Consider the following 72,089-nt stretch of genomic DNA (forward strand, 5'->3'; position numbering starts at 1 on the left):
AGACAGGGAACAAGTTGATCAGCTGACCGTCACTGTAACAGCGGTCGATAAAGGGTCACCCAGCATGGCAACGTCTATGAAGCTCACGGTGAACGTCGAGGACTCCAATGACCATGAACCCGAGTTCTCACAGAGTGTATACAGCCTGACGGTGATGGAGGATATCCCCAGGGGAAGCAGCCTGTTTCAGGCCCAAGCCGGTGACCAAGACATTGGGTCTAATGGACAAGTGAGGTACGAGTTGTCACAGGACCGTCCGTTCGTGGTGGATGCGGTCCGAGGGGTGGTCTCAGTCATGGACGGGCTGGACAGGGAGAAGGATTCCAAATACACGTTGATCATAACAGCCGTGGACCGGGGGGACGTGCCCAGGTCAGCCACTGCTGTCGTCCACGTCTCTGTCTTGGACGTCAATGACTTCACACCCCGCTTTACCCCGACAACACTTACACTACATGTACTGGAGAATGGAGGGAACCTCTCACAGCTCAGTCACCAGGTATAATGCCATAACTGTGCCCAGTACATTCTTTTTAAATATATAATACTAATAATAATTATATATATATAATTTAGTTTTATAATAATAATAATAATCATAATAATGATATAAATTCTGGTAATAATTGTTGTCTCAATTTATATTTGAATCAACAAAACAGGAATGATGAAAACTTGATATATAATATTCATTCTCCGATTTAATTTATTAAACTATAGTCCAAGGCAAAAAGGTTAATGTGAAAATGAGACATCTTCAGATTTTTCTTTTAGAATATATCAAGAACTGGAGTAGAGCTATCTATAACTCTAAGTAACACCAGGAGCAAGCTATCCCACTGATATAGCCAGCGGCAATTTATCCGGAACAAAAACCAGGCTTTTAAAAATCCTGAATTGTCAATTTAACTAAATGTTCATCTTAAAACTCACAGCTCATAAACCCCACCTCTCCCTTCAGCCCTCCCTCTAAGTGAAGCAGTGAAGCCCCTCCCTAGCGTTATACACTAAAGGAAAACAACAACCCCCCCAAAGTTTCAGGTTCGGCTTTAGTTGCATCAGTTGACGCCATTGCTGAAATAGTCTTAGCCCTGTCTTGATCCAGCTGTTTTTTCGTTGTGGCCTTTAAAAAAAATCTTTCTTTCTTTTTACTTTTTATAGCTTATTTTGCAGTGGAAGCTGCTGGAGGTGAAAGTGGAGCTGGAAAGTTGTCTGTCATAATTTCCAAAATTATCTATTTTCCTAATCTAACGGTAGACAGGGAGTTCCGAGTAGCTAGTAGCTGCAGCATTAGCTATATGGCTAGCCTTCTGCTGCCCGGCAGGCATGAACACTTTGGGCAACCAACATGTACTTCCGCGTTTCTCTGATTGGCCAGCGATCGGCCAGCCCTCTACGCTCGTTTCCCCCCTACGCCGGTAACGCGCGCATGCGCATTTCGTGCATTTCGTACTTGTCTCCCTGTGTACAGCTCAGAGCTCCAGCATAGCTAACTTATGTCCGCGAGCTAGGCGCAAGCCAGAGTAAAACACAGTTTTCATTCAATCAATAATAACATTAACGAGACTCTCGTTGTGTCTATTCTGCTAACGCTACCTCTCATTGCTTTTAACGTTACCTAGGCTCTCGTGTCTATCTGCTAACGTTAACGTTAGCATTAAGCTAACAAGCTGGGGCCGCTGGTGTACAGCTGAGAGCTCCAGCATAGCTAACTTATGTCCGCGAGCTAGGCGCAAGCTAGAGTAAAACACAGTTTTCATTCAATCAATAATAACATTAACGAGACTCTCGTTGTGTCTATTCTGCTAACGCTACCTCTCATTGCTTTAACGTTACCTAGGCTCTCGTGTCTATCTGCTAACGTTAACGTTAGCATTAAGCTAACAAGCTGTAACGGCACCAGTCTCGCGTCTATCTGCTAACGTTAGCATTAGGTAATAACCGGTTTAAAATGGATGGTGATTACCTCACGTTGTGTCTATTCTACTAGCATTAACCATTAGTTACTAGTACAAACAATCAATAGCGAGTTATATTGATCACGCTATGTACGATAGCCATGCTAAAACGCTAGCACAACATTAGCACCTAACCTAACAAGCTTAACAAGTCAGCGATCTTTTTGTGAGACTAAACTCTCCGCTCGGTGGCAAATTGTGTTGATGTCGGTTTTGTTTCATCAATAAATGAGGCAGAATACACAGTGACTGTATCCTTTTTTGTTTATTGCACTTGTTCCTGCTGCAAATGAAATCATATGCGAGACATTAAAGATGGCGGCTTTCTGTTTTTCTGGAGAGCCTCCAACGAGTGACACGTCTCTCTTCTGGTCTGCAGTGTTTCACGTGACTCATGAGGGGGTAAACGAGCGTAGAGCGGCTGGTATTCACGAAGGAGAGCGCTGGCCAACGCTGGCCAATCAGAGAAACGCGGAAGTACATGTTGGTTGCCCAAAGTGTTCACGCGCCCGGTAGCGTGTGCTTACTAGTGACATAGGACGTAGTTAGCTAGGCAGGTAGCTCGGCGAATCATTGCAAACTAAGTTATTGGTAAAGGTTTTTTACGATCAGAGGAGAATGGAATCTTTTATTTTGTATTCCTTCTTGTTCTCTCTTATATTACAGTGGGCTGTCAGGATGTTAATAGCATTTCAACAAAATATAACAAAAAGTGTTTTTGGGTACAAGCTTTAACCCTTTCACTACCACACTACAGATGTGATGGTCGCAGTGAAAGGGTTGAACCTTTGTAGTGTGGTAGTGAAAGCGTTAACCCTTTGTAGTGTGGCAGTGAAAGGGTTAACCCTCTGTAGTGTGGTAGTGAAAGTGTTGACCCTTTGTAGTGTGGTAGTGAAAGGGTTAACCCTTTGTAGTGTGGTAGTGAAAGGGTTACCATTCTGTAGTGTGGTAGTGAAAGCATTGACCCTTTGTAGTGTGGTAGTGAAAGCGTTAACCCTTTGTAGTGTGGTAGTGAAAGGGTTACCATTCTGTAGTGTGGTAGTGAAAGCGTTGACCCTTTGTAGTGTGGTAGTGAAAGCGTTGACCCTTTGTAGTGTGGTAGTGAAAGTGTTAACCCTTTGTGTGTGGCAGTGAAAAAATTATATTTTATATTTATTTGTGAATGATTGTTACATTTGCTGCTGCATTTCATTAGGTATCAGCTCTGGATGAAGACGTGGGTGTCAACGGTCAGCTGACCTATTTCATACAGCAAGGAAACAAAGAGTTCTTCTCCCTCTCTCCCAGCGGCACGTTTCAAACGTTACACAACCTTGACAGGGAGAGGGAATCTTTGTACGTCATAAATATCATTGCTGTCGATTCAGGTAATTCCGAGCCACGCTACGATGTGACTAACAGTAGCTATTATGCCGGGCATGTCTATGTAGGTATTAACATTTTAATAATTTGAATGTGCACCTGAAAGAGTTTGATGATTAATTAAAGTGATTTTGTCACCTCAAGGCGTGCCACCGCTAACAGGAACCGCAACCATGCACGTTATTGTGGATGATATGAATGATAACAGGCCTGAATTCACAGAGGAGGTCTACAACACTATAGTGTCTGAAGACAGCCCCATAGGCACTGCGTTCGCCATGGTAACAGCGTCTGACGGCGATGATGGAGTCAGTGGAGAAATAAGGTAGAGGCCTAAAGTAACTAATTCAATTCAAATGTTAATTAATTATTACGTTTACTTTTATCATTTATAATAGTTAGTTCCAGCTGAGAGATTCCATGAGTAGTACACAGTATAACAGCACTGAAACTTTGACCTTCATTTGTATCACCCCGCTTTTGTCTTCACTCAGTATGATGCATTGTATTTGTTATGTTTAGTGTTGCTTAGCAACATGACCATTTCAAGAGCTGAATTGAAAAACACATTTTGTAGTGTGATAGTGAAAGTGTTAACCCTCGGTAGTGTGGTAGTGAAAGAAATTGATCATAATTAGTGTTATTGTAAAACTGCAGTATAGAAGTATGTTCTTTATATCAGCAGCCTGGATGTCAAGTCAAGTCAAATGTATTTGTATAGCCCATTATCACAGTTACATGTCTCAAAGGGCTTCACGATAGAACAACACCCCCTGACCTTGACCAAAAGCGTTATCTTATATATGACCTTTGACCCCCCCTACCAGGGTGGTGGCAAAAGGTGCTGAGATGACAAACTGGTGATTAGTACAGTAGCTTGATACAGGGATATAGACAGTGATGACAAGCTCGGGTGCTCAGAACACAGCCTCTTGCCTGTGACAATGCATCATGCGATGCTGATATGCAGCCTTAAAGGGGCACATCACAAAAAAAAACAATGTTGATTTATTTAGCACATAATCTCACACACATCCGAAGACTAAACAGTTTTGCACACATTCGTTTAGTTAGACAGTTATTGAGAGTAAATTAGTTTGAATGTGGACACCAGTGATGTCATCAGGGACATTGAATCCTTAACTTGGCATGATTTAGCATTTTTATTTAACCAGGCAGGTCGTGTCTATGCTTTTACCAACGCGTTCGTGTTTCCGGGTTCCCGTTTTGCGCTCTGATTGGCCACTGACCTACGCTAGTACGCCCCCCTCCTAGCTGCTAGGGTGAAGGGACTTGGCTTGGCTGGGAGGCTGGTGGTGGAGGGAGAGGGAGGAGGCGTGGGCTGTCATCTTTCAAATATATTTGTAGCTAAACAATTATATTTTATTTATGAGTCTATTCGTAATAATTCGTTATTAGCCTAGCTAACTCCGTATTATCTTGGCTTACCTGCAGTGGACGTGCATGGAGATGGAACACTGCGAGCAAAGCAGTCGAAAACGGCGCATTTCTGGAGACTAATGTTATGTTTTGACAACAGATGTTTTGACAAATTGCTTGTATTGATTTGCCACCCATACTTGCAAATGTTTTATTGCACTTGTGGCAACGTGCGTTGTCGGCATCGACTTTCGTAAAGTGTACCCAGACTTTCGTTTTGTTCTCTCCGCCATGATAATAATAATAATGAGTGCAGAGCTCGGTCTGTGTCCTCAGCGCTTCAAGCGCTGAGGACACAGACCGAGCTCTGCGCTCATTATTATTATTATTATTATCATGGCGGAGAGAACAAAACGAAGACAACGCACGTTGCCACAAGTGCAATAAAACATTTGCAAGTATGGGTGGCAATACAAGCAATTTGTCAAAACATCTGTTGTCAAAACATAACATTAGTCTCCAGAAATGCGCCGTTTTCGACTGCTTTGTGTGTTAACACAGGGAACATCTAGCGAGATATGGTGAGCAGCTCTGGTGTTATAGGTATTAGATGAAAATTTTAACAAGTGTATCAAATAAGGAGGGGTCAGACCAAGCAATGTTTTGTAAATGAGTTTAAGCATGATATGACACAAACATGACACAAGGATTATGAGATTATGTGCAAAATAAATCAGCATAGGATTTAAGCACTCGTGTGATATTGCTTTTGACATCTCATCGTATTAAAATGACAGTGATGTTGTTATATTTGACGGTTGTTATTTGACCTGTATTGTAGGTATTTCATGGAGAACACAGACAACCCCTTTTCTATTGATGGAACATCCGCAGAGCTGTTTACAACTGACACTCTGGACAGGGAGACCGTGGATGTCTACAGACTGGTTGTGTTTGCTAGTGACATGCATCCTACACATCCTCTGTCCAGCTCAGTGCTCGTAACTGTGCTCATTGGAGACGTGAACGACCACCAGCCCCAGTTTCTCCATAGCCCTTATGTAGCCAATGTGCCTGCTGAGGTAGCCCCAGGTGAGGAGACCGACTCACACTTCACTTGATTCTAGGGCTGTCCCCGACTAAGGATTTGGATAGTCGACTATGATTGGCCAAAATGTGCCGTTAGTCGACTATTAGTCGAATATAAAAAAAATAAAAAAAATAAAAAAAGTATAATATATATATTTTTTTTTAATCATTCCATTTGGGCTGTGGGTGGTGCTTAATGTCTGAAGGAGTCGACTGAAGGCTTCTTGTCCTCTGCAAAAGCATGCAATTGGTCCACTGATGGATACATCTTGATATTTGTCTAGTCTAGTGTGTTCATTAGATGGGTGAAATCCTCTTTCAGTGCCTCTGTGCCTGTTTTCATAGCCTCTGGTATGCGTGCCATTAGCGCTAGCCACGCTTCTAGGCCTCTTTTCTTTTGGAAAGAATGATACAAAAAATATATATATTTTTTGTATTCGACTAAGAGGTTGGCAGTCGACTACGGCTCCTTTCGACCGATTAGTCGACTATTCGACTAATAGGGGTCAGCCCTATTGATTCCATCCTAAATCCGATGATCTTGCAAAAATATGACATTTAGTGTTATGATAAATGTTACTACTTTTTTTGCAGGCTCTGTCATTTGTGCAGTGAGAGCAGTAGACGGAGACACCGAGACGAATGCAGAACTTCATTTTTCATTATATGGACAAAGTGCCGACCTGTTCTCCATCGATCCACACAGCGGTACCGTCTTCATCTCAAATCCTCTCAGGGGGACAGAAGACGTCACGGTAAATGTGCACGTGGAGGACGGCGGAGAGAATCCTAAATTCGACGTCACGACTGTGAGCGTCAGGTTTCAGAATGCCTCAGATTTCCCAGAGATCCGTTTGGATTTTCACAGCTATTTGATTTCCGAGGATGAGCCCGTCGGGACGTTGGTGGCAGTGGTTTCTGCAACGAGTAGCAGGATGGAACCCGTTTCTTTTTACTTGGCCTCTGGCGACTTCGAGGAGATGTTTCAGATGCACCAATCAAGTGGAGAGTTAACAGTTAAGGCATCCCTGGATTATGAGAACAACAAGGACTTCATGCTGCTGATAGAAGCCCGAGACTCCGGCTCCCCTCCTTATTCGTCATTTGTGGAAATGTACATAAATATCAGCGATGTAAACGATAATTTCCCACAGTTCATTCCCAACGAGTACAGGTGCGAGGTTTTTGAGAATTCCCCACCGACGTGGGTTTGTGATGTTCTTGCCATCGATGCAGACTCGGGAAGTTATGGCACAGTGGAATACAGCATCATAGAGGGAAACATACATAGCGTTTTCACCATCGACTCTGGAAATGGCGTACTGAGCACCAATTGGAGTTTAGATAGAGAGGCTATCCCTGAATACATTTTAACAATTGAAGCCACAGGCCGAGACAACGAGCTTCACAAAGACCAAGCGACTATTATCGTAGTCGTTTTGGACAGAAATGATCACGCGCCGCGTTTTTCACAGATTTTTCTCACAGAGATACCCGAGGATACCCCTATTGGATTCACCGTTATACAAATTACCTCAACCGATGACGACACTGGCGCCAACGCGGTGGTCGCCTATTCAATAATGGACCAAAGTGATGACATCCCATTCGGTATCGACATTACTAATGGTTGCATGACCATTGTTAGACTTCTGGACAGAGAGACCCAGGACCACTATGTGGTAACAGTGAACGCAAACGATTCAGCGTGGAGCATCAGCACAGATGTCACTATAGTCATCACAGATGTCAATGACAATAGACCAGGATTTCCCCATCTCCTCTACACCACTGTCCTCCCTGAGACCAAAGCTCTCGAGGTGTTTGTGATGCAAGTTATTGCTACAGATGCAGACACAGGACAGAACGGTCAAATTTTGTATGTTATTGAACCCCCAAATGAGGAGTTTTGGGTGAATGCCACCTCTGGTGATATATATACTAAGCAGCCGCTGACTTTACGTAATTCCGTCTCCAAAGCGTTCAGCTTTACAGTTTATGCATTTGATTGTGGCAGTGTTCCCCTGTATAGTAACACCACTGTAGCAGTGAGATTAGTACCATATAACCATTATCCACCGACCTTTTTACCTTTCCAGCCTGTGATAGCCATCCCTTATGATATGGCCCTGGGAACTGAGGTGTTCCAGTTTTCAGCAGTGGATCAGGATCTCAATCACAGTAACACCGATGTTGAGTATCTTTTGAACGGAGGAAACGCATCGGAATTCTTTACAGTCCAGGCTGACAGCGGTACAGTAATGTTGTATGGAGATTTGAGGCAAAGCCTCAATGCGTTTTATATATTAAAAGTCACGGCAAAGGACCAGGGTTTGCCCCCTTTGTCGTCACACGCTGAAGTTACTTTTGAAGTCACCGAGAGGAATCGATTTTCTCCACGCTTTTCAGAATCAGATGTCACTTTATCTGTCCCTGAGGATTTGCCAGTAGGTTCAGTTGTTGGGGAAATCCAAGCAGCCGACGGGGATTACGGGGACAATGGTGTTGTCCAATATGGCATCATGACACCAGGAAATGAAGAGTTCCCATTCTCCATAGGAGAAGGTTCTGGCTTGTTAACACTGGTCAGAGGACTAGATTTTGAAAAAGAAGCTCTATATCATCTTCAAATTAAAGCCACGGATGGAGGTTGGCTACCCAAAATAGGGATGTTAAATATTACCATTAATGTTATGGATGTTAACGACAATCCTCCAGTCTTTTCAGCCTCAGAGTACATCACTTCAGTGCCAGAGAATTCTGCGATTGGAACAATAGTCTTCCACGTGAAGGCCACTGATGCTGACTTGGGAACAAATGCACTTATCACCTACTCTCTCCTGGCAGGTTATACTGAAAAGTTTGCAATTGACTCAATAAATGGCACAATCACCTCTATGGTTGTCTTTGATTGTGAACAAGAGCAGATTTTTGATCTGACGATCAAAGCGTCTGACATGGGGATTCACTCTTTATTCAATCTGGCACATGTTATCATTCAAGTTTCCGACATCAACGAGTTCGTCCCTATGTTTGAGACGAAAGAATTCAACCTCTCAGTACCGGCAAATGTGCCTATTGGAACTAGGATAGGAAAGGTATTGGCTACAGATCTTGATCAAGGATCTGAGGGGCAAGTATTTTACATAATGTTCGGCCAAAACAAACAAATCGGCTTTGACATAGATGGTCACTCTGGAGAAATATACACGACTGATAACTTGAGAAAGCAAGGCTACAATCATGTCATTTTGAAAATCCTTGCGAAGAACCGGGGCGTTATTACTGGAGTGGATATCAATGAGGCCGTGGCACGCGTCAGCATTATTGACACAAATGATCCACCAGAGTTCACCCTCACTCTCTATTCAACCAATACCAGCGAAGACAGCGCTGTAGGAACATCTGTGATGAGAGTGAGCGCTCTGGATCAGGACTCTATCTTGGAGTGGAATCGATTCTACTTCAGAATTGAGCACGGAAACGAGAACTCCTCTTTTGCTATCGATCCGTTCTCTGGGATTATTTCAGTGAACTCAACGCTAGACAGGGAACGGTGGTCTCTTTACAATCTGACCATTACAGCCACCGATAACGGCTCCCTGCCGGCCACTGGGACCACAAACGTGGTTGTGACCATCGGTGACGTTAATGACAATGCCCCCAGACTGACAGTGACCGAGGCACAGTTGAGGGAGAATCAGCCTCAAGGCACCATAGTGGCCACGTTAAACGCATCCGATGCCGACGTGCCACCGAACCAGAGACCGTTCACTTACTGGTTTGTGGATTACATGTCGGGAAATGGTTTTTCATTGACACCCGATGGGGTCTTATCCACCACAAGGCCTCTAGATCGGGAACAAAACTCTGCGTTTAATTTCCTCATCGCCGTTCGGGATGCAGGGCTCCCACCGTTGTCTTCCACGGCAACATTTCACATCAGAGTTCTGGATGAAAACGATAACCCGTCGTTGCAGAGGAATGTCTTTATTGAGGTGAAATATTATGGGAATGCCTTCCAAGGGGGCATGATTGGTAGTGTCCACCCCGAAGATCAGGACGAGTCTGACAAGTTTAACTGCAGCATCAAAAGTGGACCTCTTAATATGTTTAGTATTCCTTATGGCACGTGTGAGCTGTGGTCATCTGCTTTTCAAGGAGAGGCTACATACAACATTACTATTGAAGCAACAGACCAACTTCACTTCCCAGTTAACAACAGTGTCTATGTAAACTACAAAGGCTTCACGAATGCCTCCATGGATAACTGTATACTCGTCTATGTGTCGTCATCCTCGGTTGAGGAATTTCTATCTCTCAGTTATTTGAGATTTGTAAAAGCTCTGGATGGTCTCTTTAATTTACAGGCCTCTAAGAGCCATGTGTTTGGAATAAAGGTCGTCGGCGATGAAATCCTTCTACTGGCTGCTGTGAAAAATTACAACGGTCAGTATCTCAGTAGAGAGTTCGCAAGCGGCATCTCTGCAGCCCATAAGAAACACCTCGAGGCCCAGAGCAACGTGACAATATCGCGTATCACCAGTGACCCGTGTCTCGTCAACCCCTGTCAAAACGGAGCGACGTGCAGCAAAAACATTCACATCAGTCAGGAGGTGGTCGTCCTGGAGAGCTCAGCCGTTGTCTTCGTGTCACCGCGGAAAGAGGTCTTTAATTGCACCTGTCCGACCGGCTTCACTGGCACCCTGTGCCAAACGGACATAGATGAATGCGAGGGGAGTCCTTGTGAAAATGACGGAATCTGTCTGAACCATCCCGGAGGATTCTATTGCCATTGCCAGACAGGCTTTTCTGGCCCCTTCTGCTCTGCTGATGTGGCTGAATGCCTGGTGGTGACGTGCCAAAACGGGGGAACCTGTGCCTTCGAACAGGATGGCTTTCACTGTCACTGTAGACCTGGATATGAAGGTAAAACATGACCATATGAAAATCCTACTATATTGCACAAAAACGTGTCCAGAGAGATATTTTCTACTCTATTTTTGTTCTTTAGGGAAAATGTGTGAGCAGTCTGTTGACCACTGTGCGCCATCTCCCTGTGTCCAGGGCAACTGTATTAATAGTATGACAGGATTCTATTGCCACTGTCCTTTAGGTAAGAACAATGTCCCTTCAGTCATTTGTTATTGTGATCTACTTATCATAGCGTCGTTTTAACCGGTGCTGTGTCACGTTATCCTCCCTACCTGCTTATTTAATGGCATAAAAGATCTGGTTTAAAAGTCTGGTTTACAAGTCTGGTTTACTTACTTTGTTCCTCTCTGTCCGAAGGAGTCAGTGGGGTCCACTGTGAGGAGCACAGTTACGGCTTTGAGGAGCTGTCCTTCATGGAGTTTCCTTCATTGGATCCCAGGAGTAACTTAATCTCAGTGGAGCTTGCAACGGTGCAACAGAACTCCCTGCTTCTGTACAACCCAGGGGGGGAATCCAGCCAGGAGTTCCTTGCGCTAGAAATACTGGATGGGAGAGTACGGTTCTCGTATGATCTCGGATCAGGAGCAGTGAGGCTGGAGACTGAGAAGCAAGTGGCAGATGGTGTTTTTCACAACATTACTGCCAGAATAATTGGAAATGTGAGTTTTGACATAGCACGATACCACTTTTTCATGTCTGATACCGATATCACAGCCTTGAGTATCTGACGATACCGATACCCATCCGATACTGCCCCCCTCTGCTCTTAATTAACCTACAGTATAAAACATCATGCTAAAACTGTGAAACAAATGTCCTACTCCCCTAAAGGAAGAAATACATAGCAAACATGACTCAGTTATGCAATAGTGCTGCTGCTTTTTATTTTGTTAAAATCTTTTAGTAGACTAAAGTGATTTCATGACTTGATTGATTGATTGATTGATTGATTGATTGATTGATTGATTGAAAATTTTATTAACAGATTGCAGAATGGGTACAATACAGTACAGCTCAATACACACAATTGTTAAGGGGATGCAGACCAGAGAAAGACCTTCGTCTTGTTTACATCAGTTGTTTACATCAACATAACACCACAGGCTGTTTTGCCTTTTTCTTCTTTGAGCTTAAAATAGCTCCACACAGCTGACATGATCGCGGCACACTGCTAACAAGACTCACGCTTAGCTAATGATAACGTTGTTGTCGTGCTACTACTGTTCACCTGATGGTGCGCTTTACAGCATGTATCGGATCGGAAAATATTTAGTGTTTTTCCGATATCCGATCCTGTGAATTTGGCCAGTATTGGACCGATACCGATACTGAGTATCGGATCGGTGCCATTCCTAGTTTTGACATCTGCACAAGCATGCATGCACACATACACATGTTAGCCACATTACCCCCAGTTTTGGTAACAGGGGCTAGATCCACAAAGAATGGATTGCACAGAGCAAGTTGCACCCTTACTTACAATTCATTATGAATTGAAAATGGGGGACCCTGATGTAAACAAGACAAAAGTATTTCCCTGGTCTGCATCCCCTTAACAATTGTGTGTATTGAGCCGTACTGTATTGTACCCATTCTGAAATCTGTTAATACAATTTTCATTCAATCAATCACCGTGCAGATTGATTGATTGAATGAAAGTTTTATTAACAGATTGCAGAATGGGTACAATACAGTACGGCTCAATACACACAATTGTTAAGGGGATGCAGACCAGGGAAAGACTTTCTCTTGTTTACATCAGGGTCCCCCATTTTCAATTCATAATGAATTGTAAGTGTTGTGAAGGATCAGATTAAACCGAATATGTATATTTATTTATATATATATATTTAATTGTATTTGTATATCGTTTGATATCCCCTGTATATTCCTTGTACAATATGCATTGAATAACCCCGTTTCTACTAAACAGCCCATAATAGTTTCATTCTACCATTGGACGAGAACCTGGCGCCAGGTTGCCATACCCCTAGGTCCAAGTTCAATCGTGCCGCCTAACATGTCGAGGCAACCCCCGGTTCCGCGCAGTAATATGCCGGGCGAGATACGAATGGTACTATTTGTTCATAGCGCATATATATATGGCGCTCGTAAAGTAGAACTTTCTTTTAGTCCAGTTCTTTACCCTCCAACAGAGTGACAGACGCAAAAGCCTCCCCACGACGCACGTGCGGTGTAGTAAGGCCTACTTGGCCCAGAATAGGCATTGAGATATCGTGTAGATTAATAGTTGAATGGTCATAGTTGGCACCATACCGTCGAGTTGGACGTATTCTATTAAGCTAATAGTAGTCTATTTATGTATGGTGCATCGTTCGGTTAGAGTTCTACAGTTATCAGTACCCCCATCGTTCCTGACGTTATCTGGACGCTTAACCAGGCTGGTCAGACCCCTAGTGGTGATTGCATCCGAGGAGCTCCGGGCCAAGAGCGACTGGACCTGTATATTGGATTACTCTACCCAGACGACGGCGAGCCTTCCACGGCTTGGATTATGCTTTGTGTGCTTTGATTATTCCATGGATAAAGGCCAACACTGCCGAGTGTTGGAATTACCCCCCGGAGAGGACTCCAGGTGAGACGGCGCTCTACACGTGAGGTCGCCTCACGTCTCTCCGTTGTGGACCGGCAGATACCGTTCCACAGAGGGTCCAGCTGTATTCGTCTGCGGCCCGAGGTTCTGTGGGCACCGTGTCCAAGACTTTGGATTCTCCCAAGACACCGTCGGCCAGATGGGATACCGCCAGCGGCTTCTCTAACCCCCCCCTCCTACTGTCTTACAACCAGCGGGACCCCCCCCCCCCTTAGTGTATCCAGCTATAATCATTTAAGTACCTTCGCTATCGTTTCCTAAATATTCCAGGTTGTATACTTACTCCCTGCGCAACCAGAGATTGGACATTCAATGTTGATTTACCTACGAATACTCATTTGCCATAAAAGTGCATATTCCATATTTCAAATCATAAATGTAATTAAGTGATCGTTGTATACACCCTTTGCTGTATTAAACTTTCGATTTGGTACATTTGTGTTGGTTCGTTTCATCAGGTGGGAAAGTGTTCATCATACTTATATCTTGTACTGGGTGGCCAGAAGTTAAAGTACATGAGGTAGTGGTATTAAATATCATATCTAACAATACAGTCAGGGAATTGTACCCCTCAGTTACAGTAAGTAAGGGTGCAACTTGCTCCGTGCAATCCATTCTTTGTGGATCTAGCCCCTAGTGTAGTGTCTGGACCACACATATTCACCTAGTGTCTCAATAGTTTGAGCATGGACCACACATATTCACCTAGTGTCTCAATAGTTTGAGCATGGACCACACATATTCAAGCATTTAAAAAGGGGGAACATATTCGATTGTGCATCGAGTGGCTAAAAGCTGCCAAAGGAACAAAATGATGATGTAAGGACTCTGCCACATCACCGGGATGTTGCTTGCGAGCTAGCTAACATTAGCTAGTTGCACTAACGTTAGTGTAGCCAACGACAGGACGGTAATGGCTAGAAGGCATCCACATCGCAGCCGGCCGCGTTGCATTGTGGACTCCTCACATGACCCACCTGACATCACTGCGGCTTTATGGAACTCTGCCTTTAGCTATGGCAGAAATAGGTTTGTTTGCATGAGAGAATCACGTTATAATTCTTTCCATTTGAACAGATTGGCTCTCTGCTAGTGGACTACTGCACAGGTGGATTGGATGGACTGCACAGTGGATTTTGTTTCACTCAAAGTGATGGTATTAGCTCACAAAGGTAGATCTGATATTACTAGTATAGGACAATTCAACATTTGGAATGACAGTAGCCTACATGTGTCAGCTAATGGCTCACGTCTGTTCTTCTGTCCCTTGCTGTTCCTCCGCTCAGGACACTTGACGTTGGCAGCAGTAATATGACTTTTGGAGGACTAAGATCTATCGAGTCTATTTTGCTCCATCCTACTCAGATAAAAACGCATGACTTCGTCGGGTGTGTTCGAAACATTAATGTGAATGGTGTACTCTTGAGGCCCTCTATGTCTCTTGCAACGTACAACATCCTTGCGAGGTAGGTACTGTATGTTTAATTCAAAACATTTATATATGCCATAGGTGGTTGAATACGGTAGACAGTGGTGATGCAAATGTTGTATGCTGTCATTATAGTCCAACTGCGTGGCTACATGGGTAGAGCTCTGGACTCATGATCAGAAGATCACCGGTTCGAGCCCCGGTCAAGGCCGTTCTCTGAAAGTGGTGTTGTTGTCCAGCAGGGAGAACTCTGTCCTCTGGACTTGGCAGTAGGGACACTGAATGAATGAATGAAAACTTTATTTAACAGATTTCAGAATGGGTACAATACAGTACGGCTCAATACACACAATTGTTAAGGGGATGCAGACCAGAGAAAGACGTTTGTCTTGTTTACATCAGGGTCCCCCATTTTCAATTCATAGACATTTATGACATACACAACATACATGACATTTATGGCATAGGGACATACAGGTATTTAGTACTGATACATTTGTGACATAAACGGTATTAAAATATACAGCACTGTTATACTGCACAGCTGCAAGTGCCATCCTTCGGATGAGATGTTTAACCAACTGAATTCAGTCTCTGACATCAAGGCCACCTTCCACTTAATTGGCTGATATCAATCCCTGGCTCCTGAGCCTTTCAGCCATTGTGTAATGTGATGTGTGCCTGGTGCCATTGAATGGCAGCCATTGAGCCTGCATAGCCCTAGGTTGGGTGCTACACAGTGGTGGTGAAGGAGGTTATTTCCACCCTACATTGTAAAAAGAGCTTTGAGTCTGTCTAGAAAAAAGTGCTATATAAAGGCATTGATCATTCATATAGTAATGTATTTGATATGTTTTATATCATGGTGCATGAATAGCCTACTTGATCAAAACTCTGACCTGATACTGTATGTCTTAATAGCAATGGAGAAATCCTTCCAGAATAGACGTAGCTTCCCTATGACACATCCAGTAAATAACTACCTATCTTACCCCTTCCCAATTCCATATCTTCTACTCTAGTTCTAAAATTGTAATCACTTAAGTAATAGTTCCTTGGCATTTAATCATTATTTGTGGCCCATACAGCAAAATGTTATGGTTCTATATGTGTTTCTAAGCACTGTAACCGATGGCTAATAAACAGTTTTTTAACATACTATGTAGTTCCTAGTAGGGATGCACCGATATGAACATTTTGGCCAATACTGATAACCGATCTGTTATGGCCTATACTAGACCAATATTACTGATGTCGATACGATCTATATAAATAAAACACATTTCTATAATAATCACATTTTGTACATACTGAAACAATCCTGTGCTTCGTCATTGTCACATGCAAGTAACGTTACCCGAACAAACTGATAATTTGTTTGCCAATATATATCTGCCCAGTTTTGCTCATGGGACCGATACTGATACATGAAGAAATCACTAACACCGATATGGTCACCGATATATCGTGCATCCCTGGTTCCTAGGTCCTTGTTTATGATCTGCATTCCCTCCAGTAAAGTGTTACCCTCACCATTGTTTCAGGTGCCCTCGGGCAGCAGTCCCACCGTGTCAAAGCAGCCCGTGTAAAAACGGTGGCGTGTGTCATGACCTGTGGTCTCACTATCTCTGCCGGTGCACAAGTCTGTACACTGGTGCCAATTGTGACACAGGTAAAATTGTCAAATAACTTGAATACTATTCATACGATTCAACACCTTGATACCTGACTGACTATAATGTTTTTGTGCCTTTGACCAGAAATATCAGAGGAGCACGTGTTACGTTTCAGTGGAAAGGATTACATCGAATATGTCATTAAAGAGCGTTACAAGCGAGACCATCAGCTGGGAGAATTGCTGGATGATAGAATTGGAAAAGATTTAACAGAGATGGAAGTGAAGTTCAAGACTCAAGATAACGGAGTGTTGGTGTCTGTTCTGAGAAGGAAAGGATACATAGCACTGAGGGTAGGCGTTTCGAAATGGTCTTGTAATCAGAATCAGAATCAGAAAAGGGATTTGTCTTGGTCATTTGGTGCATCAACATTAACAGACAGAAGTAGAATAAAATAAAATGGTATATATAAGGATATAGGAATGTCTGATCACTAAGTGTGTCTGACTCCCACCTAAACTGCATGGACTACAACGTATGACGTATATCATGCCAGTTAGGGTATCTTACTGTATGTATTGTATACTGCACCTGTGTATACTGTATACGTGACTTACTCATAGTATTATTCAGATTATAAGTGTTATTGACCATATTTATAGTAATGTCTAATTGAACTGATAAGGGCATACAGTCCCTCATGCTTATATTCAGAGTTAGAGTTATATTGTTTACACTGCTTATTTTTATTCTTACTCTAATTGTATTGCCTATATTTATGTCTATATACATGTCCTGTTCAGATAAAGGACGGACAACTCCTGTACATGTCCAACAACGGCGTAACAGGAAACCTCTCAGAGTTCACCATGGACGTCCCAGTAGCAGATGGTGTCTGGCATGACGTCTCCCTACTCAGCAGTGGAAAGAACACCCTTCTCCTTTTGGACGGGCAACTGGTTATGAACACCACCTATGGAGCTCTTGATCTCACTCCTGCAAACGTGGACAAGATTGTTCTCGGGGCGGCTCCCATGGGCCATTCAAGACCGCAACCTTCAGGTGGGATATACAGTATAAGTATATGGTAGTGGTTCTCAAAGTGGGGTCCAGGGACCACCACTTGTCCTTGAAAGGGGTTGCAAGGGGTCCCAAGCAAAGTTAAGGAATTCAATTTCATTCACCAGAATGTATGAATTCACCCAAGGGGATCAATAAAGGAATATCTTATCTTATTACAATAAGAGAATGTGGGGCGGTTAGGTGGCCGAGCGGAGATTGCGTTCGTCACCAACCCCGGAGCTGTGAGCTGGATTCGCCTGTTCGAATCCAGCTCACAGCTCCGGGGTTGTCACCAGCTTGGCTGGCCGTTCACACTAATACAATTGGCTGTATTAGAGGGTGGGAAAAGCTGGCGGGGTGGGTCCGGGTCGTTGTAAACAGCGACTCCTACAGTTCGGTCGGGGCGCCTGCTAAGCGCGGATAGGACCTGAGGGGGATAGTGTGATCCTTCCACACGTTACACCCTCTCAGTGAGAGTCCGCGCTGCCAGGTGAAAAGAAGCGGTTGATTGGTTAGATGTGTGTCGGAGGAAGCATGTGATAGTCTCCACTCTCCCAGACCGACTGTGGGGGGTAAGTGCGCAGCGACCAGGAAGGGGATTGGGAATTGGCATAACGACTAACATTGGGATGGGAGAAAATCTGAGGAAAAATGAGGGGGGAAATGATCAATAATTTTTTTATTTTTTTTTTAAATCAATGGTAACACCCTAGACTTAGTGATAACAACAAGGTTGAACATTGATAAAGTATCAGCAATCGAATTACCTATATCTGACCATCACTGTGTATTCTTCAATGCTAACCTAAACTTAACAGAGACAAAAACGGTAACCGTTGTAAAGCGGTTGCTGTCGCTCCATTAAAGGTAAAAAAAAGTGACAATCTCCCCATGGTTAAATAATAGCAGTGTTGGTCAGACAAAGAGAATCTGTAGAGCTGCTGAAAGAAAATGGAGGAAAACCAAGCTCACAGTCCACTGCGATATAAGGAAGCCATGACTGCCTATAACAAAGAGATACAAGTAGCAAGAAAGGATTATTTGTCTAAGATTATCACAGAGAATGTTGGAAACTCTAGAATATTATTCTCACCCATCGACCAGCTACTCAACACTGCCCCCACCCCTCCACAGTAATCTGCATCAAAATGTGAAGAACTAGCATTATTCTTCAATAACAAAATAACTTCAATTAGAGCCAGCATTAGTCCTGATACAAACATGGACACCATCAGCAAACCCTGCGAAAAAGTAACCATAGGAACATTTTCTTGCATCTGAGCTTTACAAAACTGTTATGGAATGTAACTCCTCCACTTCCTGTATTGACCCTATACCCACAGCATTTTTTAAGCAAGTATTGCCATGTCCTAAATATTATAAATACTTCGCTTCTGGCATTTTCCCAGACGCATTCAAAACAGCCGTCGTAAGACCCTTAATAAAGAAACCCAAACTAGGCAGTAATGTACTAACCAACTATAGGCCGATATTCAACCTCCCATTCATCAGCAAGATACTTGAAAAAAAATTCTCAATACAAATAAACTCTTTTCTCAAAGAAAACTTCATGGACGAATTTCAATCAGGCTTCAGAACGCACCATAGCACTGAAACTGCTCTTACAAAAATAATTAGTGACCCCAGAATAAACTCTGATGCAAACAAAGTCTCAATTCTCGTCCTATTAGATCTAAGCGCAGCGTTTGACACGATCAACCATGATATCCTAATAGATCGTCTAGAAAAGTTAGTTGGTCTTTCTGACTATGTATTAAACTGGTTCAGAACATATATCATAGGGAGAAAATATTACATCAGGTTTGGATATCATTCTTCTGAGAAACATGACACCTACTTCGGAGTTTCACAGGGGAGCTGCCTTGGTGTTATAATAGACTCAGACCTAAGCTTTAAATCACACATCAACAAGGTGACAAAAACATAATTTTCCACCTTAGAAACATAGCTAAGGTATGGCCGTTTATAAATAAAAAAGACGCTGAAAAACTGATCCATGCCTTTATCTTAACTACAATGACTACTGTAATGCACTCCTCACCGGCCTCCCAAAAAAAAACACAGAACGACTCCAACTCATTAAAAACTCGGCAGCTAGGCTACTAACTAGAACCAAGAGGAGAGACCACATCCGTCCAGTATTAGCTAACCTACACTGGCTTCCCTGTCTTGCGTTGCTGGTAGGGTTAGCTCGCCTAGTGCAGCTTTCAATACACAGTAGCAGGAGTTGGTTGGGCTTGACGTGCCGAGACAGCTTGTACACAACCCTCAGCCTGTCTGGCCTCACGTGGTATGAGACTGCAATCCATCACCTGGAAGACAATAGGCGTGGGAAGAGGACTAACAAGCCAACTCCAAAACCCTCCCCCAGAGATGGGGGTTGAGCGTGGGGCCAACAACCCCATCCCGTAGAAAAACAAACTGTTACAAAAACGCCAACAACAGAACAGACCTCAGCCCTGGAAGAAGAAGGATCCTCAATGAGAGGAAATATGACGCTGTGTGATGAAAGCTGTCAAGTCACAGAAGTCACAGAGTCGAAACCTCTTCTGTCATCCAGAGACATACAAATTGGAACATGGAACGTCAGGACATTGTATGAGACCGGAAAAACCATACAAGTAGCAGCAGAAATGAAGAGATACAAACTAGACCTTTTAGGAATTAGTGAGTCATGATGGACGCAATCTGGACAACAAAGATTGCAGACAGGAGAGCTGCTACTCTACTCTGGGCATGAAGAAGACAAAGCCCCTCACACCGAGGGGGTTGGCCTTTTGCTATCAACAACAGCAAAGAAAGCACTGATTGGATGGGAGGCACATGGATCAAGAATTATAACAGCCACCTTCAGAACCAAGAAGAGGAAAATCAAGTTGAACGTGATACAATGCTATGCACCAACCAATGACAGCGATGATGGAAAAAAGGATGATTTCTACAACAGACTACAGAGCATCCTGGAACAACAAAAAGGAAAAGACATCAGCATTCTCATGGGAGACTTCAATGCAAAGATTGGCGGAGACAACACAGGCTTCGGAAAAGTGATGGGAAAGCATGCCCTAGGAGAAATGAATGAGAATGGAGAGGCGAGGAGCAGACATAGCATCAGATCACCACCTACTAAGCGCTACGCTCAAGTTGAAACTGAAGAAACAATGGTTGGAAACAACATCAAAGAAAGCCTTGCAAGATCTAAGCAGTGACGAAGGAGACCAGCAAGACCAATGGGAAAGGATAAGGGAAACTCTCACAACAACATGTAAGGAAGTGATAGGAATAAAGAAGAGCCACCATAAAGAGTGGATATCAGCAGAAACACTACGCAACATAGAAGAAAGGAGACAGAAAAAGGCAGAAGTTAACAACAGCAGAACAGAGAGTACACTCAGGCAAACAGAAAGGTCAAAAGAAATGCCAAGAAAGACAAGTGAAACTACATTGACAACCTGGCTAAAGAAGCCGAAGAGGCAGCAGCAAAAGGAAACATGAAGGAACTGTATGACACCACCAAGAAACTGTCCGGAAAGTTCAGCAGACCAGAACAACCAATCAAAAACAAGGAAGGAAAGACCATCACAAGACTAGACCAACAGCAAGAGGGATGGGCAGAGTATTTTGAAGAACTCCTGAATAGACCGACACCACCTAACCCCCCGGACATTCAACCTGCGGAGACTGACATAGTCATCAACTGTGGAAAGCCCAGCAAGCAGGAAATCCAACAGGCCATTGCACAACTAAAGAATAGTAAGGCAGCAGGACCAGACAACATCCCTGCAGAAGCACTGAAGGCAGACATAGACACCTCGGTAGAGATGCTACACCCTCTGTTTGAGAAGATCTGGGAGAAAGAGGAAGGGCCAACAGATTGGAAAGAAGGCTACTTGGTCAAAATACCTAAGAAAGGAGACCTCAGCCAATGCCACAGAATCCTCCTTGAACGAATAAAGAAAGCAGTGGATCCGCAGCTACAGTAAGAGACCAGCAGGCAGGCTTCCGACCGAATAGATCATGTGTGGACCAGATTGCAACCCCCCCATAGTCGAGCAATCATTGGAATGGAACTCTCCACTATACATCAACTTCGTAGACTATGACAAGGCATTTGACAGCCTCCACAGAAACACCCTCTGGAAACTGCTTTGACACTACGGCATACCAGAAAAGCTTGTCAACATCATGAGGAACTCCTATGAAGGAATTACCTGCAGAGTCATACACAGCGGACAGCTCACACAAAACTTCCAAGTGAAGACCGGAGTATGGCAAGGTGGTATCCTGTCCCCTTTCCTCTTCCTCCTGGCCATCGACTGGATATTGAAGACCACAACAGCACAGAGGAGAAACGGGATCCAGTGGACATTCACAACACAACTGGACGACCTAGATTTCGCAGACGACCTTGCCCTACTATCCCACAGTCGACAACAGATGCAGGAGAAGACTAACATACTGGCAGACACCTCAACACAACTAGGCCTCAACATCCACCAAGGAAAGACCAAAATACTCAAGATCAACACAAACAACAAAGACCCAGTAAACCTGGAGGGAACAGCATGTGAGGAAGTAGAATCCTTCACCTACCTAGGTAGCATCATAGATAAGAAGGGTGGCACGGAGGCAGATGTCAGAGCAAGAATCAGCAAGGCAAGGGCCTCATACATCCAAATAAAGAACATCTGGAGCTCCAAGGTAATCAGTCAGCAGACAAAGATCAGACTATTCTAGCAACGGGGGCCCGCCCCCTTTCCTCATTACTACGTGACGCGCTGCCATGCAGTGCATGTGAGCGGATCGGAGCGTGAGCGGCGCGGGGAGCGGAGCGGGTGGTTTTGACGTGAGCGAGGAGTGGGTTTTTAAATGGGTCGGTGCGACGTCCGGAGCGAGAGTTCTCCTCCGCTCCAATCCACTCCAGGCCGCTCACAGTGGTTTAACACTGATGTAATATACATGTAGTACAATGCCAAAGCAACAGATGGCGATGTACAAACATGAAGGCCATTTTCAACCAATGAGAAGGGTGAACCTGTGATATCCTGTTCAGGCTTTGTCACTCACATCCTGTTCGAAAAAGTTTTGATGCCATTGTTGTTGTCGTTAGCTTACATGCTAACGTTAATGGCAGCGACCATAGCATTGTGGCTAGGCTAGCTATCATCGCTTAATAGAGCTAGTGAATGGATAAACAACGTTATTTAACATTGCAGAATGGGTACAATTACAATGAGGCTCAATACAAACAATTGTTAAGGGGCCCAGGGGGTGTAGACTGTTGTAGTTTGAGCTAATTTACACCATGCTCCAAAAAAAATAAAAAATCTGCCGAGCGATGTGGCGTGGGGAGCAGGGAGCGCTCGATTCAAGGTGAGCGGTGAGCGACTTGGGGGCGGGGTCAACATGAGCGATTAGCGGAGCGGACCAAGCTTTAAAGAGCGAAGAGCGGATTTATCGCCCGCGCCGATCCGCTCACGTGGCCTGCTGCCATGGCAACTGACCTTCACCTTTAGCATGGTTCTATCGATGTCAAACTCTCCATAGTTCTCTCTGACCAATCCTGCCTGCTCTCAGTCCTTATCAGTGTTTATGTTAACAAGCTGCCGAACGACCTCGGAGCCATGGGCTCTGTCTATTAGTCTGCTGCTAACACACTGACTGCCGGCTACTTTTAAGATCTATAGATCCGTCAGAGTAGATGCTGTCACCCACCGATACAGTATATACATTATATACACATTGAAAAACATAGATTCCTTCAATGCTTACCAACTTTTTCGCCTGTTTTATTGCAACAGTACTATCACCGACATCTATGTAAATGTAAATGACATCTAAGAAGGGAGATCCACAACCCACCCTTCTCAATCCCCCTCCTCACCCCCTACTTTACTTACTCCCCTTTCTGCCCCCCCCCCCTTTCCCTTGTCATGTGTATTAATTGTTGTCCTTCATTGTCCTTAGTTGTAATTTGTTTGTCAATGTCTCGTCTGAGTCCCCCCCTCCAAGAGGGCAATGAAATGTCACTATTTTTCTTATTTGACTACACTTTTTATTTTATTTTGCACTGTAAATAGTTAAAATGTATAATAAATAATAAAGTTGTCCCCCGAAGAGGGGGGGGGGGGGGTTTTGCTCAAAAAAGGACAAAAAATAAATAAAATAAGAAAGGAGATCCCCCCTTGAACGGCCCTTCTAAGGTTTCTCTACTCCACATTGCCTGTGCCCTGTGGTGCATTTTTTCCTATTGCTAGGTTTTAGTGAGTTTTTCCTTACCTTCGCATGGGGTATGTCTGGGAGTGTTGCATTCATTTATTTAAATTCTTTTTAAAAATGTTTGACTTCATGGTGTTTTTATTTTGTTCTTGATTTATTGTGATGATTCTTCTTGACTTGTTTAAAGAAGACGTGTCCGGCCCATGGGGACATTAACGTGTGTTGTTGGCCTTACAAATAAATTTGATTTGATTTTGAGTCTGAACTTTATGTGCTCATTTTAGGTCTATTCTATTCTACTATTTTATTGCACTGCACTATTGCACTATTTTACTCTGTCTATTTTATCTTACTCTTTTTATTATTGTCTATTTAAAACTGAATCAAACCCTAAACAAGGTGGCCTGTTGGGATGTTAGATCCTAATGTGAAAAACTGTGATTTTATGTCTGCAGTTTATGTCTTTTTTCTGTTGTGAAGCACTTTGAGCTGCAGTTTCTGTATGAAAGGTGCTATACAAATAAAGTTTATTATTATTATTATTATTATTATTATTATTATTATTATTATTATTATTATTATTATTATTATTATTATTATTATTATTATTATTATATAAAATGCACCATTTATCATATCTTAACAATGACAATCTTCTCAAATGAGGGACTAATGTGTATACACTTGGGACCCACTGATATCCACATGTTATTGAATAATATGATTATTAGAAGTTGGCATTTTGCTGAATTAATGTTGCTAGTTTCTGCAAAATATTTTTGAAGTTCTAAAGTTGAGACACTTTCAGTTAGTACCATTAAGAGACAATTTTCTCTCTCTTTAAATGACAGGGATCTCTGGATGTGTGGCGTATTTCAAGGTGACCGGCTACACTCTCCCCGTCCGTGGACCTAGCGACATGGTTGAGGTCTGGCCCAGCTCAACTCTGGTCCAGTCGAGCTGCGGCTCTTCGGGCTTCTGCATCCCCTCACCCTGCTCAGAGGAGGACACGACCGCGTTGACCTGCCTCTCCGCACACTGCCAGAACACGCCGGGGTGTGGACTCGCCAGGGACGGCGGGTTCTGCATCTGTTTACACAACGCCACCGACTGGGCTTGTGACATCTGTGCCTCCATTACGGAAAACCCTAGTGGCTGCTCTGACCCTCGGCGCGGCGACGCTCCCCTGTGGATCATGGCCGTCGTTCTTCCCGTCTCCTTCGTTCTGATTTGCATAGGGCTGCTCATTGCCCAGAGGCGGCAGAGTGTCAGTGGTCACGGTGAAGAAGATCAGATCGATATCTCGCCGCGGCGAACGAAGCGAGGGACCGACAACACAGTGTTTTGCTTTGACGACAGCAGCACACTGACAGAAGGCGCGTCCGTGGGAGAGGGCAAACCGCCGGACATTATTTGGGACGACGAACGGAGGTCAAGTGCAGAGCTTTACTGTGACGCCGGTCCATCCGGTGTTCAGATTGTGGAATCGGCCAGTGAACTGGAGTACTACGAGCGAGGCAGCATCCACAGTGATTCTCATTCAGACATGGCCTCCTTGAAATTCAGCTGGGCCAAGCCTTTCTACAGCGCAAACTGTGACCGAGCGAATCCTAAAGGGTGCGGAGATGGTCGGATGTTATTCACGGAACTCGAGAAAGACTCCTTGAGCCAAGGTGGGAGGAATGGGTCTCCACTGAACGCCAACACCTCTGCCTCCCCAAAGAAGCAGCTGTTAACACAGTTCTATCCCGGGTTGACACAGAGTGCGCAGCCTCAAAATATGCAGCCCTGTTGCCTGCGGAGGGTCCCAAAACCAGGGTTCACGGAGCAGCCCACACAGTGCCTCTCCATCGAAGAGGTCAGAAGGTTAAACAGGCCTCGGGAGCAAATTGAGCCCTGCGAGGTTCAGCCACGTCAAGCAGCCGAAAGGCCGGTCAGGTTAACGACACTGATTGACAGCTCATCTGACAGTGAAACATATAGTGCGTTCACCTGCTCCGAGTTTGAGTGTGGAGGAGAGTTTCCTCTCACCAGGACAAAAGAAGGTACACATGACCAAGGATTAATTTCCACACGCAGCTGCAGAGAACAGGATATCTCACATCATGCCCAGGGTGTGTTCAAAGACAATAGCCACCCCGCTGAAGCTGAGTGCAAGACTGAGAGCACACTCCCTGATGCCATTGAGCAGTGGGAAAATTTACTGAATATGCATCTACATTTTAACACCTATGCCGAAGTGTTTGAGGATATTGCGCGTCTGCCCACTGAACTAAAACATGACTGTGACATGCAGAGTGACTTAGAAGAAATCATTTGAGAGATTGAGAAATATTTGTGTTGTATTACTTGCACAACTGTGGTCAAATATAGATTATGCTTTAATTGTTATTACATCTGTACCTTGTAAAATGAATTCTAACTAACAGTATTCGTATCAACTTGGCTACTTTAAAAAAAATCTTTAATTTAAATAATAAAAAAAAAAATGCACATCATTTTGATCACATTCTGCAAAATCCCACAACAATGATTGTTGTAATTTACTTACAAGACGAAACAAGTGTTTTTGATTAGGATAGACAGACTGAATATACTGATCATGCCTACCTCCCACTACAATGAGAGTTAAGTATATTTTCCTTACAGTCCATATAACACCCTTTTTGATGGATGGATCATAGGATAATGGCGCTTATAAATACAGAAAAAACCCATGAAACTACATCTGATTGAAAATATGAATTAAACATTTGGATGTCACTGTTTCATGCTAATAATTAAGCAGCCTTACCCAAGGCTTATTTTTTCCTGACTTGAATTTGTCATAATTTCATAATTTCATGTTTTACGTTTAAGTGTAAATAACCACCCGACAGTACACCATCCTTGCGGTCCCCTTGAATATGCGTACCTACTGTACTATTCCCCCTAACCACTACAAAGCTGGGTAGTATTAAGTGCCATGGACAAGTGGACCAGTGCAAGTGGACCAGTGTACTCACTCGCTCTTGGCTGAATCTTGTTTTGGGTGGTGATGTAAAAACACCTGCATCATAGCAGGCTCAAGATGGACAAAGTAGTCTATAACCTGTTCCTCCCTGTCTCTCTCCTCCACAACCTGGCTTGACTAGACATAAGGAGAGAGAGATGATTACAATTAACTGGTACATTCAGTTCCAGAATTGTTGGAATTCCCTGACAAAGATGTGCAAAAAGCTGTACAATTTAAACAATACCATACTGGTAATGAGCAAATAGTTGTTTATTCAATGAATGCATGGAGCTGTTCCATCTTATTTCATATGATACTAACTACTCAGTTCATACAGATTTCAAGTATTCAAATATCAATGATGAATATTGCATAAGGTTTACACAGTTACACCTTCTTGTTTTATATTCATGTTCAGGGAGGAGTAATAGTTAGAGTTTGACCTACAATTAATGTGCCTACCACGTGAAGGTGCATGATCAATGGACAGCACAAAAACTATTTGTGTAGGTGGAGACTAGAGCTACCACAGATAGTAATAAGTTATAAGAGTAAGTAATCCATACCATATATATCCTTATAGTTACCTTATTACCATACTTGGCTGAAAATAAACTTTGCTGCCTGTTGTGAATGTGTTTTCCCTGTATGCTAATACATAAGTAGGCATACATTTTTGCAGTTGAGCAAAAATTTGCAGTTGAGTAGGCTATATGTGCTGTGTTTTTATGTCTTCCATCGAGGACCACCTTGGAAATAAGTGTTTTAATTAGGGATGCTCGATATTGGCTTTTTTACCGATACCGATATACCGATATTGTCCAACTCTTAATTTCCGATACCGATATCAACCAATATCAACCGATACCGATATATGCAGGGTTTCCCCCCCCCAAAAAACGGAATAATTTCAGGTAATTAACATTACATATCTCTTGTTGTGGAATTAACACAACATTATGCATACTTTTGACAATAAATAAAATCAGAATTTGTTCTTACTTGCTTGCCTGGGTAAATAAAGGTTATAGAAATGTAAAAAAAAATTGCAGTTGAGCTACAGGTGTTGTATATTATATAGCCTTTTCATGCATCTTTATCAAGGGAACCCTTATCCTAATGATTTTTTAAATAATATTATGATGATACGATATGGACCTAGTAGTTGGGTCATCTCTGGCACTTTGTTTCTCAATGGATTTGTCATCTAGGAGGGTTAATAAACAAATTTAGCCGGGGTGTATATTTTTAAAAGGCAGGGGAAATTTCCACAATACATGGTACCAGCCCCATCTCGGTCATGTACCAGCCCCCTCTCAGTCATGTACCAGCCAGCCCCCTCTCAGTCATGTACCAGCCCCCTCTCAGTCATGTACCACCAGCCAGCCCCCTCTCAGTCATGTACCAGCCCCCTCTCAGTCATGTACCAGCCAGCCCCCTCTCAGTCATGTACCAGCCTCCTCTCAGTCCTGTATACCAGCCCCATCTCAGTCATGTACCAGCCCCCTCTCAGTCATGTACCACAGCCCCATCTCAGTCATGTACCAGCCCCCCTCTCAGTCATGTACACAGTCAATTTCGCTGAGTAAATTTTACTCAAACTGAGTAAAATTTTACTCACTTGGGCTCAAATGGACTCAGTTTGAGTAGAATTGACTGTGTACCTGCACGACTGGCAGGGGGGTGCTTAGTAAGAGATGTGATCGGGCCAGCCCAGTGTCAGTCAGTACCAATGGCCCGCTGTCTCAGCCTAGTAGTGGGCCGGTCGTTGACCAAACTTTTTGTAAAAAGTAAAAAATAAAATAAAAATAAAATAAAATATTTTATTTAATTTTTTTATAAATAATTTTCTTTTAATCAAATCATAACGGCCCAAAGATGCGTCGGCCCACCGGGCAAATGCCCCATATGCCAGATGGCCAGTCCAGGCCTGGTTATGAATATCTGTGGGGTACAGGTGGACAGACCCGCCTGCAGAAACAAATTAGTGGGTGGGCATAACATTTTCTCGGGGGGGCATAACAGGTTCCCTTTCATCTGTTTCAGCTGGGATAGCGGCACTGTGGCTTGCTTGGCGCTGCCCACAGTGCTGAACTAAACAGCAGAGAGGCAACTGGAAAATCTAATTTCTCTCTCTCTTAAGAACATTCACTTATACAAAAACAGACTGAACGGATATATATATATATATTGTATAGAGGTCCAGAGTAGTGTCCTAATACCACGTGAGGCGAAAAACAACACTCGGACCAGGAGTGGCAGGGGTGCAGGCCTCTTATCCTGGCTCCGTGATGAAGTGAGGGTTCTCAGGTGTGTAGGCCGGCCCAGGTAGGCAGCATGATGATGAGGCGGGAACAGGAAGAGACCCATATAAGGCCGTGGAGACCTGCTGACAGACAGGGGAGAGAAAGGCCCTGGCTGTGGCTGTAACAGAATCTAATCTAATCTCATTTTGATCAGTCGCAAATTGCTTTTGCGTTGCCTGTGGATTCTGTGTGCACATGGTTCTGTGGTTGCATGCTCTTATAAGGAGCTGGCAGGGTGTTAATATATGCAAATTCAGGTGTACGAGAATGTGCGTTCAATTTAAGAATCAGTGGCATTCCTCATTCGGGGGAACGTTCAGGAATCCGGTGGGGATCTTTCTTAACCCTTGAGCACCCCTTCAGAAAATCATGTCGTTTTACCCTTTGTGCAAAAAATGCTCAGTTCTTAAAAATGCTATTATGATATATGAATCTTTTCATTTTTTTTTACTTTTAATGCATTAAAGCTTTCACCAACTTCAATACCGATCATAACTATTAAATGTACTTCTGTATTTCTTAAATCATTAATTATTTATACATTATTATTATTAACACTTTATTGCCATTTCAAAATGTATTTATTTAAGGACAGGCTTCTATCAACATTGTCGCACCAGTAATGTTGTTTAGCCCGGTCTAAACTAGGAACATGCATTGCAAGTTTTTTTCAGTTATTAGATAATTGATTTAGAAAGATTTGTTGCCCAATGATCGGACATTAAGAAGGCGAGTGAGGCCGGCCTTGGCTGAGCGATGTCTGAGGTTACTAGGTGTTACAGAACGTGTTGAATATTTCTTCTTGAGCCTTATTGTAGTGAAATGGGAACAGCATGGTTTGTTATTGGAACAGACTGATAGCTATAGGCTGCTATCTGCGTTTTGGGGATGGTGCCTGGCTGTAAATGAGACCAGCATTTATAATAATAATAATAATATACTTTATTTGTATATCAACTTTCATACAAGAATTGCAGCTCAAAGTGCTTCACAGCATTAAAAAATGATTAGCACAAAATTGGCAGATCAAGAGCAATGCATAAAGTGAAGACATAAAATAACGAGCATCAAAATAGACAAAGTCAAGGCAAGACATAGAACATCAAATCACACAATTCTTCATACTAGGATCCAACATCCAAACAGGCCTCCCAATGCTTGACCATCACACACAACATGTTGTTCATGTTCAGATGCTCTGGTCTGGTCAGTATGCTACAACACTCAACTGCTCCACTGACAGCAGCACACTTGAACTCCATACCTGGTTTGATTTGATTTGATATTTGATTTCTCTCGAACATAGAAACATAAAACAAGTAAAAAAAACTAAAAGGTAAAATAGTCAAAGACTATTTCCATACAATAAGTGTTCGAGAAGGAACAAAAAAAAGAAAAAAGCCCTGCCCCTTCCTTACAATATTTTACATTATAATGTAATACAGATAAAAAATAATATAACAAATAATGAAAAATAAAATAAAAGTACAGTTTTTTATATATCCAAATATTCAAATGAGAAAAAAACATGTATTAGGCAGTCACATTACTGCTCAAGAGAGAGAGAGAGAGAGAGAGAGAGAGAGAGAGAGAGAGAGAGAGAGAGAGAGAGAGAGAGAGAGAGAGAGAGAGAGAGAGAGAGATATCTTAGATATCTTGTCTTTTTCTCTTCATCTTCTTCATCCTCCTCTTGATGAACTGATGAATTCTGAGGACATCCTGGTCACACTCAGAGAGATACAGTATTTGGGTTTCCACAGGGGCTGTATTTGTGAAAGTGAAAGAAAGTGTGGTGGTGTGTTTATGTCACAGGCTCCCAACACAGTAATACAGAAAAACAACAGGTAAATTGTAATTAATAAATTGTATTAAAATGTGTGAAAACACAATGGGATACGGGAACAGAACATCTCCTAATTTCAGACTGCTTGCTGGTGGCCTGAACGCAGCGCAACCTGGTGACGAGGAACCCCAGGAGGCCGTAGCAGCCAGTAGGATGGTTTGAGCGGTACCCTGGCTGACCAGCACTGACCGGGTGGGGATCAGGTGGGGCACATGGTACTGCTGCTACAAGCACAAAAGCTGTCCCCGCCACCCTAATGGACCAGGGCAGCATCTAATGATAAAAGAGTAAAATATAATAGACAGAGTAAAATAGTGCAATAGTGCAGTGCAATAAAATAGTTAGTAAAATAGAATAGACACATAATGATAAAAGAGTCAAATAGAATAGACAAAGTAAAACAATGCAATAGTGCAGTGCAACAAATAGTTCTCATTTACAGTACAACAAGCAGCAGAGTGTATTAATCAATGATCTAATAACTGTAACTGATCTAATTCCTATAGATCTGGCTAAACAACATTACTGGTGCGACAACGCTGATAGAAGCCTGTCCTCCAAAATATAAATATTATCAGTTGGTCAGACAAAACAGGAAATGGGGAGGGATTGCCACTATTTTATCTACATTGTTCATATGTAATGACATTGACATGGGTGAATTTATATAATTTGAATAGCTTGCTATTGAGCTCAAAGCTGAACTGTCTTTCCTCATCATCACATTACCGACTACCAAAATACTCATCAGTATTTATGCAAGAATTATCAGAGCTAATCTCAGTCGGGATCATTAGATTAATTAAGATTAATCATACATGGAGATTTTAATATTCATATTAATGGAGCGACAGCATCCAGTGTATATGATAGGGTGTTGTTGATATTTTCAACCATGCAGAGAGCAGTCCAGGCTGGATGGTTCAGTTAGTCTCATTGTGAGAATGGGTTTTAGGTGGAGGCCAATCGCTGAACACAGGAGAAGAGAGAATGGAGCGTTTTAGGGTATTTTAATATTGTTCCCCAAGCAGACAAGTTTGACATCAGGAATGTGCAACAGACAGGGTTAGAATGTTCTTGTGGGAATGAGGAGAGGTGCAATCCAGTGCAGCTGTGGGCAGAAGACACAGGTCTGTGTCGCGAGAGGGCAGGGGCACTCTTTGTGCAGCAGGAGGTGTCCAGGCTGGAAGGTTCACTGGAGCTGGGGTCCTAGGTAACTAGAATAACACCACGATGAGGTCTGGTCAGAATCTGCTGGAAGATGTAGTGCCTTGCTGATCAGGGGATGAGATACAGCTGTGTGGAGTGAGGTGCCTGGCAGCGTGTGAATCAAGAGATGATGTGCAGCCGTGTTGAGTGAGGAGCTTGACAGGGGGTGAAGGGGTGCTGCCCATATAAGGATGTGAGGCTTCCGTTGTGAATGTGGGAGAGGATGAGGAGGAGTGAAGAAAGTGTGTGGTGAATGTGGAGGGAGGATGAGGAGGAGTGAAGAAGGCTCTAGCCGTGATTATGACAGGACCCCCCCCTCTACGGGTGCCTCTTGGCGGCCCTCCAGGCCTGTCAGGGTTGGCCAGATGGAAGTCCCGGATGAGGTCCGGGTCCAGGACCATCTGGTGAGAGACCCAGCTGCGCTCCTCGGGGCCGTAGCCCTCCCAGTCGACCAGGTACTGGTAGCCGTGGCCACGGCGCCGCACGACCAGCAACTGCCGGACAATGTAGGCCGGGTGGTCGTCGATGACCAGCGGAGGGGGAGGCTCCGGAGCTGGGGGAGACAGGGGACTGGACACCACCGGTTTTAACTGGGAGACATGGAAAGAGGGATGAATCCGCATATGGGAGGGAAGCTGGAGTTTGACGACTGAGGGGTTAATGAGGGACAGAATCTTGTACGGACCAACAAAACGGAGGGTGAGTTTACAGGAAACAGATTTGAGTGGCAGGTCCCGAGACGAGAGCCAAACCATCTGACCTGGTTGATAGTCGGGGGCCGGGGTCCGGTGGCGGTCGGTGAATCGGCGGTTCAGCGGTGCGGAGAAGTGCGGCCCTCGTGTCCTCCCATATCCTCCTGCAGCGGCGAAGGTGGTCCTGGACCGATGGAACAGCGATCTCCTCCTCCTGTGCAGGGAACAGTGGGGGTTGGTAGCCCAGAGAGGACTCGAAGGGGGACTGACCTGTGGCTGTGGAGGACAGAGAGTTGTGGTCGTACTCGATCCACGGCAGGAAAGCACTCCAGCCAGAGGGGTCCCGGGTCGTCACGCAGAGGAGGGCGGACCCCAGGTCCTGGTTGGCCCTCTCCAACTGGCCGTTGGTCTACGGGTGGTATCCGGAGGAGAGACTGACCGTGGCCCCCAGGGCCCGACAGAAGGCCTTCCAGACTTGGGAGATGAATTGAGGACCCCTGTCGGAGACGATGTCCACCGGGATACCGTGGAGGCGGAAGACGTGGAGCACAATCAGGTCCGAGTTTGGGGAGAGCAACAAAGTGCACAGCCTTCGAGAAATGGTCAACAATAGTGAGAACGACTGTGTTACAGTGTGAGGGGGGCAGGCCGGTGACGAAGTCCAGGGCGACGTTCGACCAGGGCCGACCGGGATCAGGGAGCGGACGGAGAAGCCCGGTGGGTGGTCGGTGGGAAGCCTTTCCACGAGCACAGACGGTGCATGTAATGACGAAGGAGCGGGTGTCCTCCCTCATGGAGACCCACCAGAAGTGCTGCCTCAGCAGGGACAGGGTACGGTCGATCCCAGGATGACAGGCGAACCGGGAGGCGTGGACCCACTGGAGCACCTGGGAGCGGACAAGGTCGGGGACAAAAATCCGGTTAGGTGGGCCGTTACCTGGATCAGGCTGGACGCGCTGAGCCTCCCGGACGACGGACTGGATCTCCCAGGTGGCAGCGGCCACCAAGCAGGAGGAGGAGAGGATGGTGTCAGGGTGTGCGGGACCCTCTTCGGGGACAAACTGCCAGGAGAGGGCGTCTGGCTTGGTGTTCTTGGAGCCTGGCCTGTAGGTCAGGGTGAAATTGAACCTGGCGAAGAACAGCGCCCAGCAGGCCTGGCGGGAGTTCAGGCGCTTGGCCATCTGGACGTAGGCGAGGTTCTTATGGTCCGTCCAGACCAGGAAGGGGATCTCTGAGCCCTCCAGCCAGTGCCTCCATTCCACGCAACACTAAAGATACCTCCTAAACTAACTAACAGCACAAAGTGCCAGAGCCTTCACCAGCTCTATTACCAGAACACACAAAGAGCTCTCCCACACAGACCAAGAATAGTTACCACAACCAAACGAACCAGGGAGCTAACTAACACTGCACACAAATGGGGTATATGAAGGAGTGTGGAGCTTGATTGCTTGACGAGCCTCAGCTGCTGCTGCCTGCTGTTGTTGTTGCTGGAACTGAGACACCTGAGAATGGGGATATGTAGACACAAGAGGGAGACAAAAGAAAACAAACAACACATGCCTATACAACAGCTTATTATACATTTCCCCCTCTATATATATATACACATAAGGACACCGTCCGTAACAGTAGCAATGCGGAAGCGGGAAACTACCCCAGCGTCGATGAGGTTCTCGTCAGCACCTGAGTTAACCAGGGCGGACAGCGGGAGTGACTGGCCATTGAGACACAGCGTGGCACTGAATTGCATATTCGGACCGGAGCTGGGAGCAATGTCAAGATTCTAACAGGCGCCCAGCGTCACTGCCGAGCCCCGCCGTTTGGGCGAATCGAACATGAAGCGATGGAGTGGCCGAGTTGACCGCAGTATAGACATGTCCCCGTCGCGAGTCTGTGACGGCGTTTGTCGGGGGGGAGGCGAGAGCGGTCTAGGTCCATGGGCTCAGAGGAACTATCTTCGGCGCGGACGGCACGGGGAGAGTGAGGTGAGCTGGACACTGGAGAGCGAGCGCTGTTAGCCTTCTCTCGGCAGCGCTCGCGAAGGCGCATACCCAGTTCTCTGGCTAAATGAATTAACTCGTCTAGGGAATCCGGCTTTTCTTTAGACGCCAATTCGTCTTTTAGAACGTCGCTCAGACCTTGGCAAAAAGCCCCTTTTTTTTTTTTTTTGATCTTTTTCCCCCTCCATTTTCCTCCGATTTTCTCCCATCCCAATGTTAGTCGTATGCCAATTCCCAGTCCCTTCCTGGTCGCTGCGCACTTACCCCCCACAGTCAGATCATCTGGGAGAGTGGAGGCTACCACGTGCTTCCTCTGACACACGTCCAGCCAATCACCGCTTCTTTTCACCTGGCAGCGCGGATTCTCATCGAGAGGGCGTAGCGTGTGGGAGGATCACACTATCCCCCTCAAGTCCTATCCGCGCTTAGCAGGCGCCCCGACCGAACTGTAGGAGTCGCTGTTTACAACGACCCGGACCCACCCCGCCAGCTTCTCCCACCCTCTAATACAGCCAATTGTATTAGTGCAGACGGCCAGCCAAGCTGGTGACAACCCCGGAGCGGTGAGCTGGATTCGAACAGGCGAATGCCACCTAACCGCCCTGTAAAAAGCCCCTTGTAATGGAATGTGCACGGGGCGTCCAGGTGAGCGGAGTACTGGAGCGGTGGTCCTGGGGCACAGAGAGAACAGTATTAGGACAAGGCAATTCAACAAGGCTTGAGCAGCAAGGCTAGGGTTAGTTGTCGTACCTAGGAAGTTAGGTTAACACTCTGACGAGGGTAGAGCAGGATCCGTGGGCTGAAGTACCATCTCGCTGACGAGGGGATCTCTCTCAGCCATGTCAATCAGCTCAGTGGCAGTGTGGGAATCCGGGGATCGGATGCTGCCCATATAAGAGCGTGAGTGGATGAGGGGTGAGGAAGGCTTCTGCCGTGATGGTGTGGAAGGAGGAGGGGTGAGGAAGGCTCTCACCGTGATTATAACACATATTTGTATTCTTATTTATATTATCCTGCCTGTACCTCCCCTCCTCATCCCCCTGAATTTGCTGCGATGACCCCTGCATTTCCCCAAGTGGATTAATTAGATTGAAATGTATTATCGTTATACAGCAAATGTACAGTACAACTAAAAGACGGTTGGCATCCAACCAGAGTGCAAATGTAACAGTAAAATGCAATAGTGCTGGAGATTCTTTAGCCTAGCCCTCATTCCTCCGCGCATACCCTCTTCTGTTTACGCTCACGGCAGGGGCGAGGAATTATTATTAAGCTATTATATAATGTAATAATAAATAATAATAAATTCAAGAATTGCAGCTCAAAGTTCTTCACAGTAAACATGAAATAAATAGCAGCATAATAGACAAGGTCAAGGTTGTTTTGGGGCAGATCATTCGAATTTCAGTTTTGTCCTCATTTAGTTTCAGGACGTTTTTAACTGTTACTCATCCATTTATTTATTGCCAATAAGCAGTGGGTAATGGAGTTAATAGCTGCTGTATCATTTGGTTTTGCAGATATGTACAATTGTGTATAAACTGCATAGCTGTGGAAACCTACATTCTGTTCTCTGATATCACCCAGTGGTAACATGTAAAGGGAAAGAGTAAAGGACCTATAGGCAACTCCCTTGTGCAACCCCATAGCAGTCATAGAAATATGTTGGCCTCCTAGTTTAACATAGAATTTACTCCCTCTGATGTACATTTTGAACAAGTTTAACCAACTTATTTGAACTGAAACTATATTTTCAAGTACCTTACTAATGAAAGGGAGGTTGGATATCGGTCTATGGTTTGCCAGTGCATTACTATCTAAGTTTTTTTTAATAAGGGTTTTACAACTGTTGTTTTAAAGGCATCTGAGAACATACCAGTCATAAGGGAAGTGTTGATGATATCTAGCACAGGGCTTGAAACACTATTAAACACCCATTTAAAAAATGCTGTATGGTACAGGATCAATGTCTGAGGTGGAGGAGTTACATTCTGATATAGTTTTGCAAAGCTCATCTAATGTGACGCATGTGAATCTTCTCATAGTTGTTTTGCACGGTTTGCTGTAATCAGCGTTATTTTCATCATGAGTAATGCTGGATCTGATGGAAGTTATTTTGTTGTTGAAAAATACTGCAAGTTCTTCACATTTAACTGTTGAGGACTGAGGATGGGTGGGGGCAGTGTTGAGCAGTAGATCAATATAGGAAAAGAGGATTCTGGAATTTCCAGCGTTTTCTGTAATAATTGTTTTCTTGCTAGGTGGATAGTTTTGCAATAGTGAAGAATTGTGAGGTTTTTCTCTGTGATAGTCAATTATGTCAGAACACCTTTAGATTTGTGTCTGGTTTGAAGCTCGTATCTCTCTCCCTCCTATGCAAGGCTAGGGCCTTTTTCTTTGTAGGGTTAGGGGTCAGGTTGCCCAGGGCGACCTGCCGCGTCTCAACATTGATAAGCCTAGAGCCTGGTAGAAAGACAGCCTTGACATATTAACAGGGAATGACATCCAAGGATGGCCTGCATTCCTTAAGATAACAAATCCACATAAAAGGAGTGTGTTTCCTTTCATCATCACCAGTTATTGCAGCAGAGAGAGAGAACAGAGTGAGGTGAGACCTTATGGTTAATTGTCCTACAACTTTTAAGTGACTTTCTATTCGCATTTTATTCTGTTGGAATCCTCTGTTAGTTAATTAATCAAATTTCATTTTCAATTATAATTTTGGCTTCCAACGATTATGAAAACAAGATAATCAATTGTGAAACAATTGTGGAAATCCACTGTTCAAAAGGAAATCCACTGTTCAAAAGGCAAGTTTTGTTTTTTCTTAATGTTCAATACATGCATGATGTTTCCAAAGTCAATGACTAATCGTGTTAAAATAATCAGCAATCACTGGCTTCATTATCTGTTGGTACTGTATATGAGTGTGAACCCATTCATGCTGTGTGCTGTTTTCAGAGTATGCGCTGTCGCGCTGTCAGCTGTGTGCCTGTGGGGGGCGCTGTGTCTCAATTGGCTACAGTCTGTAGGTAAGTCACTGCCTCATTACCCAACATGATACTATCTGAACTGTCCTGAATGATGCTGTAAATCATTTAGTATGAAAATTAAGGATACCCTGTCCCCCCTATAAAAGACAGAAATGGGTATATATGGGTCTCAGAGGGTTAGTTAGTAACATTAGCTACTGTCAGAAGTGCACTACACACTATAAGTTAAGGTGAAATGCATATTGCTTTAATTTGCCTAAATCAAAGTTGGCATTTTGTTCATGCTGAGATGCTCTGGTCTGGTCATCAGTAGGCTACAACACTCACACATGCTTGTTTTAACAATGGGGAGTCACCCAGCCACTCACTCACCCAGCCACCCACCCACTCACTCACTCACTCACTCACTCACTCACTCACTCACTCACTCACTCACTCACTCACTCACTCACTCACTCACTCACTCACTCACTCACTCACTCACTCACTCACTCACTCACTCACTCACTCACTCACTCACACACTCACTCACTCACTCACTCACTCACTCACTCACTCACTCACTCACTCACTCACTCACTCACTCACTCACTCACTCACTCACTCACTCACTCACTCACTCACTCACTCACTCACTCACTCACTCAGTAAGCGCCTGAGACTCGTATTGGCTGGCTCCCGGGTCTCCCCACGTCTGGCAAAAAGCACATATCCATTCTGCACACATGAACCACAGGAGCAACAGATCAAGATGAGTGTCAGTATCTGGACTTACTACATGGTGGCCAGGTAACTGTACAAGCCAAGGTTCTACACCAGGGGTCAGCAACCTTTTTGATATGAAGTGCCATTTTAAAATGTTTTTGTTAATCAGTGTGCCATCAAACAAAACCTCTGAGCTACAGAGGAAGCCTCCTTAATATATTCTACGTTAGTGAATGGCTTTCTACATTTCACAATGCAATGAGCAATGTGACAGCTTGTTTGTGTTTGCTTCCCACACCTGGACATGGCACGTTTGATTGATTTAGCCATGTCTGCCTTAAATGTTTTCTTGTGTTTGGTCTCAAAATCACGTTTTCAAGACATAAAGTACACACAGTACGGTCCTTCTGAAACACAAAGCTTCTCTTCTGTTGACGAGGACTGGAATGCCTTTAGGTTTCTTAGCTAATGGGCCTGCCATCGTCTACCGAGCCCATTCAGTCAACGTTATTTCTTCCCCACCCCCATTTGGCGAAATTCTGCCCCAACTCTGCTCTCTGATTGGCTCTGACCCTCTTTTTTGATATATCAATAAAGGTAATTTGGCATGCAGATGAGAGGGCAGTTCAACATTTCCAAAAAAAGTTCTTCTCTTGCACATTTATTGCTAGTGTGCCATTGGTGAAGCTGCTGCGTGTCAATGGTGGCATGCATGCCTAAGCTTGCCAAACTAAATAATATCATGAGAGACAGAAATACCTGAACTCACACTTATGGAATGAAATGTTACTTTTCTTTAAATGTTTCCTCTATTCACTGGTACAGTGTATGTATTTATTCATCTATTTATTTATTTATTTCCAAGCAACATCCACTACACCAGTGCTTCTCAAACTTTTTCTGTCAGGCCCCCCTTTGGCGGACCAAAATATCTTGGGCCCCCCCTCCCCCTCGCGACAACAAAATAGTCATGAAATGGGCCATGTTTAAATTTATTGAAATAACACCAATATCGTGACCTTTCAAATTGACAACACCTTCCCTCGCGAGAGCCACCTTGCCTCGCTGTGAAACAGCACTGCAGAATGGTCAGCTCCCATCTCCTCACACAGCGCAGAGAACAGGCGCGCTTTCAGGGGTCGGGTTTTGATGAAATTTACCACGTTTATAACTTCTGTCAAAACCTCATTCAGCTCAGGGCTAAGCTGTCTTGACGCTGGCGCCTCTCTGTGAATTTACAGTGCGTCCATTGCGCGTTTGGCGAGACCCCCTTGATGAGCGCCTGTAGCCCCCTCCTTTTCCCTGCCATGGCCTGCGCACCGTCAGAGCAAAAGCCCACACAGTTCTCCCATTTCAGTCCATGTTCTGTCAGGTAACTGTCAATAATTTTGAAGAGCTCATCAGCTGTCGCTCTGTTTTTGACATATTTGCAAAACAGCAGATCTTCACTCAGTGACTGGGAATTTACAAAGCGAACATAGGAAATAAGCAAACAGTCTTTATTGCTGTCAGTTTTTGACAAGGCAACACGCATGTCATCCTCGTTACCATAGTGTAGTGACTACACTATGGTAACAACCGATGAGGTACTCAAAAAACTGAGCGCCTCCAACCTAATAAGGCCACTGGCCATGACAACATCCCCTCCAAATTCCTCAGAGACTCAGCAGCCGCCATCACCCCAGTCATCACACACATAATAAACCTCTCCATAAAACAGGGACACGTCCCCAAGGACTTCAAAATTTGCGAGAGTGACCCCTCTGCACAAAAAGGGCAGCAAATTAGACCCAGGCAACTACCGCGCTATTTCTATTCTTACCTCCATCTTGAAAGTCATGGAGAAAATAGTCTACGAACAGGTCGAAAAGTACCTGGCGGAAAAAAAAATCGAATCTACGAATTCCAATCTGGCTTCAGAACATCCCACTCCACTGACACATGCCTTCTCTATTTGAACGACCACATCAAACAAGAGGTGGACGCAGGCAAATACTGCGGCATGGTCATGCTGGACCTACAAAAGGCCTTCGACACTGCCAATCACTCCATTCTGATTGACAAGCTAAAAGCAATTGGTTTTGATAGTTTATCAGTGAGCTGGATGCAATCCTACCTGGAGGGGAGAGAGCAGATGGTGGAGGTAAACGGTACTCTACCCCCCCCCCCCCCCCCCCTCACAGTGAGCTGTGGTGTTCCATAAGGAAGCATACTAGGACCGCTACTGTTCCTAATTTATGCAAATGTCATGTCGTCAGCTTGTGACTGCAACTTGTTCTTGTTCGCGGACGACTCAGCCCTGCTGGTCTCTGGGAAGAACAAGTTACAGGTTGAAAAAATCCTCAGCTCAGAACTCGGCAGAATCTGCACCTGGCTCGCTGATAACAAACTATCATTACACCTGGGTAAAACAGAGTCCATTCTCTTCGGATCAAATAACAAACTCAGCAAGACCGACAGCTTCTCAGTTACAGTGGGTGACAATATTGTCACAAGGAAAGATGAAATTACATACTTAGGTTCCATTCTAGAGGCAAATCTTTCTTGTGACAAAATGGCATCCAAGGTAATACAAAAGTCAACCAACAAACTAGATTCTTGTACCGGATCTCCTCTCTGGTAAACAAGAATACCCTGAAGACTCTGGCAGGAGCACTCATTCAAGGGTACTACGACTATGCTTGTACCTCATGCTACCAAAGCACCTCAAAGGTGCTAAAAACAAGATTACAAACATCACAAAACAAACTGGTCAGACTTCTACTTGACCTTACCCCTAGAACCCACCTCACTAGGGATGGGTACCTTTCACATTTGAACCGATACCGGTACCGGTACCGGTACCTGTGAATCGATACCGGTACCCAACGGTACCTTTTTTCGGTACTTTAGTCTCAAGAAATTTAATTTACCTACCTCAGTCGTAAAAAAAAAGAAATCCAAACTTCAAATAACTACAATTTCGACAGTTTTCGGCTTGTCATTGCTCCGACTGCTTTGTTGTTGAATCAAGTCAAATCCTAGGTAAGCATATATTGTGCGTGTGAACGTTGACATGAAAAGAAAAAAGTAAAAAAAAATAAAAAAAATAATTTTTTTTTTTTTTTTTTTTTTTTTGGTTTCTCACTTGATTCGATACTCGGTAGTACCGACGTGTTTCGGTTCGGTACCTCAAAAGTACCGAATTCGGTACCCATCCCTACACCTCACCCCTGCCCACTTTGACTACCTAGGATGGCTTAGAGTAGACGACAGAGTACAGCAACTTGCAATGGGCCTGGTCTACAAGATACACTATACGACTAAGATACCCATGTACATGTCAAAATACTTCCCAAAGGTCAGTGAATACCACGATCACAACACCAGAGGAAGCTCAACAAATCATGTTAAACCCAGATTCGGCTCAAACAAGGGACTAAACACGTTTAGCAATTATGCCACATCAATGTGGAACGCCCTACCCAAAGCTGTAAAGGAATGTGAATCCCTACCAACATTCAAAACCGCTCTTAAAGAGCACCTACGGGAGGCTGCAATTAGAAACTGGCCACCGTAAATGTCCAAACCCCCCACCCCCACCCCCTCCTAATAGTCAGTCTCCTCCCCACCGCATGTATATAATCTCTCCCACCCACCCACCCCCTCCTAATGTACAGTCTCTTCCCCACCGTATATATTCTCTCCCCACCGTATGTATATTTCTCTCCCACCCACCCACCCCCTCCTAATGCACAGTCCCCTCCCCATCCATCATATGTATATACTCTGTCAGGATCTATGGGTAACAGTACTGTATATTTGTATATCGTATACGTCACAAATGTAACAGTACTAAATACCTGTATGTCATGTATGTCCCTATGCCATAAATGTCATGTTGTGTATGTCACTATGAATTGAAAATGGGGGACCCTGATGTAAACAAGACAAACGTCTTTCTCTGGTTTGCATCCCCTTAACAATTGTGTGTATTGAGCCGTACTGTATTGTACCCATTCTGCAATCTGTTAAATAAAGTTTTCATTCATTCATTCATACAGACATCGTTAATTGGGTTTATATTATATGCATCATAGTTGAAAGTTTATACTGATGTTAATAGCTGTGTTATAACACAATAGTTCAATCAATCATTTCTTTACTGACTGCATGATTTCTTTCATCAGATAACAGTATTACAGTACTGATTACACTGGTCAATGGGAATGACTCCTGCTCTGGCAGAGTGGAGGTCTACCATGATGACCAGTGGGGGACAGTGTGTGATGATGACTGGGACATGAACGATGCTGTGGTGGTGTGTAGACAGGGATGTGGTGGAGCCGAATCTGCCCCAGGCGAGGCCCTCTTTGGCGAGGGCAGTGGCCCGATCTGGATGGATGATGTTGCCTGTACAGGCGAAGAGTTGTCTTTAACACAATGTATTCATCCAGTGTTTGGTACTCATAACTGTGCTCATTGGGAAGATGCTGGTGTGGTCTGCTCAAGTAAGAATCTGTACTTTTCTTAAAATGTTTCCTCTATACAATGGTATTTATTCATCTATCTATCTTTTTTTAATTTTAAATTTTTTACATACACTACAGTCTGCATTAATTGGGTTTATATTATATGTCTAACAGGTAATATTTCCTGAATGGTACTTGAAACAGTATTCATTATTGAGTTTGTGCACCATAGTTGAAGGTATATAGTGAGGTTAATAGCTGTGTTATAACACAATAGTTATCAATCATTTCTTTACTGACTGCATGATTTCTTTTACAGTATCAGTCCAATATCGACTGGTCGATGGGGAGGACTCCTGCTCTGGCAGAGTGGAGGTCTACCATAATGACCAGTGTGTGATGATGACTGGGTCATGGACAATGCTGAGGTGGTGTGTAGACAGCTGGGATGTGGTGAAGCCGAATCTGCCCCAGGCGAGGCCCTCTTTGGCGAGGGCAGTGACCCGATCTGGATGGATGATGTTTACTGTACAGGCGAAGAGTTGTCTTTAGAACAGTGTGCTCATCCACCATATGGCACTCATAACTGTGATCATAGTGAAGATGCTGGTGTCATCTGCTCAAGTAAGAATTTGTACTTTTCTTTTTTCCTCTATACAATGGTATTTATTCGTCTATCTGTTTTTTTTTGCAATATCCACTACAGTCTGCGTTAATTGGGTTTATATTATATGTCTAACAGGTCATATTTCCTGAATGGTACTTGAAACAGTATTCATTAATGAGTGTGTGCATCATAGTTGAAGTATAGTGATGTTAATAGCTATGTTATAACACAATAGTTATCAATAATTTCTTTACTGACTGCATGATTTCTTTCATCAGATAACAGATTACGACTGGTTGGGGATGACTCCTGCTCTGGCAGAGTGGAGGTCTACCATGATGACCAGTGGGGGACAGTGTGTGATGATAACTGGGACATGAACAATGCTGAGGTGGTGTGTAGACAGCTGGGATGTGGTGAAACCCTGCCTGACCCAGACAAGGCCCACTCCAGGAGAAGCACCCATACTCTTTTTTTCTTGGTATGTTTCAACAACACGGGCAGCCTTATCTTTATGCAAATCTATGTTAATTCACTTTATTGTGAATTATGAAATACATATTATGGCCACATGGTTGCTTCTGATGGATTTGCACAAATAAATTAAACGCGCTTTCTTGACATTTCAACATAGGTTGTTGTATAAATGTATCATTTCTATGATGATTGGAGCAATGGTTGTGGAGTATTGTGTAGTTAAGCTTCACCCTCTCTTATTGTTAATTGGTAAATAATTAGAACAATTGAATGAACTATCAAAGAACTGTCAACTTTTTAAGTGTTTGGCCAATAATGTTCCTGACCAAACATGGTTGTAATTGTGTAGGATGAGGAGTCAAATGTGTTGACACGGCCCCAACAGGTAGATTAAAATGTGTTTGCAGACATGCTTTCTAAATGTTAATATACATACTAAGTCTTACAATAATTGGGCCAACAGGCATCTCTCCATAATATTGGATATATATGGATATGAGGGACAGAAATAACAATATGTGTAAGTAAAAATGTTATTATTTTATTCTTTATTCTTATTTGTATTCTTATTTGTGACTTTTGTTTTTTACTACCTAAATGTTTACTGTGAGCGATCTGTAGTGCTGAATTTCCCTCGGGATAAATAAAGGATTTCTATTATATTCTATTAATCCCTTTGTTCTTTCCTCTAGGGGTTTGAAGAGCAGAATGAGACGAATCTGGGCCCTGTTCCCCGTACCTGGCTAACTGAGTTAGCCGGATAATTTCCAGCATAGCCTGACTTAAGCCAGACCTTTCCATTCCCCGACGCTCCATTGTCTAAATCACCATGACAACAGATCAAAAAGTTTGAGCCTGGTCGGGAGCAGGGTTAAGTTCAGTTAGCTGGATGAACCATGGCCACGCCCCCGCAAAGAAATGCCAGCTTGCTTCCTGAAATATTTCTCACAGTCTAGATCCCATTATACCATTCTGAATTATGTTTTTGTGCTTCGTTTTCCTAGAGGGGGCTTTTGAAATGTATAATAATAGAACTAAATGCTGATAATAAATCATATTGAGCCTATAGATTTACTTTGTCCTAAATAAAATAATGCACGTCATATACGGCGCTCGGAGTCGCGATACACACTGCATGTGGTTATTTTAATAACGGCACATTGCAAATGTGAATCCCGCGGGGATATTTTTAATGAATGAAACCTATCGGCCGTTTGGCTCTGATTAGTTTCATATATTCTCCGCTGTAGATTTGCTTAACGGAGCGCCCGGATTGTGTTTCATTCAAGCATAAAATTGAAGTGTCTATGCGTGGATTGTGGTTTTTGTGTGATATTGTAACTGGGATTAAAATGTCTGATGAGATGCGCTGTTTGAGGGATTTGAGAAATTGAATGAGCCGTTGACGTCACATTAATGCATTTGAGAATAAAGAGATAAAACTTCATTCAAAAGAAAAATATTCGATACACGGGTTTCTTGTCCATTGATGGATACACAATGAATATATCCCGTCTGGCACAGTGGTGCAACGGCTAGTGCTCAAACCTGTCAACCGGGCGACCCGAGTTCAAAACCCTGTGTTTCCAATATAATTTTTTTGGAATATAATATTAATGATTATACGCAAAAGTAGCCTAGTTTTAAGTAAAAATATTATAAATCTACATGCATTGAGGATGTCATTCTTTATATAGCTCTCAACGTGCACCAAATTGATGTATTTACATTGCAAAAAGAAGAAAAATACTAGGGGGATTCGAACGCGGGTCGTCTGCGTGAAAGGCAAAAGGACAAACCGTCACACCACAGTGCAGATAAGTAAAACATCCACCATACATCAATCAATGGATAAGAGAGCCGTATCCTTATTCTGAAACAGTTGAACTAATTATTTTCGCTAGCAAGATCTCATTTGATTATTCAATCCATAAACCTACTGCCAGCAGGAACGTTTAAAGAAATATAATCTGATTGATTGGGGTAATGGGGGATTTAAAATTAGCCTATAGATTATGCATTTAACTTGTCGGCGAGGCTATTGAGCCGCCTGCAATCTGTTAATAAAGTTTTAAAACAATCAATCAATCAATGCCGTTAGAAGATCAGGATTTCTGCTATCGACACCTGCTGTCTTTTCAACTGAAGCGACCGCGCGCAATTATCCAGAGTCTCAAGTCTGGTTCGAGTTAACGAGACTGAATCAGCGTTTGAGGAACAGGAAAATCCCGGCTTCAAACATCGGGTTAATTGAATCTGGATAATGGGACTCTTGATTGACTTAGTTGAACCAGGTACGGGGAATAGGGCCCAGGTCTACAAGTCTGCTTGATAACGGATCTGCTCAGTTCATTAACCAGATCCAGAGCATCATCAGGAGACTCAGGAAACCCCATCTGTTTCCTCTGGTGGTGGGAACTTTCTCTCTCTCTCCCTCTTTTTCTCTCTCCCTCTTTTTCTCTCTCTCTCTCTCTTTCTCTATCCATCTCTCTCTCTCAAATTCAACTTCCAATTATGTTTATTGGCATGACAGATGAAAAGCACATGTTGCCAAAACAGTACATGAAATGATAACATTGACACATTTCGGGACAATCAAGGACAGGGATTTATGTTTATTCAAATATATTCACCTCTTGCTATGTTTATTGGACAATGGTATCTATAATGTAGCCTATTCATTTTTGTAGACGCTTATTGGTTGATTTTTTATGCTACGTCATGTTCCTTTCCTATAAAACATCTGTACCATCATTGTGAGCCAATCTTTTGTTGTACACTGTGGTCTGTAACAAAGTGCTTCCCAGATCTGGTAAATAAACAGTTCTCACTTCATGACGGAATCCTGGATCAAGGTGTCTGTCTCAACTCACCTAAACTTCTATAAGGGAAAATTACCTTACATGTTTTATGTTTTATGTTTGTTTTTATGTAATAAAAGTTCAAACAAGCACTGCATTGTCAGAATCAGATGCTAGGTAGCATGACATCAAAAGCATAAAATATCAGGAATCTTTACACAATGATGAACCACAAATAAAATGATATCTTAGTTGCCGTTTTTTCCTCTTCATCTTCCTCCTCCTCTTGATGAACTGATGAATTCTGAGGACATCCTGGTCACAATTTTATGTCTGCACTTTCTACATTGCTCTTGATCTGACAATTCCATGAGCCAGGGAAGTTCAACCGATATTTGTGAACATGAGCTACTCTCTCATAAAGAGGTCAAACTAAAATGTGTGATGTCACTAAGTATAACGTTTGGAGCTGCTCCATAGACAATGAATGGGAGACTGACTTTGTAGACATTATATGGCTATTTTGAACAAATCTATAAATTGGTTTTAATGTACATATGATAACATTTCAAGAAATGTGGGAGGATGTAAAGAGTGGTTAGTCAAGGTCAAGTTGAAATGAAACCCGGAAATGTCTTTTGAACACATTTTGAACACTTCCCTGTTCATATTGTGTACCTATTTAACAATATATGCAAAGAAAAAATTATTTTCTCATATCAAAATCCAATCATGTTTTCTGCCTGTAAAACGAAATATTTATTGCGCTTACGTCAGCATGTCCGAGCAGCGAGCAAAGAGTACTACGAGTTCAAACATGTGAACACTTTCAACTCCAACCTGACAAGTCATTAGGACCATTATTACTGTATGACATAAATGCAGTGTTACTACAGTCCCCCGTTCATTTAACTGGTTTCTAAAAGTATTGCCAAAAAGGGAATCATGAACGGTCATGAATAAAACTTTGTGCAATAAATGCAGGACAGGGGGAAAAAGGCTTGTGTTAGATAAAAAAAAAAAGCATGTTTTCAAATACATTGAGAAAAGAAAACTAGATCATAAAGGTTTGTTTTCTAAAGATGTGTACTATTCTTTCCCTAATTTCTTTTGTCTTCAGACCATAGATGATTGGATTCAACGTCGGAGGGAAGATTAACGTTGAAACCCCTATGAATCTCCTTAAATGTGGTGAGAGGTTCTTCAGTCTGTATGAAACAATCGTGAACAACCCCAGAGACTCCAAGAGGAGGAAAACAGTTAGATGTGTAGCACAGGTCTGCAGGGCTTTAGTTCTTGTGTCAAATCTTTTGCTCTTAAAACATGCGATGAGGATTCGAAGATACGTGTACAGGATCATCCCGTTGGCAATCACCTGCGTCACGGCAACTGTAACGAGACCGTAAATGTTATTGATGGTTGTGTTCGCACAGACCAGACGCAGCAAGGAAGGATTGTCACAGTAGGAGTGAGTCATCAAAGATCTACAGCGAGGCAGACGCAACAGGAGGAAAAACAGTACACCCATCAAAAGAAAGTTATGCAGCCACACTAATGTGCTGATTTTCACAATGTGGGCATTAGACATAATAGTATTGTATTTCAACGGGTTACATATGGCAATGTACCGGTCATAGGCCATGGCTGTGAGAATGAACACCGCACCGACCCCATAGATGTGAATCAAGAAAGCTTGGGTGACACACGCCGAGTAATGCATCGTTCTGGTGTCAAACAGAATCTCTTTGATGAGCTGCGGGAAGAGCGCGCTGGAGCCTATGAGGTCGTTTATGGGGAGGTTCAGCAGGAGGAGGTACATGGGCTGGTGCAGATTCTTGTTGAGGACGATGGTGAGGATCAGGACGAGGTTACAGAAAAGGATGAGCATGTAGCTCAGGGTCGCGAGGAGGAAAATGGGGACGACGCTTTCAGAGGAGAGATTGAAGCCCTGCAGTGTCAGAAGAGATGATACGTTGTGGACGACGTCATCCATATTTATTCTTCTCTTCTTACAAATGTCTACAGCATCAACATCATCTTAAAAAAAAAGAAAATACATAAAAAGGCATCAGACAAGAGCAGGAGATAAAAAATAAAAAAGCAGTTATTCCAAATTCACATTAAACTCATTACTCGTGTGGACTGATTGATACAGACCAATAATAATGCAAAGGGCATCTAAGTTATACTGTCAAATCTTAATGCAGTCTACATTGTGACCATATTATCAACTATACACATATATTCTGCCAAGATAGCGAAAGAAAATCTTACCAGTTGATTGTCAGCATGACTCCTTCATCCCCTAACAATCCCCCAGAGCATGTATAACCTTACATCTTAGTTAGACATGTAGGTCTGAATAAACAAATTAGGCAGATTTTTTTTGCAAATGTTCAATGAAACTCCTGTGAAAGACTTGAGAACCTTAGTCAACGGCACCTATCACTTCCAGTAACTGGTGGAGGATTGAAGCTTTATACGAGTATGTGGCTTTACCATATCCAGTTCCTCTGAGAAATGTTGTTGATCACTTACATTATTATGCAATGACTTAAGGGTTGCTCTCACAAGGGGCCCTGTTTTGGAAAATACGAGAAGGAAAATAGGCTCCACACTCGGACACGTTGACAGGAGCACGATTGTACACAGAGAAGAAGGTTTTTCAGTTTCAAATCTCATTGTCAATAGAATTCTGTTCATAATAATACATTGTCTTTATTCAGATGGTAATCACAGGGAGGAAATGCACACTTCGTCTGACTCTAAAGGGCCAGGGCCTGAACGACATTTGTTTTCTTTAAGGAAACCGAAGTATTCTAATCATGACATTTAGACAACAACTTGGCTAAATACTCAATTGATTGGCTTGAGAAGTGAGTGAGCAATATGTGGTAAATGGTATGGAGAATGGAGAAATGGTAGAGAATAGTATGTTGAAACCTGACGTTAAATTAGCTATTTATATATAGTTTATATTAGGGATGCTCGATATTGGCTTTTTTACCGATACCGATATACCGATATAGTAACACTATTGCGTTACTTTCAAGTAATTGTTTTACAGTACATAAACAACATACAGAAATCTAAACTATTTTAATGTTGCTGTGGGACAAAGTGAGACTAGCCTCCAATCAAATGCCATGTATATGTAGATATTCTAATTACTATGTTTATATAGTGGATCATACAAATACAAACACAATAGATGTTTTGGAACTTTTGATATGTATTGCCCCTCAACAGGCCACAACTGGGCAACATTAAATTATGCTTGTTAAGCACTATACCAAAAATAAATAACAAATATATACTGATTGATTGAACATTTTAATTAACAGATTGCAGAATGGGTACAGTACAGTACAGCTCAATACACACAATTGTTAAGGGGATGGAGACCAGAGAGACTTTGGTCTTGTTTACATCAGGGTCCCCCATTTTCAATTCATGACATTTATGACATACACAACATACAGATATAAGAATCTAAACTAATCTAATCATGACATTTAAGACATGCATGACATACAGATATATATATATATATATATATATCTCTGAGCACCTGAAGACTGTGCCAGGGGCGGACTGGGACACAAATTCAGCCCGGGACATTCAGACGCACCAGCCCACACACCGGCCCACACACGGGCCCACGCACCGGCCCCGAAACCGGCCCACACAACGGCCGTTATGAAACACTCGTCCAGTATTAAACAACCCAAGGCTGTGGCTAAGGAGTCAACATCAGGAAGACCAAATCTAGATGTGCACTCATGCACAGTGCACGCACACACACACACACACATATATACCGTTACTTCCTGTCATTGGCATACGTTCTTTTTTTTTACTAACATCTTAGTGCCTCATTAGCCTAGGGATTAAGGATACATGAGTATTAACCACACCATGATAATATTGAGGTTTTGATCCATAGAAAGATGTGCTACACAATTTCAGTTAGATTAGATTTATTGTCCTTTAATTTTGCACTCAAGACATTAGTTGCTCGCCATTTAATCAACATCAAAAGACCCCCCACTTCCTCCCAGACACCCATTCCAAGAACCTGTTCGCTTTCCAGGTCTCTCTCTCTCTCTCTCTCTCTCTCTCTCTCTCTCTCTCTCTCTCTCTCTCTCTCTCTCTCTCTCTCTCTCTCTCTCTCTCTCTCTCTCTCTCTCTCTCTCTCTCTCTGTGTCTCTCTCTCTCTCTGTGTGTGTGTGTGTGTGTCTCTCTCTCTCTCTCTCTCTCTCTCTCTCTCTCTCTCTCTCTCTCTCTCTCTCTCTCTCTCTCTCTCTCTCTCTCTCTCACACCTTTGTAAAACACTCATGAGAAAAAAAAAGCCCTTGAAAACAATATGTAAAGATATATAAGATGGTATATATATATATACATATTGTTCACACTATGGTGAGGCATGAGACATGGTGTTTACACATTCAAGTGGTTAGTATTGTGTATTCAAATAACGCACCGGACTGCGACGTAACGTTTTACCGTTTATTTTACCTGCTCCACCAGTGCACAACACACACACATCATTTCCTGTTACCACAACGCTTTACGGTATTTTACAACACTGTCGCAACATTACCGTGCCATCTTAAAGGGCCCGGTGAACACCGTTTTGATCCACATACACAACATATTCCCCCCCCCCCCCCCCCCCCCACAGGGAACCCTGAAGAACATCCCCATACAGTTTAATTCATACTAACAGTCCCTGAAATCTACCTAGGTGAACCGGGTAGACTGCCAGTCACCGACATAGTCTTGTGGATTATTCTGCCACGCAACAGACTATGCTCTGACTAAAACGGTTAATGAATAAATAATCTGTAACATAAATAGTCTGTCTCTCAAGTAACATAGTCTCTCAAGTAGGCCGGTCTATTCCGGACGCGGACTGGACGGGCGTCCCGGTGAACCTGGGGCTCGACTGGCAATGGCAATGGTGAGCCCCGCTGGGCGCGGTCTGGAGAGGCCTCCAGGTGAACCTGGGGCTCGGCTGGCAATGGCGGGCCCCGCTGCGGCTCATCTGGCAAAACCCAGTCCTCAATATCTAGCTCTAAACCCTCCCTGGACTCTGGGTCCGAGACGGGGTCGTTTGCCACCGTCTTAAGCCGGTTTGCGTGCCACCACGATCCATCGGCCAGACGAAAGGTGGCCGGGCCCAGCCGGGCCGTGACCCGTACCGGTGCCGACCAGAAGGAGAGCAGCTTGTGGTCCCGGTGGGGACGACAAATCCGGACCCAGTCTCCTTCTGTGAAGGAAGGCGCTTTCACCCTCCGTCTCCTGTCGAACCGCTGCTTCATTCGGCGCTGAGCATCTGCGACCCTGGTGCCCTGGCAGAGTATCACTGCCGGCGTGATGCTTGCCAGGACCCTCAGCCGATCCAGGGGAAGCTGCAACTCGCGTCCCATCATCAGGAGGGCTGGGGAACTGCCCGTAGTTGTGTGCGGCGTCGCCCTGTAGTGAAGCAGAGCGCGGAGTAAAGCGGCTGAGAACGGCAGACCCTCCGTCAGGTGCGCTCTGATCCCGTTCTTTAATGTCTGATTAAATCTCTCCAAATGCCTCCGGGTGGTAGAAAGCTGTACGGACATGGTTAATCCCCCTGGCCTCCATGAAGGTGGCAAAGTCAGCAGAGACAAACTGCGGCCCATTGTCCGTAGTGAGGGTGTCTGGAATGCCCCACCGGGCGAACAGGGCGGAGAGGAAATCCGTGACCACACGACCCCGAGGCGGCCACCTCTGGCCACTTGGAATGGAGGTCATAGGCAACAAGGAGGAAACGCTGGTGGTGTGGGACACCATGGAGCTCCCCACAGATGTCCAGCTGGATGTGCTTCCAAAGTGCGGGTGGCCATGACAAAGGCTGCAGAGGCGCTGGGGTCGGCGGCCCCGTCTTACCGCTGAGAACACCAGATCCACCACACCAGATCCCTGCAGCGCTGCTTCACCCTCGCAATGCCCAGGTGCCCCTTGTGCGCCATGGTCAGTATGCATGCTCTGAGGTCACTGGGGATGATTGTGCGAAGCCCCCGAGCCACACAAACACTGCTCCAGCAGGACAGCTCATCCTTGACCCGATGAAAAGGCGCCAGCACCTCCGGGACCTTCACGGGCCACCCCCCCTGATGTAGGTGCGGAGCTGGGCGAGCGTGGAGTCCCCCTCCGATGCAAGCTGAAGGTCCTCCAGGGAGACTGTGGCCTGGAGCGGGCCGTGAAGCTGAAGGACAAGCTCCGGTTCGATTGGATCCGGCCACGTTTTGGGTGCCGGGCCGGGGGTGGCACGGGAGAGCAGGTCAGCCACTACATTCTCCCTGCCGGGAGTGAACACTGTGGTGAAGTTATATGGCTGGAGCCTCTCCGACCAGCGGTGAATCCTCAACGGCTTGTGGCCCGACCCGGATGTAGCGAGCAGGGCGGTAAGAGCCTGGTGGTCCGTCCGCAGCGTAAAATGTCATCCGTACACGTACATGTGCCACCGTTCACACGCCCAGACACAGGCCAGAGCCTCTCGCTCCCCCACCGAGTACTTCTGTTCCGCTGGGGAGAGAGACCGGGAGGCAAACGCCACTGGGCGCTCCACGCCCCGCTGGACCTGAGACAGCGCAGCCCCGATCGCTGTATTGGACGCATCACAGGTCGGGCTCGCCAGATCGAAGAACGCGAGCACCGGTGGTGAGGTGAGCTGCGTTTTAAGTTGGCCAACAGCGATAGAGCAGGCTGGGGTCCACTCCCAGACCGCGTCCTGTTTCAGGAGCCTCCGAAGCGGGGTGGTGGTTGCCGAGTATTGGGGAAGGAAACGAAGGTAGTAGGCTGTCATCCCTAGAAACGACGAGAGCTGTGCTGGGCAGGACGGCTCAGGCAGGCGCAGCACGGCCTCCACGTTAGACTGGAGCGGGCTGAGGCCATCAGCAGACAGGCAGAACCCCACAAACTCGATGACTGGGACAGAGAAGGTGCACTTGTCCCAATTCAGCGTGAGGTTGTGACTGGAAAGGACGTCCACCACCCTCGCCAGGCGCTCGTCGTGGATGGCTGATGTTGCACCATGGACCACTATATCATCCAAAAAAGAACGACCACGCCCGGGATGCCGGCAAAGATGGTGGCCATTATTTTTTGAAAACAGCTGGGGACCGAGCTGAGACCAAAAGGCATGCGGGTATACCTAAACACTCCGACATGCGTCACGAAAGCCGTAAGGCTGCGACTGTCAGGATGCAGTGTAACCTGCAGGTAGCCCTGGCGAAGGTCCAGTTTGGTGAAAACTGAGGAGCCGTAAAACTGTGCCGCCAGTTCCTCCACTGTGGGCAATGGGTACTTATCCGGAATCACCGCTTTGTTCACCTGCCTGAGGTCGATGCATGGACGCAGTCCCCCTAATTTTCTTTTGACTATCACCAGGTTGGAAACCCACGGTGAAGCGGCGACGTGCTCGATGATGCCCGCATCCAAAAGCTTCTGCAGCTCGGCGGTGACATCGTCGTGTAGGGCGAGGGGCAGGCGGTGCAGCGGCTCGCTCACCGAACGCACCTCTGGGATGAGGAGAGGCTGGTGGTGAAACGCAGTGAGGCAGCCCAACCCACTAAACAGAGCAGGCCAGCGCTGGTGCCAGGGCGAACCCACAGACAGAATGTCAGCCCCTGTATTGTCCACCAGGGAGAACCCGAGCCCACAAAACAAATCGTAGCCCATGAGGTTGGCTCCCTGATGAGACACTTGGAAAGTGAATGAGGGAAGGGCCTTGGTCCCGTAGCACACGGTGAAGGTGATTGTGCCTGCCATTCCTATCTTAGAGTGTCCATACCCATACAGGTCCTCTGCGTTGGCGGTGAGCGTCCGGCGCGGGAAGAGTCGTCGAACCGTGGAAATGTTTAAAAGGCCCCCGTATCCAACAGGAGTGGGAGAACCACCCTGTCCAGTTCCACCGTGCACCATTTAAATGCACGAGAGGTGGCGTCCACTGAATGGATGGTTGTCGGTGTAGGTGGACGTGGCGGCGTGCCATCAGCGCCGGGAGCAGAGCGGCAGACCCGGGAAAAATGGTTCTGCCTGCCACAGTGTTGACACCTCTGTCCCCTGGCAGGGCAAACTGGAGCCCGGCTGGGGTGTGATGAGGAGCCACAATTTCCACACACGGCCCGGCGTGCTGTTGTCGCGGTCGTACCCCGGCGTGCAGCGAAATTTACCTCCAGGCTGTCCTCCGGGAAAACCGGTTCGGGAAACTCCCCGGACGGCGCCACTGTTTGAGTCAACATCAGAGGTTTGGGGAAAACATTACTGGAGGGTGCTAGCTGTGATGCCAAACCTGCTGCTGACTCGAGATGGAAAGCAATATTAACAGCCTTTGTCAATGTCAATTCATCTGGCATCATTAATAGCTTATCTCTGAGCTTTGGGTTGTTCGTATGTTCAGCTAGCTGATCCCGTATCAGTTCATCTTCCAGCACTCCAAATTTACAGAGGCTAGCCAGGCCCCGTAGGTCAGCTACATAGTGGTGGACCGACTCACCCACTTGCTGACGTCGCTGACGGAAGACAATTCTCCGGAGCATGACGTTTTGTGGACAGCGAAATGTCCCGACAGCAGTGTGACACAGTCCGCATAACTCGGTGCAGCTCCGAGAGTCCTAAAGATCCGTTGTCCTTCGGTTCCTAGGTTGTGAATGAGCAGGGCTCTCTTCCAAGCAGCATTAGTGTCGGCGAGCCCGACGGCTACTATGAACGTATTAAACGCTTCCAGCCAGTGAATCCAAGGAACCGGTGGCTCGCCAGGCAGGGCGAGGAACGGAGAAAGAGGTGAAAGTAGGGAATCCATGATCCCATCCTCGTCGCCAATATTGTGTATTCAAATAACGCACCGGACTGCGACGTAACGTTTTACCGTATATTTGACCTGCTCCACCAGTGCACAACACACACACATCATTTCCTGTTACCACAACGCTTTACGGTATTTTACAACACTGTCGCAACATTACCGTGCCATCTTAAAGGGCCCGGTGAACACCGTTGTGATCCACATACACAACAGTTAGGGCTGGGCGATATAACGATAATGATAATTATCGCGATACATTTTAATAATCGATATCGGAAAAAAATATATCGAAAAAAAAAATCTGATATATATATATTTTTTTGTCAAACCCAGAGACAGTGGACAGACTTGTGTTTCTTGCCTGCAACTTAAAGTAATGGCTTTGCTTGTCCAAATGACAATACTGACCAAATTGAGATTTATTTTTCTCTTGCTTTCTAATGTAAAATACAGTTTGAAACCGTCTGTACACAGGAGGCTATGTGTGCTAGCAGAGCTAGTCTCCAGTCACGAGTCACAGTGCACATGTGCGGTGGTTTGTCCACCAAAAAAGCGCCAAAAGATAGAAAAGAAACGTAAGGTTATGTATATAACCAAGTTCTATGAATTATGGTGACGCTCAGCATCAGTTGCATATATCTCGCTTCAGTGGATATGCACTGAATACATTTCAAAATGTCCCTTTACATACCAACATCCGTCTGACCACACCCCCATCTGCTGCCTACATAAGCAGGGGTGGGGCCACACACTCATCTCCTTCCCAACAAATTTCACCACAATGAAAAATCAAGGGCCGCAGCGGCGTCCTGAGGCTGAGCGTCACCATATTTCATAGAACTTGGTTATATACATAACCTTACGTTCTATTTCATTATGGCTCCGCTCAGCATCAGTTGCATAACAGGAGCTGAGCGGGAGCCAAAGCTCGACAAATGTACCCCGCTGAGGCCCCCCACAATCATCAGCCCGGGGAGGACCGAGCCCCCCGACCCTCCCTAATGGAGGATACCCTCCCTATTGGAGGCTTACAGGAGGGAGACGGATCCGACCGTGCGAAGAGGAACTCAAGCAACTCAACGCACAGGGTGAGCAGATCGTGGCTTGACCCCACGACTACACACACGCACAACCCGCATGCCACCAGGGAACGAACGGAAGGAACAACCCTCGTTACTGCCCCCAAAATCACGGGGTCAAGAGCAAACTAAACCCCGTGGCAAGGCCGTAGCAGCGGAGCGCGAAGGAAGACCCAGACTCACTGAAGGGACTGGATCCTCTGGAAAAAAGGGGGGGGCCCGGAGAGGTCAATGACGCCAGGCATCAAGACCCCACCAGGCGGTCACTTAGTGGCACCACCCCCCACATCGCCAGCGTATTCGGATAGGGCCCCTCCAAGAGCGGGCCCTTTCCCCCCAATAGTACACCGCCTGGCACACTGACCCTGTAACACAGGCAGTCAGCATGGCCGTAAAGTACTCAAAAAGGTTAACCAACAAAAGCAGGCAGCGCACCGGGGAAACCAGGCAGCAGGCTGTAACCTGAGCCTGGAGCACTGCGGACGAGACAGGCGCCAAAGGGGTCAACTGAAAACAGCACCCCGGCGGAAGGGGCGTATGCTGGCATTGTTGCGCACCATGACAAAGCCTCCACCAAAAAACCCCGACCCAGAGGGGCAGAGGCAGAGAAGGCTGACACGATTGGCAGACGTCATGAACGTGCAGGGGCACACTCAACCGGGTAACCCGGGAGTTGACTCTGCTCCAACACACCAGGGAATCAACCACCCTCTTGGTACCATATGCGGTGGTTGTTCCTATAACCCCTCAAGAAAAAACTCCAAAACACACCTGCGGGTATACACTGGCTATACCGCAGTACAAGTGTTTCAGTTTTCAAAAAAGGGTTATTCCAGGCCTACGGGTCGACGAAACATTACTTCGGACCGGGCCCGGCGGCCCGGGAGCGTGTATCACTTCCGCAACGGATTTAGTCGGATTTCGGTTTCCGGGTTCGCCTGATTGGCCGCGATGGCCACATGACACGCTGTGGCACGCCCCCGCTCTATCGGAGATAGGATGACATTGTGTTATGTTTTGTATATGTTTATTATTCCGAATAGATCTACACAGGCTTATAGCTTATAATACGTGACATTTGAAGCAGGCACCACTGCTGTTGTATATAGAGATATGAAGACAATTTTAACTGGGTATAGGAAGGCAGTAATAATAAACACTCAAACAGCTATTACCAGACAATTACAACAGCAGTGGTGCCTGCTTCAAATGTCACGTATTATAGGCTATAAGCCTGTGTAGATCTATTCGGAATAATAAACATATACAAAACATGACACAATGTCATCCTATCTCCGATAGAGTGGCTGGTCTGAGTTGAACGAACACATCGGGAGGAGAATGAAGGAATGAATGAACCTGATGTAAACAAGACAAAAGTCTTTCTCTGGTCTGCATCGAAGCAGGCACCACTGCTGTTGTAATTGTCTGGTAATAGCTGTTTCGAGTGTTGATTATTGGGTTGTTGTCGTCGCAGACTCACTGCATGTTCAATTTGCGGCTCTGTCTTCATATCTCACAGCCGGCAGTCAAGTCCGCGGGAGCGTGCCACGGCATGTCACGTGGCCGTCGCGGCCAATCAGGCGAACCCGGAAACCGAAATCCGACTAAATCCGTTGCGGAAGTGATACACGTGGCCCGGGAAGCACACAGGATTACCAGGGGGAGTCCAGAAGACCACCCCAATAGCCCCCTCTTCGCCATGCGTGAGAGAGGAGCGAAAGAAGGAGAACCAGCCCCTTACAATAGTGCCAGGTACAAAAGAGTACCCAACAAAGGGTCTCCATAACGCCTAACCCTGTGACACCCGGACCGACCGGCATTATTCCCCCTGAAAAAAGCCCAAGTCCCTCAGGGTACCAGAACAGCAGATCTGCATCCCCGGCGGACAACGGGTTAACTGACCTGGACCAGCGCGACCAGAACCAGTCCCGTGCCCTAACCACGCCGACATGCCTACTCCAGGAGAAGGGGCAGATATGCGTGTTGATCTAAAACATGAAAAGAGGGCGCCACCCAGACGGGCCGGTTTGAACCGTGCTCGGTGGCCCACCCCAAGGGCGTGAGACCCCTCTACCTATGTTCTGATCTATTCCGTTAACATCCCCCAGATATGAACGAGAATCCGTCGAGACCCAGTAACAGGCTCTCGGAAGAGGAAAAACCCCCATCCCAGTTGCTTTATAAAAACGCTGTTTTAAGCCACCCGCATGATTCTCAACAGAAACACCCCGAGCTAGCACTATGCATGCGTCGGGACACAAAACACATCAATGAACAGTCTAACCAGACCCCACATTGATCCCTCAAGGCGCCTGGGAGAACGACAAGAAGGGTGTGGTGCTTCATATACTCCACACTCTTTTATTAAAAAAGAAAGAAACACCGACTGACATGAATCCCACTTGACGCAGCCGAGGATAAAAACTGTTCAAATTTTTTTATCCCGTCATCCCTACCACAGAGGATAGACGGAACTCCCCAGAGAGACTTCCCACGTGAGCCATAGATTGAAAAAACCATGGTAACCTTGAGTCAGGTGACCAACCGACTCAAGTTACGCATATATCGAGCGTAGTGGAACCGTAATTCCTACGCTCTATCCCGACACTTTGACAATAACAGACCTTACATACGGGTCTAACTCACGGAAGCCATTGTCAATAGCAACGTGCGTAGTGACGTGTGCTATGACGGGGGAAACCCAAGACTCAACGCCTGTTAATAGGTGCAGAGTCTGGGAAACCCTCCCCCCCCCCCCCCCCCGCCCCCCCCCCTCCCTGCCAAGCCGCCTAACAGCTTGGCCCTGACTGGACTAATAAGAGAGGAAATAAACCCCCTGACCAATCAGAAGAGGGAAGGAGGGGTTTATCCGGTACCCCCTCACAAGCCCAACCCTTGCATACAACAACAAGTTAGTCACATGATACCTTTAGTAGCAATGCTAACGAATAGCGCAAGCTAATACAATGCACGCTAACCACAGATAATCTGTGAACAGGGTTTATAACAAGACCAAGTCGCGTGTGTGTGTGAATCCTACACCCGCATCCATGTTGTAACACAGAAAAACATTGAGAGAGAGAGAGAACGGCAAAGCCGTGGTACGTTTTCATACGAGCATTACTGCAAACCCAACACAACAGTGTTGTAGCTCAATATCACTGTGTAAGCAACAGAGCACACAACTATCCTCTACCTTTATGTGGAGATTCAGGCCGAGGCAGAAAAAACCCTTTTTCACCGAGTGTAGGCTGCAGGCCTTGCTTAAGCTCTTAACATGAATGTAACCCTCCTATCAACCCATACTAGCGAAGATTCACACGTTGCAACCCCATCATATGTTTGGTGAATAAACACACAGTTTGTTAACAAAAAATACAGTCCCCCTTTAGAGGGGACTCTTTATTTTACGAACAAAATCATATAGTGGGGCCGGGAAGGGAAACAGAGGGGGACCACAGGGGGAAAAAGTCACTGGGTCCTAGCAACGCCTGCCATGAGCCGCTCGGGATTTGCCGCCCCGTGGAGCCCCGGAGGGACGGTAAACGATCGGCGGCTGGTCTCGACGATCCCTACCGTCGCCTCCGGGCGTAGATGGGCCGGCTGTCGTGGCGGAGGCGCCCTCTCTCCTCCTGGCCTTCTTCATCGAAGGTCCAGCAGTGGCGGTGGTGACAGAGGTGGCCACGGCGGAGGATGCTCGACGACGTGGCAGCCGTCTGACTCCACCGGCGACATCGGGAGGGGGAAAATGAGGTTGGAACACGGAGTGCTCCTCCTGCATCTCTCTGCACGTCGAGGTCATCAACTGCAGGGCCGTCCCGAACAGTCCAGCATCTGAGAGGGGTGGCGTCAGAAGTGGAACTCTTCTTCTCCGGCACACGAGCCTGCTCCAGCCAAAGGTGGCGCTGGATCAGAGTTGCCATGGCGCGCACTTTCCCAGCGGCTATAGCCTGCGGCTGAGTCAGATGCAGGATGGCTCCTGCCGACTGGGCGAGCTGGTCATGTTGTACATCACTCAGCTCCGTGCCGCCTGTCAATATCCTGGACATGAATCTCACCAGCTGCGCGATGTTAGACGCCGCAGCTAGAGATTGTGTTCCGGTGATAAATGACTGGTCGCTCCAATATGCCAACCGCCTCACCGATTTCCCTTGGGGAACCGGCTTCCGTAACGGTTCCCACACCACCTCCGGACAAAGGAGCGCGGCCATCGGCCTATCAAGCCGTGGCACGCCCCCCTTCATACCGTCGACCAAACCCGCCACCTGCGTGACTGGCACATAGGCAGGAGTAAGGCCTATGATGTGGGAGACCACCTGGCCCTGACGGACATAGGCCGCCATTGAAGGGAAAAATGGGTAGACAACGTCCACCCCTCTCACCGGGCGACATTGCCATAGATGACCTATGAGATCATCAGGGACAGGAACAGGCAGTGGCTGCGGTAGCGGCACGGCGTTTGCGACTGCCGCCGCCGCCATGAGCTCGGGAAACAAAGCGTGCAGTTCCCCCTGCAGACTTTCCTCCACCGAGCCCGCATCCCTCACATACAGCAGGCTACTACTGATCAAAGAGCCACACTCCGATGTGGCTGATAGCAGGGCATCCCGCCGACGAGTCAGAGGTTCTTCCCCAACGTCTTCGAACGAGGCGCCCCAAGGAGACATCTCACCCCCCTCCAGTGTTACCTGGACGGGCGGGATACCTGTCTCCACCGGGCCTTCAAATAAGAACTCGTCCGCCTCTATCATGTAGTCCTCTGTTTCCATCGGGCATGCAGAGACCGACGCATCCTCACCTGGCTCCAGCAACTCACCAAAACCGGGCCGTTCGCGTCTGCAAGCCACCATCTTGCGACGGGAGCGAGCCGACGCAAAAAGTTTGAGTCTCAAATCCCCCGCAACCAAGGGAACCGGCCCAACAGCGAACGATTCCCCGGAGGCAGAGGAACCAGAGCCGGAACCAGGCCATCGCACAGGAGACGGCACTGGTGCACCGGCTCCTTGGAGAGGAAAACTACCCATCGGGCGCCTACCGGGCGTGGCTGCCGACCACGAGAGAGGTCTCAGCCCCGCTCCAAGACGCACGACGGAGGCGGAAATGGAGAACCGCTGGTGAAGAGTAGCGTTGCGAGCGCGACTCTCCGAAGTAGACATTATTACATAGTTTTTTTCTATCGAAATATATGAGAGAAGAAAAAAACAAGCAACAATGTAAACACGTCTCAACTTTCTTCAGCTAACAACCTCGTCAAGTGTGGGATCTACCGAAGGCACTTCCTTGTGGTGAAAGTGAAGAAGGAGGCGAATAGGTGACCACACACCTGCTTATGAAGGTAAGCGGATGTTGGGATGTAAAGGTACATGGTGGAATTTTTTATTCAGTGCACGTGCACGAAGTGAAGTACAGTGCAGTATGATGCTGAGCGAAAGCCATAACGAAATAGAACGCAGCTTTAAACTATAACGTCATTGCTTATGTCCAGAGATTCCACCTTTGATAACTAAAGTAATGACACTTGACTTAACAATAATAATAATAATAATAATAATAATAATAATAATAATAATAATAATAATAATAATAATAATAATAATAATAATAATAATAATAATAACGTCGCTTTACTTACCTGTTATATTATGTTTTGCCTGTTTAAACATGTAATGTCCCTTATCGCGCTGTCCTCCTGGTCGTTTGGTCATTACGGTGTTGATGACTTGTATAGCCACCGACAGCTGTCACGAGACGTGCACTGAGAGTATGGCCACCGCGGGAATTTTTATGAAACATTCGGATATTTTCGCGGTCTTGTGCAGTGGTCTCGTGCGTGCCACTGTCAACCAAGCGACCGACAGTAGCACGACTCGAGACGCGCACCGTTTGACAATGATAAGCGCATGCAGCATAATTTGCGAGTGCTCTCGTAAGTCATGACTGAGGAGAGGATGGCCCGCAGGCTGGATGAATTTCTATAAACATTCTGATACTTTGATTAGTTAACTATCTATTCCGTTAGTTAACTATGTATTAATAGATAATTTATTACATATTAATATGATATTGTAAGGGGCAGGACCAGATAAGCTTTGCTTCTTTCTGTCCCTTCTCAAACAAAACCATTTGTCTTGAGCTATGTTGATTATTCCCTCCATAGGAAGATATATTTAAATGTATTTGTATTTTATTTCGTTTTTATTTATTTTTTGTTATTACAAATGTGTGTGTTTATGGTTGAAAATGTTCGAGAAAAATAAAGATCAAATCAAATCTAACTGAAGAAGTTATCCCTCTTCTAACAAGAGAGAAAAACATATAGTTTAGCTTTAAACTATAACGTCATTGCTTATGTCCAGAGATTCCACCTTTGATAACTAAAGTAATGACACTTGACTTACCTGTTATATTATGTTTTGCCTTTTTAAACATGTCCCTTATCGCGCTGTCCTCTGGCTGCGCTAAGCCACGACAGCTGTCACGAGACGCGCACTGAGAGCTGGCCAGTATACCGCGGGAATTTTTATGAAACATTCTGATATTTTTTTCGCGGGCACGAGACCACTGCATAAGACCCGCGAAAATATCTCCATAACAGTTAAATACGCCTATAAGAGTTATGATAATAATAATAAATGTAACGAGTGATCCTAATAAAATTTCTATTCGATTCATGCATGTCTGACTGTTAAACAAGTAAAAAAGTATGTAAATATGTTGTTAGAATGGTACAAATATTCATCTGGTGACATTCTTCATGTTACGCCTTAAGGTCCCTGTACAGGGGGACCCTGCTTTTCTTTATCATAAATCGATCAATAGAGACACAATTATCATATCATGGGGTATCATTGGAAAGCCACACTCATTGGCTACAACCCTGTGCAAAGATTTTCGAGATTATCAAATGATTGACGGAGCTAGAGCCCCGGGAGTCGGGGTGGTATGTGTACTTTGGGGCACACCTCACATATCGGCATGTAACTCGAGAACCGCTGAACGGATTCTGTCACCTGAAAGGGCAATCGACAGGCAACAAATAGGGCTTTAATTCTATGTATATATCGTATTAAAATAAATGCACACCCGAGCCACTAGAGGTCGGCAAAGAATCTTCCACATGTGGGCCTTTGGATGTTAAGAGGTTAATGTTAACACACAAAAAAAGTGTAGCCAAGAGTAAAGACCATAACCCTATCAAAAACAGTAGTCAAAGTGTATATTTTCATTTTTACCGATGTTTTATACGATTTATCGGAAATACGAATGTATCGGAAAATGCTCATTATTGTAAAAACCGCAAGGAAATTACTAAATCCAGATTCAACCCTGCCATTGGAAAGAGGATCATTTTCCCTATCCATAGATGTATGATTTGGCCATAATAAGGTCAAGGTCAAGTTCAAGGTCAAATATGAATTTATAATTAAAATCGATTATCATGGGGCGCCCCAGTGGCGAACCACATAGCGCGCTCAGCCGCGACACGGCCGACCCGGGTTCGACTCCCGAACCTGTCGTTATTTGCCGAATGTCTTCCCCCCACTCTGTCTCCCATCCTCCTCTGTTTCTCCCTACTGGACTGCCCAGTAGAAATAAAGCGATAAAACGCCAAAAAATAAATCATAAAATTTTTTTTAAAGAATTGATTATCATTAATTACTGTATCTACAAATCCTTCTGTTTAATCATCTTCCCTTTATTCATTTGCTTAGATTTTTTGTACACATGATCTCAATAAGGTGGTGAATGAGCTCAGTGAGCATTTTCTCGTACCCCGCAGATTTAACATGATCGAATATGCAAAAATCATAAATCATAATTTATATTCTCCTTTTCTTCATTACAATTTACTCAGCCTAGTAACAGACACAATATTTCTGACACTGGAAATACATACCCCCAGGTCCCTAGATGTTCCTAGATACCAAGAACATGCAAATTGACCTTGCAGAAGTGGAGCAATCTTCCATTTACTTAGGCATGTACCTTTAGGCGAAATATTCCTACAGCTTAACAGGTTAACCTTATTGACCCAGAAAATGTGTAGTTTGACACCAAAATGTATCTTCTATGTTCAACATTCTAACAACATACAACAAACCCTAACCCAACATTCACATTTTTGGCAGTTGTTAGAATGTTCGACACATTTGTACCACATGCACAAACCTGCTTGATTATTGCCCCAAATAGCATGCAAGTTGGACAAAGTGGGTATGTCTGAAGAAGAGGCTGGTGGGTACCTATAAAACCAATGTTCACTCTGATATATTCATGTGAACGGCCAAGGGACCTTTTGGAAGATGAGCATGGCAGTTTTTTCTAGGCGAACATTTTACATAATTTTGAATCATTGCCTATTAAAACCCCCTTCCCACAGTTGGGCTTAATGAAAATGATACCAATGGAAAGCTTAGCGTCTCTAGTTTACAGGGATACCAATACCTTTGTGTTCGCTCAAATATTGAGCGCGCTATGGACCAAGATATTTATTAATGGGCAGAACCTTGATTTTACATGGCGGCCATCTTGAAATCCATCATGATGACGTGGCCCCTACCCCAAAATGAAAGCTATGACGATGAGGAACACGTGGGAAATATTTGGTGCTTTTGTCCGGCGCGTCCACATCCTTCTCAAATCTGGCGCTAAGCCACCAGACTATAAATACTTCGAAGCTTCGAAGCTTCGAAGCTTCGTTCGATGGGCATGGGATTTGAATATGAAAAATATGAATATTATTTATTTTTTAATTTTTTTTAATCAACTCTGCCTCTCTGTGTTAACTACAACAAGCAATGCTGTTTGTTATTTAAGATGAGGTTGGACTCGGCACTGACAGATTTGTGTTTATTGTGCTGCTTTTATGAAGCCTCAAATGACGGCTTACAATATTTCATGAAAGCAGTGTTTCGTTTGTCTAAGATTTAAAAAGGTTTAAACTTTACAGCACTGACAAAGTTGAACAAAGTGCTGTACAAGTCCCACAACATAAAAACAATTTTTTTTTTCAAATTATTTTTATTTTTTATTTCGAAGCTTCTAATTAAAATCCAATCTCGGCCCGAAGCTTTGAATAAAAAAAAAATCGAAGGTCAGCCCTAGTGATGTCACAGTATGATGTCATAATAGAACATTCTAGAACATTTGTGATGTCACAGTATGATGTCATAATAGAACATTCTAGAACATTTATGATGTCACAGTATGATGTCATAATAGAACATTCTAGAACATTTTTTTTCTATATATATATTCAACAATTCTCTCATAAGATCTCATTGTGCATTGTTGGACAGTACTGAACAGTACTGCACAGATAGACTAAACAACATAGATTGAAGCCTGCATTTCTCAACCAAGGTGCCTTGCCTACCGTTTTGCTGTGGAAAGGTGAGTGTCCACACTGGCTAGCTAGCTGTTCTACTTGAATACTGAATGTTAATATTGAATCAGACAATATTGAATACTGAATGTTAATTCAGATTGACAGTTTACATCATTTGACAGTTGACAGGGGGCTGGAAAGTTGATTTAATAAAAGAAAAAAGACAAATTTAATCGGATGAATCACTTTATTCAAATTGAGGATTTAGTTTGAGGATATAAAAAAAGAAAAAAAAAATTTATAAAAAAAAACTAGAATAATTTTTAATTTTTTAATTAAAAACGAAGGTTCGAACGTCCGTTCGAAAAACCCTGATGAAGTTTGAATCACTTTATTCAAATTGAGGATTCAGTTTGAGGATATAAAATAGGAAAAAAAAAAGAATATAAAAAAAAAATAAGAATACTTTTTTTCATTACATTTTTTTAATTAAAAACGAAGGTTCGGACGTCCGTTAGAAAAACCCTGACGAAGTTTGAATCACTTTATTCAAATTGAGGATTTAGTTTGAGGATATAAAATAGAAAAAAAAAATTTATACAATTATAATTTTTTTATTAAAAACGAAGGTTCGAATGTCCGTTCGAAGAACCCGGTCGAAGTTCTAGAATGTTCTATTATGACATCATACTGTGACATCACAAATGTTCTAGATTCTAGAACATTTGTGATGTCACAGTATGATGTCATAATAGAACATTCTAGAACATTTGTGATGTCACAGTATGATGTCATAATAGACCATTCTAGAACATTTGTGATGTCACAGTATGATGTCATAATAGAACATTCTAGAACATTTGTTTTCTATATATATATTCAACAATTCTCTCTTAAGATCTCATTGTGCATCGTTGGACAGTACTGAACAGTACTGCACAGATAGACTAAACAACATAGATTGAAGCCTGCATTTCTCAACCAAGGTGCCTTGCCTACCGTTTTGCTGTGGAAAGGTGAGTGTCCACAATGGCTAGTTAGCTGTTCTACTTGAATACTGAATGTTAATATTGAATCAGACAATATTGAATACTGAATGTTAATTCAGGTTGACAGTTTACATCATTTGACAGTTGACAGGGGGCTGGAAAGTTGATTTAATAAAATAAAAAAGACTCATTTAATCAGATGAATCACTTTATTCAAATTGGGGATTTAGTTTGAGGATATAAAAAAAAGAAAAAAAAAGAATTTATAAAAAAAAACTAATATTTTTTTTTATTTAAATTTTTTAATTAAAAACGTTCACCCGTTCGAAAAACCCTGACGAAGTTTGAATCACTTTATTCAAATTGAGGATTCAGTTTGAGGATATAAAATAGAAAAAAAGGTATTTTTAAAATTATTATTATTATTTTTTTTATTATTTTATTAAAAACAAAGGTTCGAAGAACCCTGACGAAGTTTGAATTAGATTGAGAATAGTTTCTTTGCAAAACAAACCTGTTCCACGGATTCAAGGAAGTCGTATGAAACTGTTGCATAGATTCATAATATGGCCCCTTTTTTAAATGCCACCGTGCTGCACCTCAAAAATCTAACCTAATTCTCTTATTCCATTTAGGAGTCATCATGTCAAAGGGACCAGCTGTTGGTATTGACCTGGGCACCACCTACTCCTGTGTGGGGGTGTTCCAGCATGGCAAGGTTGAGATCATCGCCAATGACCAGGGTAACAGAACCACACCCAGTTACGTGGCCTTCACAGACTCCGAGAGGCTGATTGGGGATGCAGCCAAGAACCAGGTGGCCATGAACCCCTGCAACACCGTCTTTGGTAAGACGTGGATTTAAATTATTATATATTTTTTAAGGTCCCCTATCTTATAAATTGCCTTTTCCAGTGTTGAGCATTGTTTTCTAGCAATGTGGGGTTGTATCAACACTGTCTATTTCTCTAATTCTCATTTTGGCGCATTCGTCCAGTTCAGATGTCACGAGATCCTCCCCCACTGAACTAAGCCATTCAGATTTGACTGTTTTGCTGACGTGAATAAGGCACTGATCTGCATATCTCAGCCCCTGGTTGTAGTCACCGCCCACAATCAACCATTATTTAGTGCAGAGACCAGAGTCGAGCTCCTCTCTCTCTCCCTCTATCTGTCTCTCCCTTGCTCTATCTCTCGCTCTCTCTCGTATGTATCACACTGTGTGGGTGACTATCACTCAAAGCGCATTGCTAGTATGGGCGGAGCCCAGCCAAAAACAGCTTGGAATCTGGATGTGCAGAAACTGCTGCTGTAGGTACTTGATCAGAAATACAAAACAATGATAAAAAAAAATTAAAAAAAAACGTACAGATGTGTTCCATAGACTCTCAGGAATTGTGTAAAATTGCCCAAATAGTGAAAGAAATAGTAAGATAGGGGACCTTTTAATATAAGTTGGCTGCCTTTATGCAATTCTTCCTTATTCTCCGCTTACGTCTTCCCTGTTTTCCCCACAGATGCAAAGCGTCTGATCGGAAGGCGGTTTGATGACGCTGTCGTCCAGTCTGACATGAAGCACTGGCCGTTCACTGTCATTAATGACTCGACACGCCCCAAGGTGCAGGTGGACTACAAGGGAGAGACCAAGAGCTTCTACCCCGAGGAGATTTCCTCCATGGTGCTGGTCAAGATGAAGGAGATCGCCGAGGCCTACCTTGGCAAGGTGAGCAAGCTATAACACGGGACGTCGTCTCTGTGAGCATGTAGTTTACAGGCTTCTATTATATTTCTGTCTTGTCCTTGGGGGTGGAAATAATTTTGACCGTGAAATGTAATACCCTTTATAGTAAACTAACTTTCTGAAATGTGCAATGTTGCTCGTATAATTATCCTAACTGATTTGCTGTTTACCCGTCACTATTGCAGACTGTGACCAACGCCGTGGTAACGGTGCCCGCTTACTTCAACGACTCTCAGCGCCAGGCCACCAAAGACGCCGGGATCATCTCGGGCATGAATGTCCTCCGCATCATCAACGAGCCAACGGCAGCTGCCATCGCCTACGGCCTGGACAAGAAGGTAAAATACCTCATGGGGTACATCTTACCAACGCACCTTATCACCTGTTTTAGTATGAGGCTATATCTCTTAGAATCAGAATTCACACGTGAACCCTCTGAACGTTTAACTTCCAGGTGGGAGCTGAAAGGAACGTCCTCATCTTCGACCTGGGCGGCGGCACGTTCGATGTCTCCATCCTGGCCATCGAGGACGGGATCTTCGAGGTGAAGTCCACGGCGGGCGACACCCACCTGGGAGGCGAGGACTTTGACAGCCGCATGGTGAACCACTTCATCTCGGAGTTCAAGCGCAAGTACAAGAAGGACATCAGCGACAACAAGCGGGCGGTGCGTCGCCTGCGCACGGCCTGCGAGCGCGCCAAGCGCACCCTGTCCTCCAGCACCCAGGCCAGCATCGAGATCGACTCTCTCTATGAGGGCATCGACTTTTACACCTCCATCACCCGCGCCCGTTTCGAGGAGCTCAACGCCGACATGTTCCGCGGCACGCTGGACCCGGTGGAGAAGTCCCTCCGTGATGCCAAGATGGACAAGGCCCAGATCGACGACATCGTCCTGGTGGGAGGGTCCACCCGCATCCCCAAGATCCAGAAGCTGCTGCAGGACTTCTTCAACGGGAAGGAGCTCAATAAGAGCATCAACCCCGACGAGGCCGTGGCCTACGGTGCAGGTATGTTACCTTCCCAACGTGGTGTCATAACACTTAGTAAGACATTAATCTGATGAGGCTGTGGCCTACGCGGCAGGTATGTTACTTTAACCTTGATGAGGCTGTGGCATGATGTCATAACAATTGGGTCACAGCCTAATCAGGTTAATGTTTTACTATGGTGCACGTATGTTACCTTTTGAACATGGTGCAATATCACGTAGTAAAACCTTGACTGAAAACTGATATAATGTAATAAAAAAATTAAACACCTTGTTTTGCAGCTGTGCAGGCGGCCATCTTGACGGGCGACAAATCTGAGAACGTGCAGGACCTGCTCCTGCTGGACGTGACTCCCCTGTCCCTGGGCATCGAGACGGCTGGAGGAGTCATGACTGTCCTCATCAAGAGGAACACCACCATTCCCACCAAGCAGACCCAGACCTTCACCACCTACACCGACAACCAGCCTGGCGTGCTCATCCAGGTACACTAACCTCATTGGACCTGTATTATATTATTGGAACATATTATATTACTGGATTAATATACTACTATTATTGGAACATATTATATTACTGGTTTAATATATTATTGGAACATATATATTACTGGCTGCCCCCCTGATATAGGCATTCCTCCCATCAAGTAGGGGGAAGAGGTTATCAAGTTCACTAGTTTGATCACAGGTTGTGTCTATGTGGCCATGTCTAACTAGGTTATTATGTACAATTGTGGATATACCACATTTGATAACCTCTTCCCCCTACTTGGTGATGGGCGGAACGCTCATATCAGGGGTGCAGCATGCATAATAGATTTGCAAATCCAATATACAGGCACCCCCCTGATATCGCTGCTGTCGGGACAAAACCTCATAACTCCATTTTTTTATATAAATCAACTCCATAGATCATCCTCCATATGTGTGTGTGGGTTTTACAAAGTTTAAACAATGGGAAAGCATTAAACCGATCATCTGTCTAAACCTCCTAACTCTATTCACCCTGAAATCTGTGTTCGTTTTTTTCATCTGCTGAAAAGTTGGGTTTTTGGAGTTATGAGGTTTTGTCCCGACAGCAGCGATATGAGAGTTATTGGGACATATTATATTACTGGATTAATATACTATTATTGGAACATATATTATATTACTGGATTAATATACTATTATATTATTGGAACATATTCTATTCTATTCTATTACTGGATTAATATACTATTATTGGATTAAAAGTTCTTACTCTTACCACCTAAACTTCATGTACTACAACACATGACTTATATGATGCCAGTTGGGGTACCTTATGTATACTGCACCTGTGTATACTGTATATTTTACCTACTCATAATATATATTCAGATTCTAAGTGTTTATAGCCCATATTTATTGTAATGTATAATATAACTGATGGGGCAAACAGACCCTCATCTGCACCTTTTGATTACACCGTTTACTTGTAATTAATTAATTATATTGTTTACACTGCTTATTTTATCTTTTACTACCATTTATTGCCTATATTTATGTCTTATACTATTACCATACTTGTACCTCCTCCCATGCTGCTATGCTATGGATCAATAAAGGAATATCTTATTAGCGATTAGAATAAAATTATTTGAATTTCAAATGTATCTACGCTGACTGTTTACCTGAACTTGTGCCTGCAGGTGTATGAGGGCGAGCGAGGTATGACCAAAGACAACAACCTCCTGGGGAAGTTTGAGCTGACGGGGATCCCCCCTGCCCCCCGCAGCGTCCCTCAGATCGAGGTGACCTTCGACATCGACGCCAACGGCATCATGAATGTGGCCGCCGCAGACAAGAGCACCGGCAAGGAGAACAAGATCACCATCACCAACGACAAAGGTGAACCTGAGAACGAAGATATTTTTACACATAGTCCCTTACTATATCTTTATATGTATCCTACTCTTACTAGCTACGCTGCTGGCCATTTATATAATCCAACTCTGTACATCTGATTAGCACTACACTCGGTAGTACTCATTTGTGTATTTTGTACCCAGTTTAATCACCTGTACATTGTATATTGCTGTTGCACTTTACTGTTACATTTGCACTCTGGTTGGATGCCAAACCTCTTTTCATTGTACTATATGATAATACATTTGAATCTACTCTAATCTTTGCCTCCCTTGCAACCGTTTTTTAAGAAACCCATCCTTTTTTGTTCTGCCCTTCATCAGGTCGCCTCAGCAAAGAGGACATCGAGCGCATGGTCCAGGAAGCCGAGCAATACAAGTCCGAAGACGACGTGCAGAGGAACAAGGTCTCCGCCAAGAACGTCCTGGAGTCCTACGCCTTCAACATGAAGTCCACCGTGGAG

The 72,089-nt window shown here is 44.6% G+C and overlaps 2 protein-coding genes across 2 annotated transcripts in view; one reads left to right on the forward strand and one right to left on the reverse strand.

Moving 5' to 3' along the window:
* Positions 1 to 47,821: 47,821 nt before the first annotated feature.
* On the reverse strand, positions 47,822 to 48,760 carry LOC311225327 (olfactory receptor 52B2-like; the record flags this gene model as incomplete). The annotated part of the gene is made up of 1 exon (XM_084310562.1): positions 47,822 to 48,760. One exon carries the CDS (start codon positions 48,758 to 48,760, stop codon positions 47,822 to 47,824), a length of 939 nt encoding a protein of 312 aa, XP_084166688.1.
* Positions 48,761 to 67,644: 18,884 nt separating this feature from the next.
* LOC311225337 (heat shock cognate 70 kDa protein-like) overlaps positions 67,645 to 72,089 on the forward strand; it is a gene marked incomplete at its 3' end in the record, with an annotated part of 5,194 nt that continues 749 nt past the window's right edge. Inside the window, exons 1-7 of the mRNA XM_084310573.1 lie at positions 67,645 to 67,853; positions 68,523 to 68,728; positions 68,932 to 69,084; positions 69,201 to 69,756; positions 70,020 to 70,222; positions 71,410 to 71,608; positions 71,950 to 72,089. The exon at positions 71,950 to 72,089 is cut by the window's right edge and continues 93 nt beyond it. Coding sequence (XP_084166699.1) covers positions 67,649 to 67,853; positions 68,523 to 68,728; positions 68,932 to 69,084; positions 69,201 to 69,756; positions 70,020 to 70,222; positions 71,410 to 71,608; positions 71,950 to 72,089 — 1,662 coding nt within the window. The 5' untranslated portion in view covers positions 67,645 to 67,648. The remainder of the gene's footprint in view (positions 67,854 to 68,522; positions 68,729 to 68,931; positions 69,085 to 69,200; positions 69,757 to 70,019; positions 70,223 to 71,409; positions 71,609 to 71,949) is intronic.

This window comes from Notolepis coatsorum (genome assembly GCF_963971535.1).
Source record: "Notolepis coatsorum genome assembly, chromosome: 1".
Lineage (NCBI taxonomy): Eukaryota > Metazoa > Chordata > Actinopteri > Aulopiformes > Paralepididae > Notolepis > Notolepis coatsorum.